We start from the raw sequence: 59,981 nt of genomic DNA on the forward strand, positions 1-59,981 counted from the left end.
CTATATAATCTATAGACTAGTTAAAGGAACTCTATAGGAGCCATAATATGGAGTTAGCAACTAACTGAATGGCTTTTATTTACTTCATTACAATATTTTAAAGATTTGAGTAAAACTCTAATATAATAATTGCCTCGATGATTAAATGATGAGTTGATAGTGTACTCTGACATCCTTATTGACGCCTTCATGCTAATGTTCCCTCCCTTATTGTCCATGTGGGTATAAGCTTAAAACATTCCCCACTTTTTTTTTTTTTTTCATTTAACGGTCTTTGGAGAGGGAGAGGAGATGAAAGCTTATGGCCATAACACATTTTTTTTAATTAATTAATTTATTTTTTTTATTGTAAACAAATGGGATACATGTTGTTTCTCTGCTTGTACATGGCATAAAGGCAGCCATAACACATTTGACGGGAATAACAGGAAACTAAAATTATTTCTGAAAACTGTGAATGATTACACAAAAAGTCCCAAAATTTTACTTTAGAAGGTAAAATCCTATTTCATCCTCACCTCTTACATTTAGCCTAAGTGACAGCAAGTTATTTTTTAATTTAAGAAACAAGTACAAAATCTTGTTTTTAATTTTTCTGAAAATATTTTTTCTATTATATTTTATTATTAACACTGAGAAATCAGGATCATCCAGAAAGCAAAAACAGAGGATTAAAAAAGATAGCCTATTGCCATGACAGATTAAAAAATGATACTAGGTGAAAAGTAACATGTATGTAATGAAGCCTACAATTTGGAAGTGGAGTCAAACAGTTAATTACTAACAAAGATGGCAACCATGTTTCTTTTTTGTCTTTCACAGTGAATGCACAATTAGCACTTAATACTAAGACTGGGAAATAAACCATCTATAATCTACTGAAAAAGACCATCTGCTTCTATAAATTTTGTTCTTATACACTTGCCAAAAGAAGAGAACATATTAACAAAATAATGGGCCCTGCACTGTTAATTGCTAGGTTGTTTGCAGTTGTGCTGTTGCTATTAGAATTTAATAAGCCATTCCCTCTGCTAAATTAATAAGCAGCCAAGATTATGTAATAGCTGCTTTCAGCTGCTAATTATTTTTCCCATAATTCCTTCCCCTTTCTACCCCACCCCCACTTTTTTTTTTTTTTTTTTTGGCTAGGAACACAGAGATGAGGCTGCCAATATGTCATCAGCAAATCTGCTGTCCTCATTTTCAGAGTCACAGACCAACATTAGGAGCATAACCAATGAGTTTAAACTCAGAGGTGACTATCTCCAGAACCTTGAGGATGTGTGTTTTGTACAGAAAGAAAAAGAGCATTTGGAATCAGAGGGCGAATTTTCATTTCATAGTATTAGAGTTATCTTTGAACTAGCTAATGGCATCTATTTCAAGTAGTAAGGGAGAAACAGGGCATTGGTAAGCACCTTTAGGGAACGTTTGGGCAGGGAGCAAGTGAAAATTTAGTCAGGGGGCCTAAAGAACTATAGAGATACAGCCCTATGCTTTCAGTCTACCGTTTTTAAAAATAGTCCAGTATACATTAATTATTCATGTTTTAGGAAACTTTCCAAGCAGCATAGTAGGGCTAAGAAGGGAAGGTAGTATACATTTTTTTATTTTGTTAAACAAGCGTATTAAAAATGCCCCCCAAAGCCCTCAAATCCCTATTATACATCATCTTAGTTTTATAGACACTGTAATACACAAAATGAACATAATCTCTAATACAGGATATCTTTAAATTGACCAAATTTACTTTCATGAAAAATTAGTATTTCTTTTATACTTTAGATCATTAAAAAAAATTCTGGCGACCACGTTTAGTAACCTCCGCAAAGAGGGAATAACCCAACAAAAGCAATATTCTAGTTCCCTTTGTAAGAACCTAGGTGACTGGGGTAATGAATAGCATTCGACATGGGAAACCCGTGGCTGTTCAAGCAAGGTCACCTAAATCCGTGGGGCCCCCCTTTCCTTATCTATAAAAGATGAGTTTAGATGATTCATCCATTCTATCATCCAAAAAAAAAAGGGGGAAAAAGCCCATCCATTATGTGGCCAGCACTAGCTCAGCATTTTGACTCAACAAATCTATCATTTAATCGTTTTATTTAATCGTCGCATTTATGTCGTTACATACTAGGCAATGAAGTAGGTTAGGATGCAAAATTAATAAAATCCAAGATGTGCTAAATACAGGCTAATGGGCATGTAGGTGAAAAAGGGGCTCGTTCTTACAGGGTTTTAGGGTGAGACTTCATAGATGTGACATTTGACAGGAAAGGCATGCCAGGCAGAGCAAGTCGTCGGCAAGGCTAAACTGGAACCCAGGCGGCTGGTGGGGGCGACCCTGTGTAAACGAAGCGAAATCTCGAGGATTCTGTCTAGACTTTTCAGCCGAGAACCGACAGTAACTCATCCAGTCCAGCGAGGAATGGGCGAGGCATGACCGGGGAAGAAACTCTTGCGATGCTTGGAGGGAAAGTGTCTGAGCTAGAGTTGTAGCAGTACGATGGGGAGGGGCCACGTGCACCAGCTCCTCGAAAGAGCTGACTTGTTTTCCCCAGAGTTGCAGCACTCTCTCCTCTCACCATCATCACCGAACGTTACACCTCTCCGTCCCACCCTCTCGGGGGACCGGGCATCGTCGGAGCTTGAACTTGGCTCTTTGCGGTCCGTATGTTCCCTACCCTGCACCACCGGGTCAAGTAAGGGCGCCGCAGAACCCCATGCTCCAGTCACTAAGCTGCCGGGGTAGTCACCCGCACGCGTCCGGGAGGCACCAGCATAAGTACGCAGGCGCACCAGCCGCAGCAGAAGCCGCTTCCGGGTCACGTGGCCCGGCTTCCGGTTCTAACCACGCCCCCCGGGAGAAGATGTGACCAATCAGCTCCCTCAGACTACGCGGTAGCTCCGCTGCCTCCAGAGCCGTTGGCTACGGTTGAGCGGCTTCCCGCGCGTCGCCCAACCTGCCCCTCCTCTCGCCGCAGCCTCGGCTCCTCCTTCGTCCAGCCCCCGGGGCGGGGTCTGTTGGCTCGCCCTTCCCTCGCCGCCTAAGCCTGCCCTCCTCCGAGCGGGTCCCCTCCCCACAGCAACACGGCTTCTTTTCCTCAGCAAGGCGACAGGGGCTTCCCCTCAGCCGCCGCCGCCCCCGCCGGCCGAGCTCCGCCGCGTCCGCGGCCAGCGGCCGCCGTAAGTCCCGGGGGACAATTGGAGGTGTCGGGGATGGGGAGAGGGAGGGATGGCTGGGCGCGCCCCCCGCCGCCCCGCGCGCGCCCCGACGACCCCACCCCGCACCCGCCTGGCCCTCCACTGGGGCGCCGCGCCCCACAACTCACTTCTCTCCACGTCCGCGCCCCGCGCACTACTCTGCGCTGCATTTGGATGCGGGGGCCAGTCCTAGGCTCCGTGGGGGCCCCGCGGCACCTGTGGTTCGGGAATCGACTCAAGTTTTGCGGGGCGTTTTTGGGAGGGGCCGGGGGTGGCAGCGGCCGAGGACTCTTGGCGCCCCCTGCGCGGCGGCGGATGCCATTGTCTGCTCCGCTCCTTGCCTGTCACCTCGCCCGAGCTTGGTCAGTGATGGAGTGTGGCCCCGGGAGTGGGGGTGGCATCAGAGACGGCGGGACCCAGGAACACTGGACCCAAGCCCACTCCAGAGCTGAGCCCATTGTTTTTACCACCAGTCTCGAGGAATTGTGGTGCCCTGTGATTTGTGGCAAAATCAGAGCATTGGTTTTTAAGAAGGAAAGGGAATACTTGCGCCTTGCAACCGGGTTTCGTCCGATGTTAGCGCATGATATATTTTAAGGGGGATACATCGTTTCTTCGTCCCACAAAGTGGTAGGGCGGATTCAGGACTCTGCTACAGACAGCCTAGAGCCCACACTGTATTTTCGAAAGCAAACGCCCACCCCTCCTGGCTACCAGGATCTGTGAACACAGGGTCCGTTCTTGTCCAAGTTCTGGTAACGGGTTTGCATAAATGTGCAGTCGATGCTTCACTTGCTGTCCCTTCGAATACCGCTATCTTCAGGACTTGTATGGGAAGCACTTTGATATCACTGAATAAATATTCGTGTATCTTACACTACGGGAGCTTGTTAAGTAGAGTAATAGGCTAATTTGAACTTGAATAAAGTTAAATGACCACGTCAAAAATTTCCAGGTATCTTGATGCCTTTTTGGGTTATTGCAAAAAGCAACAATAATTTCTTTTTGGAATTTAGAGCCCATTTCATTCTGTGTTGGTTGTGTAAATTCCCCCTCCCCAGGTTCAGATTCAAGATGGTGTGGTGAATATTAAAATCGGGACTTGAATCTTACTTTCAGTGACACAGTTAAAGGCACTTATAAAGGTTAAAAGAAAAATGAATACCTATCTGAATCCTACCTTTAAATAAACTTTGTAGAAACAGTACTTACCGTTTGTAGTTAAGATGACCAGTTGAATTTTAAAAATGCCTTTAAAAAATGAACACTGATCAACAGACTTGCAGGTTTCAAATAAATCCATACGAATTAGTTTAAGCATAAAATACACTAGAATTTGGTATCCACTCCATCTGTAAATGCTATTTTTGTTTTAAATGAAGTGTTTCATGTAATGTCCGACTATGTGTAACTCTTATTTTAGCCTTTAACTCAGTTCTTAATTGTGTACATATTGGTGTTGGGTTTTTAAAAAAAAAAAAAAAAAACAGAAGAGAACATATACTTCAAATCAGACTTTTCTTAGGAAAAAAGTATATTTATGCAATCCTTCTTTTAGTTAATATTTTAGATCATTGTTTTGCTTAAAATATGCTAGCATAAATTGAAGAGAACATTCTAAGTGATAAGCAGTCTGCAAGTAATTCAGCCTGGAACCAGAATGGCCTCAGGGTGAAAAACAGTAGATCTCCTGCTTCTTCCGAATATACTTAAATCAATTGATGTCTATAGTTCTATTTTGATGCATGTAGACAGTGTGGAATGTATAGCATGGGTAGAAAATTGTTTCTTAAATTACCAGAGCTATCTTTTTCTTAAAATTGTCACTCCATTTTATTACCTGTTTTTCTTTTTATTCACACGTTCCCCTCTAAAGGTGGTGTGGTGAATATTGTATGTGGGTCAGGTTGGGATGGGAAGGGGAGGTTTGCATCTAAGTGGTAAGATCTTTCTAAAATAATTTTCTGCTATTTTAGCTGGTACAGACATAGTGATGACTGCTAATCAGTTAAATGCCCATCCCCCAAAGGTTCTCTGAGAAACATGTAATCTTATTCTTAATTGACTCAAAGTATTGCATTTAATATTGATTTTTTATTTATCTTAACAGATGCAGTTTATGTTGCTTTTTAGTCGTCAGGGAAAGCTTCGACTGCAGAAATGGTATGTCCCACTGTCAGACAAAGAGAAGAAAAAGATCACAAGAGAACTTGTTCAAACCGTTTTAGCACGGAAACCTAAAATGTGCAGCTTCCTTGAGTGGCGAGATCTGAAGATTGTTTACAAAAGGTATGATTTTTAATTATCAGAAAGGTGGAATAGCAGAATGAAATGATAGGGTTTTTTTTTTCCCTGTACAGGGGATTGAACCCAGGGGTGCTTTACCATTGAGCTACATCCCCAGTCCTTTTTATTTTTTATTTTGAAACAGGGTCTCATTAAGTTGCCAAGGCTCTCCTCAAACTTCCAATCCTACTGTCCATCTCATTGGGACTACAGGCATTGCACCACTGCATCTGGCATCAGTCATTTGTAATAGAGAAGTTGCAGACTTGTGAGCAATCACATTTATAAATAATGATTAATGAATAGTTAGATGAAATAGGTTTAAAGGAAAACTTTTTATTTTAAAATAAGTGCTGTTTTGATCAATTACCCAGGCCAAAATGATAAAAGTAGGAAAATCATCTTTAAACTAATTGTATAATTAAAGACATAAATGATTAGTCACACTTAACAATCTTTTTAGGAAAATTCAGGGGCAAAAAGTATCCATATTTTAAATTTCATAAGTAATTCTCTGAATTTAGGCAAGCATAGATGAGTCTAATCCCCAGGAACCTAAAATAATGACTAATATTTAACATACTCTGTATCCAACTGTTAGAATCTTATAAACATCTTGACTACATATAGACCTTTGCAATCATAGTGATGTCTAAAACTTTTATGTATGTACAGGATCTGTTTATTAATAGTGTTTATTTTATTTATTTTTTTTATTAAAAGTCAAATTTACATATACACTTGTTGCTATGGTGAAGGTGTGCTTAGATATGATAGTTTTGCTAGGAATAGATTTTTTAAAAATTTGGTAATTATCTTTTTTACACTAATATTTTAAAAAATGCTGTATATCTTTATTGGTATCTGAAGAAACTCTGAGTATCTTAAGTTTCTCAGGATTGTCTAAACAGATTTAATAAAGTATAATTTATTTTTTTACAGAGTATTTTTTAAAGGGACATTTCTGTCCCCTTTTGAATAATTTACTAAATTTAAGATTAAAGCATTTCTGCATATAAAAAAAATCTCTTGTATGGGAAGTATACAGTGAACTAACAGTATGGAATGCCATGAGGGTAGAAGAGAAGTCTTGTTTTCTCTTACACTCTAAGTGAGGATGGTTTTTGGTTTTTATTTGTTTGTTTTTGTTTTTGTGGAGAGGTGGGTGACAGGGAAAGAAATGGAAATTGTAGGACATAGTAAGTTTCTTAAATACTGTAGAAGCCTTTTTATTACACAATTTAATCGTGTTTGGGTAATTGTTGTGTCTAGTGTTAGGTTTATAGTTGTTGAGAAAGATCTTCGAAAAATCATAGCATTTGAGAGCTGGGAGATATCTTAGAATAATCTACTCAATTTTATTTTTTTAAGCTTTTTGTCCCAGGGATAGAGCCTTAAATAAAACAAGTGGAAATAGAACTGCTCTTGTGAAATCAGGAACAGGTATCCTATAACCCTGCTTACTTGGCCTCTACTCTCTGCACAGGAAATGATTCTTGTATTTGAAAAACACTGATATTGATCAAATTTCTATTGTATTTAAAAATATTTGGGAAAAATGACTTGTTTGAGGTCATATGCAGGGGGTAGGGGGTACAATTTAAATTTCAAGTATGGAGGCAAAGCTTTTAAATAGGAGTGAAAAAAGATTAGGTGTGCATTTCTTAAAAGATTGAAAAATGACAAAGGATGCAAGGAGGGCAGGGGCTGAAACTGGCATCTGCAGAATCTGTAGGAGACTGCATAACAATAAGGTACTGCACCACCTAGGGAAGTTTGATCAGACTTGGTCACACCTAAAAGTGGGAAAGGCTGCCAAGGAATAGGAGGAGTGGGGTGATCTTCACATTTCTAGTTTGGCTGATGGGGTGAATGGTAAGCCAGAGAACTGAGCTCATTTTTAGACAAGTTGATTTTGGGTTGCCTCACTTTCTGGTGGGTTGTGTTGAACATAGGCATGGAATTCTGGGGAATTTTAGACATAAAGTGTTAGATATCCTTCCTTCAAGTGGCAGGTATAGGATATTAGGTCAGTAAAGTCAGGGAAGTGGAGTGAATTTCAAGAGTAAGATCAACTAATGCCAAGATGTCACATAAAGTTCAATGAAGGTGAAGAAAGAATCTGTTAGATTTTATAGTAAGCACTTTACAAAATTGCCCTTTGCCAAAACATTTTGAGTGGAGTAGAAGAGACAGAACCCTCACTGTAATGGGGAAGGAGTGAAGAGGTAATTTAAATAGCACATGGAGACTATTTTGGGGAACTTTGCTGTGAGAGAGGTGGTAACCACCCATAGACATAGGAGTTAGGGACATGGCTGAAAAAAGGTGTGAGAACCTTAAGCTTATTTTTAGATAGGGGAAGGAGTCCCCCGTGTGGAGGAGGAAAATACCAGCAAGGGACTCAAGTCTATGAATGGGCTGTTAAAAGGAATAAAGAAAGAACTGGTTGGTGTTCCTATGCATGCCACTCAGCCTGTCCCTATTGGGCCACTTCTTTTTCTTAAGGTTATAAAGAATATTTAACCTGACTTTGATATTTGCATCAACATTCCCTTAAGTAAAAAGTGGACCTAACAAAAAAATAATTGCTTTATTGAAATATACAAGTACAAAACATGGAATTTATAATCTTTTTCTATATACTTTTCCCCATTTCATCTTCTTTCCACTTGATATATTTTTGTTGATATCATAAGGTGATTTGATTTCCTTGCTCTACCTGGATGAAAAGGCCTTTTAAAACAGAGAATCACTGCTTAACTCCTGAGAAATTCTGAACTAGCTAGCTCTTTTTCTTTCTTTTTTCTTTTTTTTTTTTTTTTCAGTATTAGGGATTGAACCCTGAGCCTCACACAAGCACTCTGCCACTGAGGCATGTCTGCAGCACCCTCCCTTGCCCTTTTTTAAAAAGTTTTATCTTGAGACAGGGTCTCTTTAAGTTGCTTAGGCTGGCCTGGCACTTGCAATCCTCCTGCTGCAGCCTCTAGAGTAGCTAGCATTACAGGTACGTTCCACCATGCATTGCTGAACTAGCTCTTTTGCTGTTCATATCAGCAAGTGTTTTTTATGTCCTCTTTGTTAAATTGGGTCATACACATTCCTTCCAAGTATTTGGCATATAGATTTCCCCTTTGGGGAGGGGAGCTGTAGAGGGATAAGGATAATATAGCTGAAAATCTGAGGACCTGAGTTATCCATCTGTGCCAATTGCAAGTTTTGTGACTTTAAACAAGTTACTTTGCCTGTATTTCCTCATCCCAAAAATATGTACTCTCAAAGATCTCTTAAGACAGAATTATTGTATGTTTCTGATTCCTATTTTATGCAGCACTTTGTAGAAGAGGCACTGGATTAGTCTTTTTAAATTAATTTAAAAATACATCCACACATTACTAGCTTGAGAATTTGTTAAAGGGTACTTATTGATTTTCTTTACTAACAAAAGAATTCTTAATGACATACTAGTGGGTATTGAGAATAGTTTAGCTACATTCACCCACAGTCAGCTGATAATTTAGCTGACTGCAGAGAAGTCATGTGTTTGAATATAAGAATAGGCACTTTCAGATGTTCTCTGAGTGCCAGTAATTAGAGTAAGCCTTAATCCACAGTGCTAAAAATAACCAACATACCTTTCTTCTTACTAGTCTATTATTAATTTCACTTCAGATTTAGACTTACAAATATGCACTAAGAGAACAAAATGAGCTCATTATTGAATTTTTAAAAAACCATTGGTCCTAAAAATAGGGAGTACACTTAGGTTCTCTTGGTAATCTTTTACTAAATCAGTATGACATTTTTTAGTTCTCTCCTTCAAAGCTCTTAAAATATTGCTTTATGCATAGTTTAATTTTTGCCAGGTGCAAGATTATTTTAATACAATTGCTGGCTATGGTTTTTAATATAAAATTCGGCTCTGGGGTCAAATTGCTGTTCTGGGTAGGTTACTGAAGCCTGGATCTCCTATAAATGCAAGTAATAATGGTATCTCTGGTAAGGTTGTAAAGATTAAAATGGTAAAATATGCAGAAGCCTTAGCTAACATTTAGTGCCTCATTTAGAGTGAGGACTTGGTCAATGATACCTATTATTATGCTTATGTTTCTTCCTTCTTTAAACTTATGCTTATCATCCTGATAGCTTTCTGTTCACCTGAAAAGAAGTATTCATTAATTTGATGGTTTGTTTTCCATTCTTAGTGAAAGTAAACACTTAGAGGACCAGGGATATAGTTCAATGGTAGAATACTTGCCTTGCATGCACAAGGTCTTGGGTTCAATCCCCATCCCCAGTGCCAAAACAAAAATTTTTAGGTAGTGTTGGGGGGACATGTTTCTCTTTTTTAAAATATTGGATAGCTGGGTATGGTGGCACATGTCTGTAACCCCGGAGGCTCCAGGGGCTGAGCATAGGTGGATGGAAAGTTTGAGGCCAGACTTGGTAATTAATTGAGACCCTGTGTTCAAAAAAGAGAGCTGGGGATGTAACGCAGGGGTAAAGAGCCCCTGGGTTCTATCCCCATTACCAAAAAAATTATTGGTTGGTGTTTAGACACATCCATCCCAATGGCTTTTAAATTCATGCTTCTGAATGATTTCTACAATTTCAGACCTTTGACTCATATTTAAGTACTCTTTATTTGTAAGAGGCAGTACTGAGGATGGTACAGCTATTAGATTATATAATACCAGCATTGAGGAAATCTTGAAAATAAGGAATTTTACTCAAAACTATTAATAAACGCTGTGTAATAGAATTATTTGGTATTCTGTTCATATCAGCTAGTCATAGCTGGTTTTTAATCTACCATTTTTATGTCAGTCCTTTTAATCTTTAGCTTTCTTAATTCAGGGAATCTTATGTATCATTTGTACCAATTTCTCCAAATTCAAAATTCTACTAAAAGAGCACGGATTAGGAAGAATGTAGAGTTGGAATATCCCTTTACTTTTTAAACAGATGATCAAAAACAAGGTAATGATGGGAAAGAGAGAAATCACTTTTTAAAGTTGGAAGCCATGCCCTGTTATGTCTTCCATGACTGATTCCCTTCAGGATGATAAACAGATACATTCAAATGCTACTCTGTATGACCCACCTTTTTAAATGGCTTTCAGAAAGTGGAAGTTAGGTAAAATGGACATGCAGAAAGATGTGATATGTATGACAAAGGAGTCTAGTGGAAGGGTAAGGGACCTGGAGTTAAGGAGGGAGACCAGTTTCTTGTCCCAGTAGTTTTCTGGACTTCATCGATTTTTGTTTTTGTGTGTAATCAAAGATGATAGTACTTGCTGTTGAAAACATCAAATAAGAAAATGTTTTTGATAATATTGAAATTAGTAGTGTATAAATAATAGGTTATTTTTGTACTGAAGAGCAGGGATTCATTAAATCCCAAAACTGAGGTTGTATATGTTTTCTGTATATTATTTCTTCAGTATAAGCAGTAATTGCCTCTCATATTTTCTAAAAATAATAAGTGCTCCCCATTGAAAAGTACAATCTCAACTGACACTTGTTTAGAATATCTTAGGTTTTTATTTTCTTTCTTTTCAAAAGCCTTAAAAACACTTACACCATCCTGAAATGTTCATTTAATCCTCCCCAAAGGTACCTCAAGGTAAGTTTGGTTTGGGGGGTCAGACATAACCCAGTTTCATGTGCCAGAATCCTAATTTGGAGGAGAGTAAGTTTCCCAGCCTTATTGCTTCTCCCCTGGTAAAGAACCTCCTCTTCAGTTCAACAGCATGGAAATGGGAAAATTCGAGGACAGGTCTCATTCAAGTTTCCCCTCAAGGAATAAGAGATTTTCTGTTCTTTCTCTTTTTTTTTTTTTTTTTTTGTGGTGTTGGGAATTGAACCCAGGGCCTGTGCATGCAAGGCAAGCACTCTACCAGTTGAGCTATATCCCCAGCCCAACTTTCCTGTTCTCTTTCTCAAACTTCTGTAATAACTTGGAGCTGTCATTCCTTTTTTGGGGGGGAGGGGGAGTGGGCATTATTCCACAATCCTAGAAACCTCCTTTTAAAAAATAAAACTAGTCTGTGCTGTTAGAGGATAATATAGTGGTGACAGTCATCTCTAGTGATGGGAGGTTGTGACAAGAAGAGAGCCTTCAGGTTCTGTACTATTCTGTACTATAATCTGGGTGCTGGTACATAAATGGGTTCACTTTGAAAACTCATCAAGCTTTTATGACTTGAGATCTTCTCTGTGTATATATTATGCTTCAGTAAAATGTTCCAAGGCCTTGACCTGATCTTGACAATATCTTCAATAAGTCCTTAAGTGGAAAGGTTTATTTTCTTTACTGTTTACTTGTAGTTTAAATTAATCACAGTGTATTTTGCTCTAATTAAGTAGACTTAAGAAAACCTGGGTCAAATATGTTTTCAAATGTTCATAAAAAGGAACCTGAAAGGACAAAGAGCAAAATCAGTTACTGTTTCTAGATGGTATGATTTAGTGATTTTGTTCTTGTTTTTGTTTTTGCCTGCCTGTGTTTTTCAAAATATCTCGTGCATTTATTAATTTTGTAGTCTAGGAGAAAAAAAATCTATACTGTTGTAAGAAAAGAAATAAACATGCAAATAGCATGAGATCTTCCACAATAAAATGTAAAAATATATTTAGAAAACATGATTATAGGGGTAACTTTTTTCCACATTTGTGTTTTGTTACAGATATGCTAGTCTGTATTTTTGCTGTGCTATTGAGGATCAGGACAATGAACTAATTACCCTGGAAATAATTCATCGTTATGTGGAATTACTTGACAAGTATTTTGGAAGTGTGAGTATTTTATTTTAGGAAATTGAATATCATCTTTTAAAAAAAAATCTTTTGCCTAACAAGTTTATTATTTGCTTATCTTGGGGATTGCAGGGGAAAAGCAAGAATAACTTTTTGTCAGGGTGTCTACTCAGTTAACCTCCAGAGTCATTGACCATACAGACCTACTCATTTAATTATGATGGTGAGAATGAGTTTTAAAATAGTAAAATAGAAAGGACTCCTGACTGCAAACATTAAATCATGGAAGTGCTTAGTACAGAATTCTGACTTAGTTAGCAATTTAATCACATTACCCAATAAGTATTTAAAATCAGTTTTAAGAGCAGAAAATTACTAAGTTGCCCACATTGGGAGTATGCAGAGACATATCGTACTTATCTTGTATACATTGTTTTCAAGTACTTTAAATCTGAAAATTAGGCTTACTTAAATCAATGATGCTTAGTCAATGTCATTGCTATTTTTAGAAAGAGTTAAAATTGATTCACTCTGATCAGATTTCTTTGGTTTACTTAAGTTTTAACAGTTTGGGAGATTTTGTTTGTATTGTTTTTTGTTTTTCAGGTGTGTGAACTTGATATCATCTTTAATTTTGAGAAGGCTTATTTTATTTTGGATGAGTTTCTTTTGGGAGGGGAAGTTCAGGAAACATCCAAGAAAAATGTCCTTAAAGCAATTGAGCAGGCTGATCTACTACAGGAGGTAAGCTACTTGTTCTCCTGATTAGGCGCTCGCATGTTTTGCTCTTGCTAGGGAAGTCTCAGTCATCCTTCTTAGAGTTTCAGTAATTACCCAGAGCATGCTTGGCATGTATTATTCATGTGCAGTTTATTGATTGAAATACGTGTCAGTCACATCAACTCTGTTATCTGTGGATGGATGGTTCACTTTAGAGATGGTCTGTTGGTCAAGCTTATTCTTGATGGCCCAGTTTTGGACCCTACTAGGACAGATGATTTTAAAAAGAGAAAATATTGGCCAAACTTAACAGTAAATTGAGAACTCTCCATCCATTGTTTTGAGTTACTTAAGACAACCTCCTTTTTCATTAGTGTGGATAATTGGGAGTTGACTGTGAGATTACAGCATTTTCATTCCAAATTGGTTCATATTTTCACTTCATGTCCATTAAGTACAAATGTAGCCAAGCAAATGGTAGGGATTTCCAATTAGACTTTTTGTAGAGCTCTTTAGCTTTGTATTCATAAAGCTAAAAAGTATTCATACTTCTCTTTGCTCTTCTTAAATAACAAACCATGTTCTATAAAACTACTATATTCTCATCTTACTTCCATATTTCAGAACCATAATAATCCCCTTCCTTTTTTAATTAACTGCAATCATCCTAGGATAGCCATGCATGTATTTGATACTTATGTACTTTCTATTTCTGAAATTTAAAATTTCATTTACATAAGTCTACCTTTTTAAAAAATTTATTGTAACTTAATTCCGGTACTAAATGGAATTATGCCTTAGAGCTAATTGTGGTTCTTATCATATAGAAAGTTTATAACATAAGAAAGGGTTAGTAAATACAAAAAAATGAAGTATGTTTTCATTAAGGTAGTTGTTAAGTGTATATGTATATGTACGTATATATAAAAAGTCTTGAATATTTTTGACTCACAGCTTCATTTTGCAGAAGCATTGAAAGTATGGTTTTGTATTTCCAGTTTATATTAGCCCCTTGTTGGTACATTACATATCTATTTGTTAGTTCTTGCTTTTTTTTCAAGTTTTTTTTTTTTTTTTTTTTTTTTTTTTTGCTGTACTGGGGATTGAACCCAGGGCCTTGTGCTTGCAAGGCAAGCACTCTACCAACTGAGCTATATCCCCAGCCCCTTTTTTGCAGTTACTAAAGGAGATTTTAAATTCAGTTTTTTAGCATTTCTGTAATAACAGAAATGGCAAGCTTTAAGGTAATGAAATAAGGGGAGAAGAGTTACTCTCTTTCTCCATTATAATTTCTTTGCTATTGGCCTCTGTGGAGAAGAGGGAACTAAGGAAACCCACTGCAATACTCAGTGGTGGGGGTTGCTGAAAGCTGAGGTGACAACAATGCCTTGTGCACCTAATGACCCTAGTTATCAAAAGAGTAGTTAGGGTACCTGCAAAAGTGAAGTATTTTATTGGCAGCCCTCATACCATCTGCTGTTCAGTAGTAAAATGAGCACAGACCTTTTTCCTTCTGTGTAGTTTGCCACAATGATTGCATTTGGAGATTTTTATTTTTAACATCAGGTGTGCTGACTATAAGCATATATAGGTGTAAAATCGTTTTAAAGTTAGCACCTCCTTATTTTGCTGCTCACTAATCAAACTTTTAAATATTAGGTAGAAACCAGGATGAGGAATATTCTGATTAATTACATTAACTTTAAACATTTAAAACATTTTAAAAGTTATTGAAGTTCAGCTTCTACCTTTAGTGTTTTTCTTAGAGAGATATTTAAGGCACTGATATCTCCTTGTGCCTGGATTATTTTTTAAATGATACTGGGAAATTACTAAGTAGATACTGGGAAATTACTAAGTACTTTATAATATGACAGTGATGCTATGTTTAGCTTTTAGTATTTCATGTACTAGGGGATAAAAACATTACTATACAGTAGATGCCATCTTCAACTTCTTACTCTGGGAACTTTTGTTGTCCATACTATCAGTGGTTAGAATTTTTATTGGATATATAGATAATAAATAATATTTTTAAAATAACTTCTTGTTAGATTTATCAAAATGCTTAAATTATAATACCTTTTTTGGTTTTGCTGTTTGGAATATAGTATTCAATTAGTCAGTGTCATGAAGTGATTTTGCTTCCAAACTTGTAAATATAGCTGTAAAGATACCTTATTAAATGCAGCCTTAAGTTTGTAGCAGAAGTACTGATTATTTGATTTTAATCTAATATTTCATGCATTGTGATTTTTCTGTTTAGTGTCAGGTCTTTTATTTGATTATTTCTAAGCTCTAAAGATGACTTTGAACTTACAATGAACTTACGTCTGTTGGCTTAAAGGTAAATGAAATTACAGAATGATTTTGATTTTTAATTTTTTAGTTTGTGAAATATGTTTCTATACTTAAGAATATTTATTCAGAAAAATTTATTAGATTTGCCCAATTCATATAAATGTTACATTAGTTAGATAGTCTTTCATTTTATAGGCAAACAGGGTAGGTTGTCAGCATACAACAGTAATATGAATAAAACAAATGCGTATTTAAATAATAATTGCTAAAATATCAGCAGAAGTAATCAAAGAATAATGATACCTTTTTCATTGTGCTTAATTACTTAGTAAACAAGGGATCATTTTTGACATTTGTAGACTGAACTCTGTGCTCATTCCCTTTGGTATTTGGTTGTATGAATGAATACACAATTAGAATTTGGGGAAAAGCCCTGAAATTGGCCCATTATCCAATTTTTCATGTTTGACTGTTGGAATTTTAAACATTTAGTCTTAACATGCCACTGGTACTAAAGTCAACTCTTAAATTATTAAAGTATAGTGCATTATAATTACTAAATTGATAGATATTCTTTTTTTCAAAATATATATATTTTTAGTTGCCAATAGACCTTTATTTTATTTATTTATATGCAGTGCTGAGAATCGAACCCAGTTCCTTACGTATGCTAGGCAGGCACTCTATCACTGAGCCACAACCCCAGCCCCATTGATTGATATTCTTTACAATGCTTGAAGTACTCCCATACACATATATATTTAAGCCAGATTTTCTGGGGATGAAGTGGAGTATGATGATGCAGTTGAATTTATTTTATAAACACACAGTGACATGTACAATGACAAAGGAAATAAGAGCATGGCATTTTTTTTTCTGTAAAAATCAGCCACTTACCAGTTTTTCTCTGCTCCTTAATTTTATAGAGCCAGAATGAAGAATGGGGAGGTTTGTCTGAGGATATCTTATGATAAAGAGCAGTCTAAGGCTTTAGTCCCTTTGACCCCCAACTTATTTATTGGTAACTAAATTTACCATTTTTTGTGGCATGGATAAAATGGGGTGCTATGCAAAGACTGTTGCACGTGAGATGATTTAAAGTCCTTGCTTGATCTGTGAAGATCAAATAGTTAAATACTGGGCATTGGGCTTTAACCCTCAGCGTTAGATGCATGATGGTGTTGATCAGCGCTTTGAGATGTGTTGACCTTTCTTTTTTATACTAACAGCATCATTTTGAAATTTGTGGTGGTTTTTTCTTTTGAGCTTTGTTTGCTGTTGGTATTATTTCTCACTGAAGTAATCTGTGCAATGGAAAATAAGTGAGGTACCAAAAGCAAGCATTATACTCATGAATTTGCTTCTACTTCAAGATGATCCACTTTATGAATAGATTTACTGAATTTGCAGATGTTTATCTGCCTCATCTAGAAAGTGGTACTCTATGGAGAATTACTGCTGCTCAAATTGATTTGTTTTAGTGCTGGGGGCTGCATGATATGTCTAGTATTATACTGTATCTGTGAAAGCAATAATTAATAAATCTGTGGGACTGCATAAAAAATGGAAAGGTAAGAATCTTAGGAGAAAAAGTGATTTCTTTTAAAAAATGAAGCTTTTGTAACAAAATATTTTTAGAAAATAAGGACTTTTTGAAGGATTTGATAACATTATACCTTTTAATATGAAATTTTGAGTTATCTTAAAAATCACACCTTGCTAATTAAGAATATTAGGGCATGTTATTAAAGCTCAAGAATATCTTAGATTGTTTTAAAAGAGGTAGATGCTTTCAAATATATATATAGTCATGCCATTTGACAGCAAAAAGCATTTTGATATAAATCCTCCTAGGATTTGCTTTAATAAGACAAACTCCTGAAATTCCTTTGTAATTACTACTGTTTATGTTAAAAAATTTTAAGCCTAAACCTTTCTTTTGGGCTAAAAGTTAACAAAGCAAGAGACTTTTATGCCATCATGTTTTAATTTTTTTATATACAATCAATTGGGGCCTACTGGAACAAATTCTGCATAAATGAAGTTTAGTTACATTGATGCTTGAGATGGACAATCCAGAAGGGGACATACACAGAAGGCAGAATAAATCTTGCCTTTTACTTTTTTTTTTTCTTTTTTGTAATGGGGATTGAACCCAGGGGACTCTACCACTGAACTATATCCCCAGCCTTTTCTATTTTTTATTTTGAGACAGGGTTTTGCTCAGTTGCTGAGGCTAGCCTCAGACTTGTGATCCTCTTGCCTCAGCCTCCCAAGTCATTGGGATATTCCATGTTTGCCTCCACCAACTTAGTTTGCTTTTAGTAAGAAACACTTTGACCAGTGTCCTTGGTTACTTGTTTCCATGTTGTAATCATTTTGTACTACGTGATTTATAGCTTTTTTCCTTTGTCTGCTTTTCAGAATTTTAGGAATATTCCTCCCTTCTGTTTCTTTTCTAGATTATTATGAATCAGCTCTTACTACTTCAGGCTATTTGTAATGATGGAAAGTTGGAATAACTTAAGATATCTAATAATGTAAATTTGATCTTCAAATGTTTTTGACTAGAACCCATAGTAATACATTTTTATATCACAATAGTACACAACTATTAAAAATTATTGAATAGTACTCTGGTTTCTTGTTTTGCAATCTCACATTTTTCCATTATATTCTATTTTTCTGTTTTTAAATGCTTATCCTGACTTTCTAAATTGATTTCTTGAGCCATAGGGTTAGAACCTGCAAAAAACACATTCCAAGGTGTTAGCGATGATTTTTTTCTTTGAATAGTACTTTCTAAAAAATTTATTATAATTTCTTTTGTTTCCTATGTTGCCTTTTTAAAAAAGTTAATTCCTATTATAGAAAAATGAGCAAACACAGGCAAACATAATAGAATATAATTTTACCCCACTAACTACAGCCACTCAGATTAATTCAGTGGCTCTTCTGGGATGGAGGTGGGGCAATTGTGCCCTTCCGGGGTACATTGAATTGTGGACACATTTTTTGGTTGTCACACCTGGTAGTGCATTATTACTGATTTCTAGTAAGTAAAGACTATGGACACTGATCACTATTTTGCAGTGCACAGGACAGACCCCCCACAGCCCCCCAGAACCAGAATTGGGAATTATTCAACCCCAGTGTCAGTTCTATCCAGGTTGAGAAAGCCTGGTTTAATTTGACACCATAGAGGAAAAATACCACTTATGTTTATAGACTGTTACATTATTTCAGTATTATACATAGTCTATAGTATAAATAACTGACTAAAAAATTAGTTAAAAATGGAAAAGGAAGAGGAAAAAACCCTGAAAATTAGAAAAGAAGGATATACATGCTAAAAAACACGTAAGTGGCTATAAAAGTCACTCCTGTGATTCACCCAAATTATCTTCATTTGATAACAAGTGACTGGGGATAATCTGTGGTTGACTTTAGAACCTATCCCACAGCAAGGCTAGTGGGATGTCACTATATAATTTATTTCCTCAACAACAACCAAATCTGTTCACTTCTATTAAGGTAATTGAGTTTTTATGTGGAAACAAAATTGAGTCTACCCTGCAGGCAGGCAGAACCCTTTTGAATTTTCTGCCCATTTCCCCATTCACCTTAGGGATTTGATTATTTCTTAAAGGAAGAATAGATTAAACGACAAGAATTTATACATATAGACTTCTTTTGTGCATAGTTAGACTTTTTGTTATTGTTCTTTTGCACTGTTTAACCTTAAACAGTTTACTTAGTAAAGGTATTTAGATTTTGTTTGAAATTCTGTGATTCCAAGAAATTTTTTTGTTTAGAAAATCCTGATTGAATTTAGGACATTTGAAGCCAGATACAATACAGGTAACCTAGAATAAACTTAAAATATTTCTTTACAATCTAAAATTATATTTAATAAGCTAATTTTTCTACCTTTTTATTGAAAAAGTACAGTTAGCTGCCAGAGAAAATAATTTGTCCTTAGTATTTTATAGCTAACAGGTTTTAAACCAGCATCTATAAACTATAATAAAGTTACTCCCATTATTGTTTTCAAGACAAATGTAATAGAAATAAATGAACAGCACAACAGAAAAAGACAGCAAAGACATGAATAAGTAATTCACAAATAAAAGAAAAGCAAATGGTGCTTTTATTAAGGGAATGCAAATTAAAATATCAAGGAGACCTTTGTTTCTTCTTGGATTTGCAAGATACACACTCTGGTGCCTCCTTGTGAGCACTTAAGCTTGTATTTTGTTTTGGAGGATTTCTTTGGTGATATATATTAATGACTAAATGCATGCTATGCCATTTGATCCATTACTTACACTTCCAAGAATTTTATTCAGTGGAAATATACAAATGCATCAAGACATGTCTCAGATATTAGACCATCTGAATGTACCCAAATGTCCATCAGTGGGAAATAGGTTAAGAAAATTACAACATAGTCATACATGCAGCCATTATCATAGCTATAAAAGAAATGAGATAATAGCCAGACACAGAGGTTCACACCTGTAATTCCAGCGACTCAAGAAACTGAGGCAGGAGGATTGCAAATTCCAGACCAGCCTCAGCAATTTAGCAAGATCCTATCTCAAAAAGGGCTGGGGATGTTAATTCAGTGGTAGAGCACATCTGGGCCTCCATCCCCAAGCACCACAAAAACCCCAAGATTGATTTTTCACTGTAATATGGAAAGACTCAAGGTATATCAAGTGAGGAAAAACATAATCTAGTAGAGGATAATGATTAATTTAAATGTTACCTCTGAAAATGTTTAAAGATCCCCCTTAATGTTATAACTTTTTAAAAAATGAAAAAAGTGTTCCCGTGTGAATGAAAGAGTGCACATTGTATTGCTTCAGATACAGCTAGAGCACAATATACTAAAATAAAGTTTTAGCATATAGATTAAAGTACTTGTCTGCACTTGGCCAGTTTAGACACTAACCATCTGGAGCAACCACATAGATCTTGCCTCTCATTGCCTAACAGTGTTTAAAAAAAAAATCACTAGACTTTCTCAGTAATTCACAAACGCTCATGAAATAAGACTGACACCATGAGCCCTATCATCTAAAAGGTGCCATATAAAGTGTTTCCAGTTCTCTTTTTTACTTTTATTTATTTATTTTTATTTATTTATTTTGTGGTGCTGGGGATTGAACCCAGGGCCTAGTGCAGGTGAGGCAAGCACTTTACCAGCTGAGCTATATCCCCAGCCCCTTCTCTTTTTTAAATTCATTGCTCAAAATAGATCTTAGTGAGATTGGATACTCTCTGACCCTTTTGGGGTTTTAACCCACATAATAGGGTTCCAGAGTTGAACATAAGGACTTTGCATGCTTTGCTACAGAATTCAATTAGGGGAATTAAAAAGGGCCATTGTGTTATTGAACATAAAGGACAAAGGATACAATTGTAGCATAAGTAATAAGTGAAGAAGCCCCTTTACCAAAAATCTGCAGAAGAGCGATAACTTGAAAATACACTTACTTACATCTGCTTTTCTCTTTTACCACCTTGTATCCTAGAATTAGGAGAGTAGGTATTCAGTCTTGGATGTTCAGTACCATTAGTTTACTTAAGCACTTCTCATCTCAGCAAGACTTAAGCCTGCAGATAATTGCTACATTACCAGTGTTCATTATTGCTTCCCAGTTGGCTTTCCGTGTGAGTTATAGCCTGGTATGGTGGTTATCTAGGAAACTGAATAGTAAATGGGGTTGAGCTTTTCTTAAGAAGGTAGGCAGTTTTTGGATAACAGGTGTAATTTGATTCCTTTCTGTTGTTTGTCAGCCTACACTTCCCACTACATCTGGTTCTTTTTGTAGAGGATTGAGAACAAAATTATTCTTAGTGCAGAGGAAAGAAAGGGTGTGTGTATACAAAGGAGAGGAGCTGATGGAAAGAATGATGGCATAGGGAAAAGTGGACTGTTTGGGGAAGGAGAATGGGAATGGAGTCAAAAGCATTGCTCTTGGGCAAGAAGAGTCCTTATGAGGAGATAATGGGGTAAAGGTTGTAGGCTGTTTTTTTTTTTTTTTCCTTTATGAGTTGCATAAGCAAAATTGAGAAAGTTGTTTTCTTACCATGAGAGGTGACATTGACATCATCTAGAAGAGAATGGTTGTGACTGGAGAAAAAGAAGGGTAGACGAAGTCAGTGTGGAGGGTTGGTAGTAGACTTAGGGTGCAAATTAGTGATGGGTGAAAGAATTGCTCAGAATCGAATGCCCATTTCAGATTGAAAATAATATATTTGTGATCTTTATTCAAGAAGGTCTCTAAAGAATCTGTACTAATTGTGGCATGTATTTGTGTAATAAGCTGGATTTAATTTTTTTGGCACTACCATCCTGCCCTTTATTCCTACTTTAGTGTATTGAGAAGCTCACAGATTGCTGAGTAGTATACATGACTATTTCCAAAGACACTCAGGGGAAGAGCAAGATAGTAGGCCTTGTCCTGCACAGGGTCCCTTGTGTGCTGTGACATACTTAATTGTTACCCTCCCTAATTCTTAATTAATTTTTCTGTGGCTCAAAAGATACAGTATGAAGGCACAGAATACTGCAGCATATATTGAACCCACTGTATTATATTTGTGTATGAGAGGAAAAAATATTCTTGGTTAATGGCATGTCTGTATCATTTAGCTAAAATAAACTTTGTGTTAACTGGTCATTAAGGTACTTATTTATAGCAGAACATTGTCAGACCCTGGCAGTCAGAACTGGGAAATTATTTAAAACACATTATTACAACTTAAAAGTGGTAAAAGAATGCTACTTCTTATACCACCATTTATTTTGTGCTATTATTTTAGGATTTCTTTTCCATTTTGCTCCCCCAGCCCATGCCATCATTCTGGGGATTGAACCCAGGTCATGCACATGCTAGGGAAGGATTTCTTTTCTTCTTGAAGAATGTTTTTCCAATAAAGATGGGTTTCTCCCTATGGAATATTCTTCACAATTGATAAATGCTAATTTCTTGTTTAAGTACAGTAATATGGATCTTTGACTATTAAAAATAGTTTGGCTTATCATCACCCCTTTCCTTTCCTAAAAGTAGTAAAAGATCTATCAGATAACGAGTGATAGAAATGCCTGGGGCAGTCACAGTTCAGAATTTTCAGGTAGAACTTTTGTTCTCATTCAGGAAGTCTTCTGTGGGGGAATGACTAAATACTCAGCCCTATTTGGGAAGCTGCCATTCTCTTTTAATGGGCATACAACTCTTCATAGTTGGTTTTTAGATGATGTGATATAAAATTAAGAGAGAAAACAAAAACATTAAAAACTATAAAATATAAAGGCAAAGAACTGGTATTTAGGTGAAGGTTATTTGACAGACTTAAACTTTTCTTGTTCTCTCTCCAGAAAACAGAGACTATGTATCACAGCAAGAGTTTCATTGGGTGTAAGAAAGCGTACTAGAATACGTGCTGGAGTTCTGACATGCATCAAAATGTAGTAGGATATGTGAATTCAGTTTGTAATTATAATTTTGTCAAGTGTGTTATTTATATTTTAGCATTACTTGGAAAGTCTCAATTATATTAAATCCCAAGGGATAGTCCCAATTATTAAACAAATGTTTTCATAGGGAATTTTGCTCTGATAATGATGCATCATTGGGGCTTATGATCTATTTTTCATGCAGAATATTTTTCATTGAAAAACTTAGGTATTCATTAAATACTGTGAATTTCCAATACCAATGGTACACAAGTAGAATTTCCCTATGAAAATGAAAGCTTCAGTAAGGAAATTAAGTATTTGGGGTATAATTTATTATTGACACTATTATTTTAATTGTTTGCTATTTCATTCCACTGTATATTCCGAGTGGGAGAAAAGGGACAGCTGTCTCTTCAAAATGTTTAGAAATTATCTGAGAATTAAAATATAACTGACTATTTTCCTCAGATACTTTTTATTTAATGGTTGTATAAGTTTTAGAATCTCTTACTTTTTAGCTATTTTACATGCATTTGTAGCCTAATAATTTAGAGTTGCAACTTGAATAAATATTAAAAGGAGACTTTCAAAACACTCATATAAGCAGTTTTAAACTTTTTAGAATCATAATCTTATGGTGGCAATAGAATCACTTTAAGAGTGTAAAGGGTAAAGAGGAAAACAGACACAGAATTTTGTCTCTAATTTCAGGGAATTTTTGGAGGCTCAGAAAAATCTCTCTGGAACACTCTAGGGTCAGTTTAAAACCCCACCTCAGGTTACGTTTTCCCCCTTGTAATGTGAGAAACACATCTTGTTAGACAAGTTTTTAGGCATATAGATATGTAACAAATCTGTTTGAAGAGTTCTTTAAAATCTATTTTGAAGATTTTTTAAAAAATTAATATCCTTAGTCTCAAAGTTGCATTCTTTGGATTTTTGTTTTGTTTTTATAGCTAAGTGAATAGTTAAAAGCCTTTATTGCTACTTAAAATACCATATGGATGACTACTTTTCCCTTTGCTTGGGGAAGATTTTCCTCTGGGATCTTTACTTGGTATAATAAAATCCTGATGAACTCAAGACACTGTGGAAGAAAGTATTCTAATTGAATTTTCAGTTAACTCAGAACTGATCAAATGTCTTACACCGAAACTCTTTTTGGAGTGATTAGCAAATATAGTACTTTAGGATTTTGTAGGATGTCAGGCATCATTTGTTCATAGTATACAGTAAAGTTAGAAGATCAATCTGAATGCCTGGGCATTGTTTAAGAAGAAAAATGTTCAGCCATAAACCAAAGAACAAAAGCAAACGAAAACTCAAGTTTTAGGCAGCTTTACTGTAAACCAAATGTTCTAGAAATCTAATTGTGTCTGTATCAGTTTGTATACTATGTATAAGAATATATGCATTTCTCTTGTAGCCACGTCATGAATATTTTAATGTCCCTGTGTACTAAATGACTACTCATCGAGTATGCAGAATTTCACAGAGGAAATAGAGAGCTGATATACTTATGAAAGAAAATATCCTCAGCTTGGTGACTGACTCTTGTAAAATAATAATAGAACATTTCAGAACCAGTACCATTACAATTGTATTTTTTTCCTGTTCACTTTCCTCTTTCCAGTTTTATTTCATTTTATATATGATCTTGATATGACTTATTCCTGTTCACAGCTGATTTAAATCTTCTGATGAAGTATGACCTGTGAATGTTTTGAGTAATATTTCATCTTCAACACATGCATGTTACTATTAATGAACCATTTGTGATTAATCTTTTAAGAGGAAAATATGGCAATCGTTAAATTGTTTACCAAAGAGACTATGGCTGAATTACTCTGTCAAAATAAGCAGTACCATAATATTTAGTGGCTCAGTCTTCAGTTGTTGAAGGGGAAAACAAAAACAAAAACAAAACTATAGTGTGATTGTCTTGCAGACTATGAGTTAAAATGTTCTAATGTATCATGTAAAAGGGTATGCGGAAATAATGAGAAAATAAAATTAATCTGTACTAGTATATAATATTTAAAGTTAAAACATTCGGTTAAGAAATTTCGTAGTGCCACATTTATTGAATCACATTTGTGCTATATAATGATATTGATGGATATCTTTAAGAACTATCAGAAAGCTATGTCAGAAAAGTTTCTTCTGTGCTATTGCTCAGTGGTAAGCCCTTTCCAAGTATTAATACTGAGCTTATTTGTATAGTTCAAAAATTCTAATTGTTTCAATACCTAAAGTTTATATTTTATTAGTTAATAGTTTTCTAATATAGTAAGTCTTCATTTAAATAATTAGTGCTTTGTTAATTATGGCTTTATATTTCTAAATACTAAAATTTTTACATTGATCACTATTGTATATGCTTTTAATAAACTTGTAGCATATTTTATTAGAGAAGGAAAAGTACTAAATCATTCATTGTTTTTATCTAGAGAGTTTAAAGACTGAGTTAAGTAAGTTGTCATTATATAATAACTTCAGAAGATACTCAAACTAGTTTATCACTGAAAGAAAACCTACCAGCAAACCTAGTATTAGGCAGGTATACAGATCAGTTATTTTCATTCTTACCATTCTTGCTGTAATGCACTACATTTGAAGCACTGGGAAACATTGATCTTTCATTTCCATTTTTTTCCCCACCATCCCTCCCCCTGCCCTGCAATATGTTATTCATCTGGTTTTAATGCTGCATAAATATGCATTGTCTCATGCTATTTGCTTTGAATGCAGTGTGCTGAGCTGTAACAAGATGTTGCTTTTGTTATCTGTATACAGCTGCTTGCTTTAAATCAGTAGATTCTGAAATAGCTTCTCTTGCATGTCTAAAATAAAAGTATTGCATGTACTTTGTCTCATGTGGATGACTTTTTTCTTCTCCATCCCTTTTGATAAAATAACATTTTATATTTTCATTTTTCCAGGTAATTTTTTAAATTGTGGTAAAAAAGAAACCCCATAATATAGAGTTTATTTTAAAGGGTATAGTTCAGTAGTGTTAGGTATATTCACATTGTTGTGCCACAGATCTCCAGAACTTCTTCATCTTGCAAAACTGAAACTCTTTACCCATCAATCCACCACTTCCTACATCCTTCTGCTCCCAACCATTCTACTTTGTTTCTGTGAATTTGACTTTAGATAATAGTTTTTCTAGGTAATTTGGAGCTATGATTTCAATGTGAACATGTGAAAATTCCATTTTATATTTTAAACATCGTTTGTAAAATATTCTACTTATACAACTTGAAAGGATTAAAATATGTAAATGAAACTAGGCCTCTTAGAAAGGACAAATATGCTAAGCAATTCATATTCAAAAAGCAATATGACTCTCTTCAGGAAATGCTGTATAAGACTATAAGCAATGAGCAGGTGTGGTACGGGTGTATGTGACTGACTCCAGGGAATAGTTTTGGGCCATTTTTACGTAGATAAACTGGGAATGTAAACTGTATAGAATTCAGCCTAGGCATCCTTTAGTAACATCTTGAAGATCCATCACTTCCATAGAACTATAAAGTTTTCTGTACACACATCCCTCACCTTCAGCAACCATCAATTTAATACTATTTCCTCAAGCACAGCCTTCTATTTTTGCCTCAGTATTTGAGAGCAGGCCCTCTCCATCCTGTCATTTCATCTTTAATACTTTAGAATGTATCTCTAACAGATAAGTACTTCACCAAACAAAATTTTAACAGTAAGTGATCCTGATATCTTTTACCTGCCTTTTTTTTTCCTACTTATCTGAAAAATGCCTTTTTATAACTCTTTTAAGAGCCAGATCCCAAACAAGGCACACATTATATCTAGTTGATGTGTCTTAAGTCTCTTTTAATTCTTGACAAGCCTGCTTTTTACCCTCTGCTATCTTTTCTATATCTTTTCTTTTTAAATCAGGGCACTTATGCCATAGAATTTCTTACATTCTGTACTGGCAGGTTTTATTCTTGTGTCAATGCTTTATTTGTTCTTTTATCCTTCATCTATATTTATTTAGATCTGTAACCTGATTAAAGTTCAGTCTTAAGAGCATACTCCATAGATTAGACTGCCTTTTTAAGAAGGCCTTTTTTCACTAAAGCTGATTTTTATACTCATTTTTATTACAACACAAACATGCTAACAATTCATCCTATGAACTTTATATATATAATTGGTTTGTAGTACTTCAATATAGCACTGAATGCTAAATACCTTTATTTAGATTTTAGTTATGTAATGACATCAGCTAACATTTTTTGAGTACTTTCTATGTATCAGGCACTGAGCCTTAAACTCCTTTAATCTCAACATGAAGGTAAGTACCATTCGTCTTGTTTTCCAACTATGGAAACAGACTATAGAATCTTATTTATGATTAAACCATGAAGTGCCTTACATACAATTAAATCTAATGTTCTAGATTTATGATTTAATGTTTTCTTTTCCTTGTTTTGTGCGTACCACGAATAGGATGCAAAAGTAAGTTTCTTCATTATGGGATGCTAAAACTTTACATTTTTTTTCCTTTTAAAATATCTCGTGACCTTTTAATTACAAAATTGATAATACCTGAAAGTTGACCTACTTGGTCCTTTTTTAGGCCCCTTTGGAAAATTTTGAAGTACTTTTTCTAGATATGGCTGCTTTGTCGACCTTTGACATTTCAAAACAAGTATTGGTTGTTACATAAGACAAAAAGCCTTTTGTTCCAGAATGTTTTTTCAGTATGTGGTCTCTGCCATTGGTCGCCCTGGGGACATCTGTGAAGGTGGCAGTTTGTAAAACCTTGCTACTGTGGACAGTGAAATAAAAATTCCAAGAGGAAGCCATTTCTATAAATACATGTGACAAAAAAACATGGAAAACATTAGTGAAGCGTTGTGGAAACTCAAGACTTGGTTGGTGGGGGTGGTCCTGCTTTTTAAGGTAATCTTTCCTGTATGTAATTGAGTAGCAGCAATTTCATACATTGCTAGTGAGTTTGCATTGAGCTTGACTGCTTTTTGTGTGATGACAACAGTGCCCAGCACATTGGCAGGTAATCAGTTGGTATTTAGTGAATGCTGACAACATCCTTCTGTGGTCTCTGCTATGGGCATAAAACCCTAGATAACCACTGGCTGTCACTAATAGAATGCTCCTGTGACACTGAATTTCTTCTCTAAAATGGGCATGTCCTTCAGGTCAGTTTTTCACATTCTTAAGACTCCCTCCCTGGATCTGCTTACCAGAGTCTCACATTTTCCCTCCACAGGAAGCTGAGACCCCACGTAGTGTTCTTGAAGAAATTGGACTGACATAACTCTCCTCCCTTGTTGATGACTTCTTGTGGCATTTCACACACTGTAGATGGTCACTGCCTTCATGTCCATGTTAGCTAATGGTGTAAGATGATGTCTTGTCAGTATTACTGTTTGCTAAGCTGCTTCATTCAGGCCTACATTTTTTTTTAAAGGGAACTTTGGTCAATTGAATGATAAGGGACTTAAATATGGATTAGAAATATGCATAAAGTACCTTTCTTGGATTCTTAAATTTATAGGTCTATTTCTCATAACTGATTATGCGCTATATGAAAATGACACATCTGTATACAAGCAATATCGATCAAACAATTTGGCAGTATACATTTATTAATCACTGTATTTGACAAAGGAAGGTTAAATTATAATGTGAAACCTGGTTCTACAAAACCAAAGATGTGAGTGCAGCATTTCAGTATATATGATAAAAATAAAGGGAATCAACATGTCACATATAGAATGAATGAAAATTTAATTGCTGAAACTTAAAAACAAATTTATACCAAAGAACCCTATTGGGCACTATATACTACATAAAGGGAATACAGATGATTTTAGATGACTAAATTGGAATGATGTCATTTAAAATTAATAACTAAGCATTCTGAATGAATGGGACAAGGAACAAAGATTGCTTCATAATAGCACATAATTTTTAAGGCCAAGGCACATTTGACCCCTGAGATGATTTTTTTGTGTGTGGTCATAATCATGTAGTTACTCAGTGGGATTGTTTTTGATACCCCAAAACGAAGTAGAAATGTTAATTTTCCAGTTCTTCATAACAGTATCTTACAGAAACGTTACTCTCTTCACAGTGTTGCATAAAGTCATTGTTTAAAGCATGAATGTTCCTTCTGGGGTGCTTGTTCAAGCCAAGTTTATTTTGCTTCCCTGTTGCTTCCTTCCAATTAGAAGTGCTGCAAATTTACAGCAGCTTCCTTTCCTTCCATGCCACTACCTAGTTATCAGAAGTCATATAAAAATTTTAAAGAGACACCTTTCATATAACAGTGAGAGTTGAAGTAAAATGGCATTAGGTGGCCCTATATTTTTTAAAGCTTATATAATTATTCAGCATCATTTTTATACATACTTAATACATATCTAAACATGTCTTCATGGTTTACACTTTCACTTGTATATGCTGGGCTGGATTAAGCTTTGTTGTAATTGTGACCAATATTCAGGCCACGTGAGCACTGTCTTATCACATCGCCAATTAGCTGTAATAAACGTTCAACATACAAACACCATAGTGTGTTTTGATCTCTTTCCAAAAGTGTCAAACTGGCAAGCTGCTGAAGGAAGATTTTTTTTTCCCTTCATTTGACTCCCCTCCCCCCCATTTGAATGTGGTGGTGGGTTTATAAGCACACACAAGAAAAAATGGTGACAATTCAAGGAGTCTTCATGTACTTCAAGTTCATTGAAAAGTAACGTGGATTCCATGCTACCAAGAGCTTATACCAACACATTTATTTTCAATCAATAAATGCCGCTTTTAAAACCTTGACGCAGTTGACTTTTGTACTCTCTGAACAACCTGAAATTATTCCAGTTCACCAAAAGGTATTCCTTTCATCTTCTGTGTACTGGAGGTACTGGCACATGCAACAAAATTAGACTGATATTTGTACACTGTGTTACCTAATGTAAGTAAAAAATCAAAACTTTGGTTATCGTAATAGTTAAGGGGCCTCCTGGGCTGGGGATGTAGAGCACTTGCCTAGCATGCATGAAGCCCTGAAATCAATCCCCAGTATGGGGCGGGAGGGGAATTAGGGCCTTCTTTTACAGCATATAGGAAAGGTTACATTCTAAAGCTGGGAATTTAATCTCAAGATGGACATTTATCAGGGTAATGAACCAATCAGAAGTTGTAAACTTGCTTCTGACTCCCTTACTGCTCAAGAGAAGCTGGGTGTGGTAGCAGCATACACCCGTAATCCCAGTGATTTGGGCAGCTGAGGCAGGAAGATTGCAAGTTCAAGGCCAGTCTCTGGCAACTTAGAACATGTCTTAAGTTGCTTTTTTTTTTAAAAAAAAAAAAAAGGGGGGACTGGGGACGTAGCTCAGTGTTCAAGCACCCCTAGGTTCAATCCCCAGAAAGGAAAGAGAAAAAAGTGTTTTTCAAGGGAAAAGTCACAGACATCTCAGTCATCTTGATATAAGCTTAAGTGGTATTTGCCTAGCATGCATGAGGCCCTACCAGGGCTCAATCCCTAAAAGCATGCCCCCCCCCCCATTGTATAGTATGGCTACAGTTAGAAACCTATTAAGAAATACTGAATTTAGTGATAATTGTTCAGCATTAGTGAACCTAGTAAATAAAATTTCAACCATTTTTAGATTGAAGCAGGCTTTAGAGTGGAACAAATCAGATTCTTTAAAGAATTATTCTTGACCACATACTACTTTTATTAACTACCAGATTACAGAAGTCTCATAGAATATCATGCAAAAATCCCAATCTTTAAAAATTTTGACTTTCTGGTTGATTTTTTGTTTTAACTTTCCAGGATTTTGTGCATTTTTAAGTTCTTATTCCCAAATCTCAAATTTATAAATACTACATATTCTGAAATGTAAGATCCAAAGTATGTCAATGGAAAGAAAGCTCTAAAAAATTTATAGAAAGGTATGAGAGCATCTTTTCTTATTTATGATCTGAAATCTAGGGATAATGTGCCTGAAGATTTTTATATTAGGTTTTCTTCCCTGACCATTCTTCTATGATTTCTCTTCCCAAATTGCTTTGACACTAGGCATATTTAGTAGCATTGACTCTGATTTTCCTGGAAATGATAAACGTAAGAACTTTCCAAAACACTATTTTAAAAATTATAATCACCTTGATAGAAAACCTCCAATTAAAGAGGGACTGCACATATATGGCAGGAGGGGGGAAAATGGACTTTACCCTTTAAAAAACTGATAAAATGAATTTTAAAGCAAAAAAGCCATTCAGCTTTTGCACACAGAAAAATCCAATAGATTCTTTTTAAAAGGCAGACAAAATGGCCATTAAATACAGAAAAAAATGTTTGGTTTAATCAATATGTACAGAAACAAATATTTAAAATTTAACAAATTGGCAAAGATTAAAATAACAGTTGTGAGAGCAGCAGAGCCTATTATTGCTAAATTTTTTGTAGTCTTTCTGGAAGGCAATTTGAAAATATAATACTTATCTTCTTTGATGTAATTTATCCTAAGAACATGATTAGAAATATGTGGAAATTATTAAAGAAATACATCACAAGATTGTTTTCAGCACAGGATTTGTGAATGATACAAAATTAAAAATCCAACAATAAGGATATGGGTGAATAAACTGGTAGATGCCCACTGTGCAGTAAGTAAAAATGACAAGAAATGGGCTTGATGAAATGTGATGTTTCTTGTGAAAAACATTCAACGAGAGCTATATATAATCTTTGAATAAAAAAATATGTGTACCCAGCAGCTTAGGAAGCTGAGGCAGGAGGATCTGAGTTCAAGGCCAGCCTTAGCAATTTAGTGAGTCCCTAAGCAACTTAGTGAGACCTTGTCTCAAAAGGAAAAATAAGGGCTGGGGATGTGGCTTAGTGGTTAAACACCCCTGGGTTCAATGCCCAGTACCAAAATAATAAAAAATTTATATGTATATATAAAATGTGTAGATGCTAATAAGAGGAAAAAAGACAAAAACGATGCTCCTGTGTTAATTATCTCTCAGGATAAGAATTAAGTAATTTTCATATTATTGGGTTTTCTGTACTAAACAGTTCACGATTATCAGAGTCAAAATATTTTTAAATAAAATTCCAGGTTATATAGGCTTTGGTCAGATTTGGGAACCCATTTGAGCACATGGTCTTCTATCCAAGAATGTAGTAGCTATAATAAGTAAGATATACAACCATTAAAGAACAAAATTGGTTTATTTGGATTTGGGACTCTGAATTGTTCTGTCTCTACTACCTGACCGCCTCCCGCCACGACTCCTGGATCTAGATGAGCTCTGGCTCTGGATCTGGCTCTGGCTCTGGTTCTGGTTCTGGTTCTGGCTCCGGCTCTGGCTCTGGCTCCGGCTCCGGCTCTGGCTCTGGCTCTGGCTCTGGCTCCGGCTCCGGCTCCGCCTCTGCCTCTGCCTCTGGCTCCGGCTCTGGCTCTGGCTCCGGCTCTGGCTCTGGCTCCGGCTCTTACTCTGGCTCTGGCTCCGGCTCCTGCTCCGGCTCCTGCTCCGGCTCCTGCTCCGGCTCCGGCTCCGGCTCCGGCTCCTGCTCCTGCTCCTTCTGCTCCTGCTCCTGTGGCTCCGGCTTGGGCTCCGACTCCGACTCCTGTGGCTCCTACGGCTCCTGTGGCTCCGGCTCTGGCTGCCCCGGCCCCTGCTTCGGTCCCTTTTTCTTCCTCTGCTTCGTGAATTGTGCCTCTCACGATTCTTGGTCATGTGTTTGTGAGATTTCTTTGCCCTGTGAGCACTTCTCTTTCTCTCAGACTCCCCATTTCTCTTGTAGTTGTGGTCTGCATTAGGGCTGCTTCTTCTCCTCCTGCTGTAGTATTCATCATGGTGGCCCATTCTCTCCCTCCTCTCTGAGTTCTTACCAAAAGAGGAGCCAGTCCGATCCGGAGATAGGTAGATGTCTCTATTAGCTTCCCAAAATTCATTGTTGGGATTTCTGAACACATGAAGAAAGTTGCAGTGTTTTCCTCTTGGACACTGTTGTATTTCAAACAAACCTGCAGCGGCACAGTGAAAAAACAGCAATTACTGCTGTGTATTCTGAAGATAGCACTTCATTCCAAAGGTACATTTCTAATGTTAGAATATGTTTGAATTATTTCCTAAATTGTTAAGAGGCTTACATACATTGATGTCATAGTGTGGTTCCCAGAATTTCAAAAACATTCACATGCTCTAACAACTGGAACTCTGAAAGGTATCAGATCAGAAGTTTTAATTAACCAGAATTTCTGTGCACCTGTACCATCAGAGTGCAACTAAACAAGTGGTGACCACATTACCTTTTCTAGGGCAATTAGATCCCTAATTATACTGAAGAACCAGGCCTTGGGATCCCTGAGGTGACATCTTCAAGGGCACTGTGATGGCAGGACAGAATCACTGGTCAAAAGAAAAAGCCTATCATAGAGGATCCTATATTTTCTTTATACTTTAAAAATAAGATTATAGTCAGGCATGGTGATGCATAACTCCAGCAGCTTGGGAGTCTGAGGCAGAAGGATTGCAAGTCCAAGGCCTGTGGGCAACTTAGCAAGACCCTATCTCAAAAAGGGGGGCACTGAGGATGTAGTTCAGTGGGATGGTGGGAGAGCACCCTTGGGTTCAATCCCCAGGACCATATACACACAAAAATCCAAACACACACAAAAAAAACATTAAATTTCCATTCCCCAAATATATACAACAGCTAGAAATGAAATACCACACACTATATACAAAAATTAACTCAAACTGGATCAGAGGCCTAAATCTAAGTGACAAAACTATAACTCTGAAGAAAACATAAAACATTTGTAACCCTTGGCTAAGCAATGCATTCCTAGATATGATACCAGAAAATCTAGCCAAAAAAGTGCTGGGCTTCATTAAAATAAAATAATGCCTGGTATGGTGGCTTACGCCAATAATCCCAGCAACTCAGGAGGTTGCCGCAGGAGGACTGCAAGTTTGAGACCAGTCTCTGCAACTTAACAAGAGCCTCTCTCAAAATAAAAAAACAAAAAGGGGCTAGAGATGAAGCTGAGTGGGGTAGAGTGTCCCAGTACCACAAAAACTAAAATAAAAATCTTTTGTGCTTCAAAGGACACAAAGTAAAAAGATAACCCACAGAATAGGGGGAGATATATGCAGATCATATTTGCGATCAAATATGTACTTATATACAGAATATATCAAGAACTCAGTAATAAAAGGAGAAACAACATAATTAAAAATGGACCAAGAATCTGAATAGACATCTCTCCAAAGAAGATATAGAAATGGTCAATAATAAGAACACAAAAAGATGTTCAATATAATTAGTCACTAAGAAAAACAACAAAGCTCTTACTTAAAAAACAGGGTAACTCAGTGTTGGAATACTTGACTGATATGCACACGGCTCTGAGTTTTAATCCCAATAAATAATAATAATAATAATGTAGTCATCAGCTTTGGAGGGGTTAAAGCTATACTCAGAAGCACCTCACTGAAATCACACAAACTGGCAAAAGAAACAATCATGGAGAAAATAATTCCATCTCACATTCTCAGAGCCTTTAAACTTGAGGTCTAATGGTTCTTCCAGTTTCCCTAAGCAAGGAATTCTAAAATATTACCCCTGCTTCATAAGTGGTTTTAAAATGACTGCATCCATCAAGATAAGGCTGCTAGGTCTTTACAAATTATATGTATTTTTTTTACTAAGAGGTTTTAAGCAGGTGAGAGCATTGAGCAAAGAAACACAAGTAAAGGGAAGGGTAAGTATATTCCTGAGGCATAGAATCATCCCTTCTCACCTGGGAAACTTGCACAGGGATTCAGCTAAGCCCACTTTTAGAAATCGGAAAATAACTAGGACCTCAAAACTGCTGGCTATGTTCTACACAGTGCTGAATCACTTCCTGGTTCGGCTGCCACTGCCCCATGATTCAGTGTAAGTGAACTCATCAAAGGGACACTCAACTAATCCTTTACCTCCCATTTGGTTTCTAGTGAACAAGAGCATGATTTCCAAAGATGGGAAACATTATCTATAGGTAATGGTTATGGTAAATAAGAAAGATTCTTTAGGGAAAAAAGATGGAAACAAACAGCTTAAGTGAAGAGAGTCAATGAATAGAAAACACCTCTGAAACTGCCACAAGGACAATATGGCTGCCTGTAAATACTTCTTAGGCTTCCTGATTTGTCAGAAAAGAATCTAGGACTGAAGATTGGAAGACTGAAATTCTAGCCCCAGTTCTGTCACCGATACATTGTGACCTCAGTCACCTCCTCCACAAAGTGACCCACAAGGTCTATTACAGACCTAAACTGCAGTGTCCTTTTTATGACGTCTCTGCTCATCTGCATGGATGAGCAATGCCTCATCCCTTTAAAAGAACTTTTTTTCCCCTAAGAATATCCTTTTATATAGTGGGATAATTGGGGGGAAAATCATTCTGTTGTTTCTTACCACAAATTGCCATTTTCCATCGGGTCACTGGACAGAATTCACACTGAAGCTGTCGTCCTGCATACCAACGTCCGTTAAACAGAGAAAGGGCTGCTTGGCATTCTTCTTCCCTTTGAATCAAAAATCAAAGGATGTCCTTTATAATAACTCTAATAGATACATTAATCCTATTATTAATTAACCCTTTTACTCAGTTATCATAGGACCACCAAGTTTGCTGTTTTTGTACTGCCTAGGGAGTCTTCATTAGAACATTCGGGCTCCTGCAGCTCACAATTTATTCGGGAGCCTTTTTTACTAACCCTCTGAGAGGTTTTGATGCATGGAAATTGGCTTGAGTCAAAGCTTCTTAATCCAAAAGACTGGACCATTAAAACTGCAGAAGTGCTTTCCATTGTTAGAGCCTGTGCTTTCTTAGCTAGGACTGCTGTGCTCCTTATTACAATGGCTAATTGAACCTACTAGGCATGTTGCGGCCTAGGCAAACAGCAAGACAAGCAGAAATGATAAGAGTAACTATTCTCCTAGCTAGTCAAATGCACACTGAGATCATTTGGGGCTTCGATCTCTGGCTCTTTAGATTTATATTTTATATTCTCTATTCTAGTTATCCCTTTTCAAAAGTTTGTACTTTAATTATTAAAATTATACAATACTATAACCATATTGTAAAAGATTCAAAACTATACTAATATACAAAGAATGAAATATAAATGTATTGTTTTCACACTTCTTCTATATTTCTATGTCAGCTCTTAATATTAACATTTTGAAAAATGCCATGCATATGTAAGGTGTATAGCCAGTGAAAAAGTCCCAGATGTCAACAGAAACAAAAGACCATACCATGACAAAACATGAGATGTTTATATTCACAATACTTACGACTGGTACTGAACATACACATTGCCCCTCAGATGAGGTTCCAAGTTGCAGCTAACCTAAGGAATAATGAAAAATGCTATCATAAAAAAATTAAAAAAACACCATTCAGTCATTATTGCTTTGCCAGGCTAACATTCCCAAAAGTAATTACTAATCAAAAATTCCGAAACAGATACTAGCCCACTCTTGTATCTATTTAAGGCATATTTCAGCACAGAGCAGCATTGCAGGCCCCAATTATCTGATCCCTTGATGATCAGCTCTGCTTTTACCCATAAATATAAAATGTTTCACACATGCATAAAAATACGGAGAATGTAACTCATCCCATAGACACACTACCCAGATTTACAACATTTTTCATTCTTGACGGAGAATGTTTAAATAGTAAAACATTGAAGGCCCAGTTGAAATCCTTCCATCCTAATCTTCTCCCTTCTCCCTTCTCCATCAAATAGGTGGGCACTACCTGGAGGTTGGGTGTGGCCCCTGTATTACCAAGTAAACACTAATGCATGTATACATATATAGATTTATGCAGAAACAAATAATGCACATACACACACGCATTCACACATATATGTGTGCCAGGAAAAAATGTAACATGTATACAAATGTTTACCTATTATTCAAAATAATACACATTTATGCATATATATGCAAAGAAATATGCATGTGTATTAATAAACAATGTATTTTTTTTGCTTTGTATGTTTTAAAACTTTCTAAAATGGTGTTTGTTCCACATTCTTTCTTCAAGATGTAATAGTGTAAACTTAATGATTCATCTGAACTAGTATACACTGGATACACCAAATTAGCAAATTTATGTATCTGCTCCTCTAGTGATGGCAACCTATGGTGCTTCCAATTTTCCATCCACAAACAGCGCTGTGGTCAGCATTCTTCAACACACCTCTGTGGGTTTAAGGACCTCTCTAGTGTGCACAACCAGAAGGACCATGCCAATGTGTAGTTTACATGTGCCTTCCACTTCACAAACTCAGCTCTCTGAAGAGGTTTGACTAATATATACATCCTCACCTACTCTTGGGATTAACAGAATTTATAACCTTTTGGCCAATAGGTGTGAATAATGTCTGATTTTTATATGCACTATTCCTGTTACTAATTAGGTGGAACACTTGATCATCTGTCTTCAAAAATGACAAGTTTGATTTATTTCTTTATTATGGTATATAATAAGGTCCTCAAATATACTGACTAGTGTTTAGTTTTTCTCTTCCAAATTAATCTATAACTTTATAAGTTTGTTGCAGAGCATTTTTATTACAGCATCCCAAAATGGGCAGGATCCATATTCAATGACAGTTTGCAACACCATCCTTAGAAGGAAGAATGAAAGGCCTGGAGTGTCTATGCCACCTGGGCCAGAGACCTTTAAGATTATTTAATCCAGTGGTTCCCAAGGACCTGCTATTAATTTTTCTGTAATGAATCTGATATTCTGAAATTTTTCCCTGTAAAAATTTACTAAATAGCTTTTCTTTTGTAACTGCCAATGTGATTAGCATGATCTTAGTCATTCTATCAAATTTCTAAAGAAAAGAAAAAAAATGTCCTGGTTAGTGGGTGCAGTCTCTCACAGGTAATGCTATGATTTCCATTAACCAGTCTGAAGTTTTAAAAGCAGCTCTACCACTACCATATCACAGAAGCAGTATGATCCAAGAATCATATGAGGGAAACCACTGATGTAAGCAAAAATGCACTTAGAGATGAAGTGACAAGTCCAAGAGCACAGGCCTAGTCACACCACAGCTGGCGCTTGCTTCAAGGTGGTATCTTGTAGGTGTGACCACACACTTCCACTTTAGTGGTTATTGCTTGTGCTGAGCAGTGCCAAGACAGGAAGGTATACTCCACAGAAACAAAAGATTAAGGGAGAAAGACATTTTAAAAGAATTTTTAAAAATCTTGACATCAGTTAATAGAAGCATGGCCTTGAATTTCATGAATATATCTGTTTCTTAGCTATTCCAACTCTTTACTGTCATTTCCAATAGCAGATAAATACCATAGATTTGTTTAATTTTTTTTCCAAGCTAAGGGACATTTTCCTTGCCCTAACATAACAAAGTCATTTGGGTTCAGATCTGATCAAACAGACAAGTTAGGAGGCTTTACTGTTAGGATTCAACTAAAGGGTCCCAGGAGCAGCAGAGATCACATGGGACCTTGAATGTTTTAAAATAATTATGTGTCATCTGAATGCCTCTTTCTCACCATGGTTTTGGCGGCATTATGTTCAGTACTGAAAGTAGCCAATGAATAAAAAGAATGTTTAAAAAAAAAGAAAGAAAAGAAATCAAAAGATCTATGTTTCTTGTGTAGTTCCAGAACCAAGAACGTGCATCTTGGGCAGAAGTTGCAAGCAGGCACCATGAACACAGTGCCCCAACATGCTCAGTGAGTGGAGCTGAGTCCTGCTGCATCACCACAGCTCTAGGTGAAGTGCCTACAGAGGAAGGAAGGGGCACACTGTCCATCACAGACAGTGTCTAAGTGAAAGCTTGGGCAGCTATGTGCAAGGACCTGATACAGAAAGTTCCAACAGGAAAAGAGTCCAAACCGCACAAAGGTACTGAATAAATGAAGGATCCTCTCCAACCCAGACCCCACTAGTCCAAAAATTTCATGCTAATACACAGTTATGATTTCATGTGGTATCTTTATGGCATGGTTCTTTTCTTTATGGCATCTATATGGCACCAGAGTGGAGGTAGAAAAGGAGAAGGGATGAAATAAACGACATTTACTGAGGGCTTGATCCTGGGCCAGGCATATATTGGCACACAGCTCGACCCAGGTAAATAGCCTGGGCCCCAGCTCTCTGGGGTACTTCAGGGTAAGGCACAACAGTCCCCTCCACACAAATGCCCACCTTGAATTGGATCACTCTTCCCACGTTCTTGAACTCAGGCAGCACGTCGTCATAGAAGTCAAGGAACTGCTGGTAGGTTTCCTCTTCACTGTACTCCAGGCTCGCGTCAGGGTCATAGTCATCCCTCCGGCACTGCTCCATTCCAAACGTAGTAAACATGCTTTTAATAAGAAGGGTGGGACTTGATGCAGGGAAGTTATGTTTACGTGAGCACCTGCACATGAAAAAAAACCAATTCACTAGTCCAACAGTTAAAAATCTTTTGTGAAAAAACTTAGAGATAAAGACTCAAGTAACTTAGCTGTTTTGACTTGCCTGGAAGATAAATCCTACTCAGATGTCAAGTTTCAGCAAGTGAGAAAACTGTTATAAGACTGACCAATATATTGGCTTCTCATTAAAATGTCAGATTGGGCCGGGTGCAGTACACCTGTAATCCACACACCTGTAATCCCAGCAACTTGGGAGGCTGAGGCAGGAGGATCGCAAGTTCGAGGCCAGCCTCGGAAACTTAGCGAGACCCTGTCTCAAAATAAAAATAAAAAAGGGATGGGGGCATAGGTCAGTGGTAGAGCACCCCTGCGTTCAATCCCCAGTACCACACACACACACACACAGTCAGAGTGGGAATGATTTTCAACTTTATATGCCATGAGGTTCAGAAGTTATTTTTTTTTTTTTTTTTATGCTGGGGATGTGGCTCAGTGGTAGAATGCTTGCCTAGCATGTATAAGGCCCTGGGTTTGATGCTCAGTTCCCCACCACTACAACCAAAAAAAAAAAAAAAAAAAAAAAAGGTTAATAGAAAGCTTCTTATATGTTGAACCACAGGGAAAAAGAAGCCCCACTGGTGTGACAGATTATGGTGATAGGCATGAGATGCACCATGTAGGACTCCTTCTGAGGAAAATAAGAATTAACAATAGAATCCTGGTACTACATGATCTTCAGTTAATTTACATGCTTAGAGAACAGGGCAATCTAAGAATTTTCAATGAGTAGAGTATTTTAATCTCATCTATGTATAGCACTTTACAGTTTTCCTGCCATTTTTACATTTTTTCCCCTCTGATTCTACAACCTTCAGGACGGTTGGTACTAGTACTATCCCCACTTTGGAAAGGAAACTGAAATTTAGAGAAGCCCATCTGCCCAGGTCATATGGTTGAAAGAGATGGATCTGAGAGATCTGAATTCACCTACAATCTGGTGCCTGTTCATTATAGAATAAATATAATTTTTATTTAATGACGGCTCACCACTGTGAAGAACAATTTTCTTTTCACAGTTCAAATTGGACCTAGGTAAAGTTGATGAGGCTATGTCTGAATAATTTTTTAAAAATCCTTTATGAGTTTTATATTTGCTTCCTTTTTCTAAAGTGGGAAAGAAATATGTAATTCAAAGTTCTAAATAAACAGAATTTTCTTTGTTAGGCTTCTAGCTAAAAATCAGTAAAATAGAGCTGGGGTTGTAGCTCAGTGGTAGAGCATTTGCCTACCACATGTGACACTGGGTTCAATCCTCAGTACCACATAAATAAATAAATAAAGGTATTGTGTACATCTATAACTAATTTTTTTCTAAAAATTGGTAATACAAAAAGTTAAAGAATAGGGCAAGTACTAGGGAAAAACCTTGACCCTGAAGTGACTATTACTCATGCTCACTTTCCACAGCTGTAATATCCATCTATGCACCTATGAGAATGCACAACACACACCATGCCCAACTGTTCCACCAATGCTCATTAATGTGAAATTTTCTATTTTCCAAATGACCTCTTGGATTATTCAATTAGAGATCTTGTAATTAGATCCATATTCTCAAGTACTGCTACTGACAGCACTAAGAGCAAGGATTTAACCTGGCCAGCAAGGTTTGTGTTTTTTTTAATTTTTTATTTTCACAGACTGCATCTTGATTCATTACACAAATGGAGTACAATTTTTCATTTCTATGGTTGTACATGATATAGATTTACACCATTCGTGTACTCATACATGTACATAGGGTAATGATGTCTGTCTCAGTCCACTATCTTTCCTCCCTCTCCCTCCCCCCCTCATTTCCCTCTACACAATCCTCCATTCTTCCCTTACCACCCCACCCCCATTATGTATCAGTATCCACTTATCAGAGAAAACATTCTGGCCATCAATGTTTGTGGTAAATCAAAATTTTACAAGTATGAAGCAAATATAGAATTAGACAAGGAATCAACCTAATGAGGTTAAAATTCTGCTTACAGGATTGTTAGATCTGAATAAAACTGGCCTTAGTTCCCAGGGTGTCAAAAGAGCATTTGTCAATTTTAGAACAGAGCCAAAGTCCCTGTCTAGGGAAAATCCCTGCTTAGCCTGGAGACAGTCCTTATAATCTGAGGGTATTCAAAAGGTAGCCCTATACCTCTCACAGAAGTCAGCTAAAAGAAGCTAATATGTAGGAAGGAGTCTAATGCTGTGGTACCAAGGCTGTGTGGTTCTCAGAATTACCTGGAAGAGTGATTTCTCCAGTCCTGCCCCAGAGTTCAAGGGGTAGAGAACCCGTATTTTTGAAGTAATTCCTCACCAGGTCCTGATGATCAGCCAAGTATGTAAACTAGAGCAGCCATGTTTGGCATGCTATTTACCCACAACACTGATACCTGAATCAAGTCAAATTGCCACAAAAACAAACCGTTGAAGATTACTTAACTCAAGGATGACAATAAATTGTGTGGGTATCCAAAGGACTCCTCAGGAACAACTGACTATTCTTCTTTTTCCTCATCTCAAGGGAACATTTCCAATACTTACAACCTTTGTCCTTCATAGGATCACTGTGTTACATATGAAAGACTATAATCATTTATCAAAGGTCACTGTAAGAAACATTCTCATGAAAATCACACATCAACCATTACAAAAATTCTATCAAAGTTACTGTCTACCTTGCTATTTAATGTCTTTATCCAAGATTCCATGGGAGACACATTTAGAATTCAGTGGCTAGAAAATCTTTGTCTTCCCAGAGATACCATTCGTTCTTCCTTTTTGGTAAGAAACATATAGCTTATTATCTTCCTGGGATGCATTAAAATCCAGAGTCAGAAGCATCATGCATTCACAATAAATCACTTTCTCCTCTTTCCTTTGCTTTCAATTTCCTTTATTTTATTTAACTTAAAGCAGTTGGTCATGAGCCTTCTTTAAATCACTTCTGGAAGTAGATGGGGTATAATAATTCCTCCATGATAATGTTGTTTTCAGAGGAAAACAAAAATAAAACTCCTCTCAAAGCTGTCATTTGAAAAAAACATCAATTCTCAAATGTTCTAATTGGATTCTGTATTAATTACAAAAATAACCAAAGAAAGCTTAGGTTAAAGAAGTGTTTCTGTGACAATCTGACAAATCTTAAAAGAACAGAACAGCTATATCTGAAGCAAATCACCACAGCTCTCTGTAAAAAGGGAAAAGAACAGTGTACTTGTCTGAAGCAATGGGGCTGGGTTTCCTAACTGCTAATTTCACAGAATTTTATGTCACAACTCATCACTTGAACAATGCAAATACCTGAATCACTCTCATATTTTGATAGTTATAATAGTGAAATTTCATAGCCCATGAAAACAATAAGAAGTGGTCACAGATTGCTGGGTGTAGTGGTACACACCTGTAATCCAAGCAAGCCTGGGGGTTGATGCAGGAGGATTTAAAGTGTGAGGCCAGCCTCAGCAATTCAAAATAAAATATTAAAATAAATATCAAAATTAAAAATTAAAAGGGCCAGGGATGTAGTTCAGTGGAAGAACACCCCAAGTTCAATCTCTACTATCACAAGAAAAGAAAAAGAAAATTGGTCACAAAATAATTTGACCATAGTCCATATTTCCTTGAAATGACTCTCAGATGGAATCAGAGTCTAACAGACCAATCCCCTTTCCTCAAAGAAGTGGCTGTCAACCATTTAGGACAATCCCCCTTCTCTCATTTATGCCCAACAGAAGAAGAATCCAGGTTCAGGCTTCCCTAAGTCTTAAATTTCAAAGTGTTAGAGAGATATAACAAGGGATCCTGGGGCTGGAAAAATGTTAAAGACAACTTGGTTCAATTACCCACACAAATGTGAATTCAAACTGACTCAGTTGTCTCAGCAAAAGTAATTTGCTGTATGTTTTTCTTTGGTGGGAGGTGTTTTATATTATTAGTTTCTTGCTAAGATTAAATGTACATGTGGGAAATGCTTCTAAAGGTACCAAAGGGAACAAAGTCTCCTTCCCTTAGTCCCCAGTTCCTCAAGAGGAGGTTTTCTACTAGATACCAGATCCTATAAGTCCTGTAAGGTGTTCATGGCATCTACAATCCCAACCATAAAATATAATGGTTACATATTGGACATCAATCCTGGGGCACATTAGAAACACCTGAGGACATTTCAAAACTAAGGCCATCTGAGCCTCTAAGATTCTGCATTATTCAATTTTAGGTGGGACATAATTTTTGAAAGCTTCCTAGACAATTCTAATATGCATCCAGGGTTGAGAACTACTAATTTTATAAGATGAAAAACAGTACAAAAGCTTAAATTTAAAAAAAAAGACAAAGCTAGAGAAAGTTCATATTTTCAAAGAAGTGGGGGGTGCACTCAGGCCATGAACAATTTTCTGAGTCAAATAAACCTGAGACAGCACACAGTTTTTCATTAAATACATATGAATTTCCCTATTCATATCGCTTTTTTAGGATTAATAAAGAGTAAGATAGGATTACATCTTATCTTCCACAGAATGAATATATAAAAATAATTAGATTTTGCCTCAGATGGACTCATTCACCTTAGAAATTTGGAGTTGTTCATTCATAAATAAGCCAAATTATAAAAATCACCATTACCTGGCATAATGTCAGTGTTTAAATATTTGCTAAATGATTGAAGAGATCAACATTAGGTTTCCACATGAATGTCTTGTTTCAAAAGCATTGTCCCCCAGGAGGCAAGGAGCAAGAATGTATCAGAGACTAATGGCAACAATACCAATAATGAAAATACCAGCAAACACCCCGTGCTCACTCCTTCTTTACTCCTTCCGGCCTCACAGCCCCCTCAGAAGGGTGACACTGTGTTTCAACTCCATTTTGCACATGAGAGAATTAAGAAACATTCCTGAAGAGAAGGCCAGGAAGTCAGTTTTTGAACCCAGGAATCTATTTCTGAGTCCCTTTACCCATGCCAAGTTTTAAAAGCCTATTTGGGGCACAGTGTTTACCATTCAAAAGATAAAGCCCAGCTGCTCCAATCATTTTCCTGTCCAAGTTGTTCACTGTGGACTCACGTGAGCACAGGACAAAACCAACAAACAGAAGGTCTTCCTAAGGTTAGGGAATGCAAAGGACACACCTGGCTCAGCCCACCCAGGGAAGAGGATTAGTGGGAACACAGGATGACCAGCTTGGGAAACAGAAGCAGCAAAACAGCAGCAGAGGCCTGATGATTTCAAATTGAAGTCCATGCCTCTCCCCAAAGGAGTCCTCAAAAACCTCCACATTTTGACTCACTTCATTCTGACATGATAAAGCAGAATTTGTTACCTATCTCCAAATCTGCAAGCTCCCGTTTTACTGTAGAATGGACAGTTGGCACGATCTTTCTCCATTATTCTTAAATCTGCTGGTGGCTCTGGGTTCTGCCAGGTGGTACCATTTTCCAGCTGTTGAAAATAACCATAACTTTACTTGTGGTGATAAAACCCATGAAAGACTAAATGTTTCCAAAAATATTCAAATATTTTCATCAAAAATTAAAATGGTTTCAGTTAAAAACATTCATATTTAAGTTATAACAGGCAATCAAGACATGAGCTGGATTTCTCTCCTTGGCTCCTGGTCCCTTTCCCTGATCAGGCATCACTACTGCTACCAAGGGCAGTCACCAAGGTTTCCTTTTCATCCATTCTTAAAAGGACCCAAAGACTTATGGAGCCAACATGAGAAAACTAGAAGTTACTCTCAATCAAGGTAAACTGACCATTTGGGGCTAATAATATGTGATGTCCCCTATACATACTTAAGGACTCAAAATAAGTACAGTCCATTGGGTAATTCAATACCACTTGTTTTTGTTCATTAATAAACTTATTGCCATATAAAGTAAAATGCCACAAAACTGATTCCAGATATCCAGGCGTGATCTAAATAGCCTACCATCAAACTAACATTACTGGAACTATTGTTTCTAATGAAATACTAACTGGCCTCCAATGCTTAATGAAAGGTTATGGAAATACCTCATTTTCAGCCTGATCCAGCATCTTCTGTACAGCTTCCTATAAATGGTGCAAACATAGGACTAATGAAAACCTGGAAGTGAGGTAAGTCACATCTGGTTTCTCTGGTTAAGAATCTAATGTGTAACAATTAAAACATACACGCACACACACATACACACACAGGGCTTTAGGTTTTGATTTTCTTTCTCAGCACAAATGTTCTGAAAAGCTTTCCAAGAACACAGCTTAGAATTTTTATTCAAATAGAAAACTGACTAGATCAGATTGAAAAATAATTAAAATATAATGGTTTCCGTAACAATACTATTTAGTATATTTGAGTATCTATACCACATCCTAGTTTTTAAGATAATGTATTGATGAATATTATAAAACACAATACTAGGTGAAACATTATAAATATTTAACAGAAGCTAAAATATGACCAGTAGTAATTAGGATTTATGAGAAATTTCAAACTTTTCAATAAGGCAAAGGAAGTCTTGCAATATGCTAATAAATTTCTATCTAATTGGTATTTAAGTTTTAAATTATCTTCTACAGACTTCTTTTCACTAGCTCCTTAAGGTGATTCATAAGATTCATGTATCTAGCTGCTTACTTGACAACTACCTGGTCATGGAAGAGTCCTTGGTAACTTAAAAGGCTCACAACAGAGGTCTGCCCACCCCTCCCCAGGGCCACATGCTACACCCTATCCCCCAAACAGAACTCCTGTTGTCCTTCCCCACCCACCCACCTAAATACCCTCCTTAGTAACTGGTGCTGCTATTTGCCCACCTGTTTAAACAAAAAAACTAAAAATAGGATTTGAAAACAGCAGCAACAACAACAACCAAAATAAAAAACTAAAAATAGGACTTGTATTCCCCTCACTTTCCTTTTCTTCTATCCCATTCAATCTGCCAGCTGGATTTCTGTTAACTCTGCTTCCCACACACTCCAAATCTGTGAACTTATCTCTTTAAAGCACGACCTTCATCCAAATCACCATTATCTCCCATTTGGAGTAGCAGCCTTATAACTGGCCACTCTGTTTCCCTCTTGCCTCCTTGGTTACCATTCCCCATTCTTTGTATGAAAAGTTAGAATGATCTACTGAAGATAACATTATAAGTGGGATGAAGTCACTTCTGGCTTAAAATAGCCTTTAATGTCTTCCCATTGATTACATTTAACAAAAATCTTTAAACTCCTTTAAATCCAAGAGGCACTGCATGGTCAGACTTCCTACCCTCCTGACCTCTTCCTATGCCCTGACCTACTTTCCTTTGGACTCTAGGTTTTGGGTGCCCTGACCTTCTTTCCACTTCCAGGCCTCTTCCCAAGATCTGTACACTCAGGTGTAACTCAAACATGACCTCCTCAGAGATTTCCTTGACCTAGCAATCTAAATAAGTATTACTCTGTCCCCATCACTCTATCACATGACTCTCTGCTTGCTTTCTTTGTAGCATTTAACATTATCTTACTGTCTTTTGTTACGTGTTTTGGTTACTTATCATCTGACTCCCCCATCCAGAAAAGTACCTCAATGAGAACAGACTGTGTGCTTTTCACTGCTCTATTTCTGTCCACCAAAGAAGTGTCACATACACAAGAGAAACATACATTGGGTGCTCTCCCCCAACCCCCTGCTAGTGATCAAGCCCAGAGCCCCACATGTATTGGGCAAGCACTACTCTACTCCACTGCTGAGCTCCATTTTCAAGCTATGTCCACAGCCCTTATTCCTTCACATATGCTCAGAATTTATTTCATTTTGTCTACTTCTCCTTGATGTCTGATCAGACTTCCTTTGAAACAAAGGCATAAAAGAAGCATTAGCTTGTATTTCATTCCTAAAAGAATAGTCTACCATTAAAATAGAAATTGATTCCTCTCTATAAAATATGACAAGCTCCAAATAATTTTTGCACCCCCTAAAAACCTAGTATGTTATGTTGCTTCATCTCAAAAGCAGTACTTGAATAAGGGCATAAAAAATTGGCACTGGCACTAGAACTAATGCCTGAGACTCAAAAAATATAGATGTTGGAGGCTGCTTCTACCCCAACATGACTAGGATGTAAACAAATGTATTCTTCCCCATTATAAGTTGATTACCCAGTTTTACTATATTCAAATTTAGCAATATTCCAAAAAAGATACATCCTGATGAATCAGTCAAGGAAAGATGAGCTGTGTTATCTTTGAAATAAATACACTGTTAAGGAATAGCAGCATAATAAACCAAGTCAATCTTTAAAAAAGAGTCCTGGAAAATATAGATAATACATACATACATATTATCAATTTTTTTAAAAATGACCAACTGTGTGTTAGCTAAAATTATCTTTATAGCCCAAGTTAGAAAGTCATGATTTAATAACAGCAAAAAAGTTTTCTTAATTCCTCACTATTTGAGCTCCTGATTTCTTTAAGTCAACTCATTCTTGTTGATGTGTCATAAGTTCTTAAATTTCTTAAGAACTAAATCAATGTGGAAACTGTTCAAAATAGTCTCTAAATAAGCCAACAAATATACAACAAAACCTCAGAAAAACATGACTTGCTATAGAGTGGTACGCAGCATAACCCAGGAGCCAGCTGTTTTGTAGAAATGTTTTACTGAAACAGCTGTAACCATTTGTTTACATATTATTTATGGCTGCTTTCAGGGTTCACAGGCAGAGCTGGTTCCATACAAACCACCAAAGGCTGAAATATTAATATCTGGCCTTTAAGGAAAAAGTTTGCTAATCACTGGTATAAAGCTAAAGAAAACCTCAATTTAAGGAATCTATCATCGAATGTCCCAAAGAACATCATAAAGAAATTAGCGTGTTTCTAGACTAAAAATCTGGCTCTGGCTCTTTCCAAACAAATGAAACACCAAAAAACAAGGAAAAAAGAACCCAAACCCTGACATGCCCATAGCTTTTTCTTCAAACCCATCACCCAGCACGTGTGTACACTAAGAAGATACGCAGCGCCTATCCTCCTGTGACAGGAATCACCTCTCTTTCTCTCTTCTCCTGCAGTTTCTGCTCCTCCTCTTCTCTCTCTTTTCTCTGCTGTTCTTCCCATTCTTCCTTTAACTTTCTCTTCAAAGGAAAAAAAGAAGAGAAGGAAAGGTCATTTCTTTTCTGACTTTTAAAAAACATTTAACAAATAAATGAAAAGAAAAACTGAAAATATTGGTAAAAAGGACAATATCAGTTTTTTGGTTTTTTTTAAGTTTGAGATACACAACACTTTTTTTTTTTTTTTTTTTTTTGGTACTAGGGATTGAATCCAGGGGCACTTTACCACCAAGCTACATTCCCAGCCTTTTTAAATTTTTTTTTATTTTGAGACAGGTTCTCACTAGGTTGAGGAGGCTGGTCTCAAACTTGCAATCTTCCTGCCTCAGCTTCCTGAGTCACTGGGATTACTGCCAGAAAGATATGCCACTCTTTTTAAGTTTTTTTTTTTTATTTTTACAGACTGCATTTTGATTCATTGTACAAAGATGGGGTACAACTTTTCATTTCTGTGGTTGTACACAATGTAGATTCACACCATTCCTGTAATCATACATATACATAGGGTAATACTGTCTCATTCTACTTTCTTTTCTTCCCCCACCCCCTCCCACCTTTTTTTCCTCTACACCATCCAAAGTTCCTTCATTCTTCTCTTCCCCCGACCACCCCTCCTCGTTATGTATCGTCATCCACTTATCAAAGAAAACATTCAGCCTTTGGTTTTTTGGGCTTGGCCTATTTCACTTAGCATGATATTTTCCAACTTCATCCATATACCAGCAAATGCCATAATTTTATTCTTTATGGCTGAGTAATATTCTATTGTGTATATATACCGCAGTTTCTTTATCCATACACCTATTGAAGGGTATCTTGGTTGGTTCCACAATCTAGCTATTGTGAATTGAGCAGCTATGAACACTGATGTCTGCATCACTGTAGTATGATATGCCACTCTTAACGAGAGATATATTGATTAACTACTTAATTAGTAAACTGTTTATTTGATTAATACTGTACCTCTTGTTCTTCCTGCCGTTTTCTGGCTGCCTCTTCCTTTTCCTTCTTTATTCTGAATTCTTCTTGTGCCTTCTGCTCCCTTAGCAACCACTCCTCATGTAACTTTTGCCTATTAATTAATGATGTAATCAAATAAATGGGAATTAATCTACACACAAGATAGCAAAAAGAAACAAAAAAGACATGTTTTGAGAATGATTAAAGTACCATGAAATATATTTTCTATAAAGCAGTCAAGTGGGGTAGGAAAACAAGAAGATGTGATAAAATTTTTGGACAGGAACTAAGTGTCAGCAAGTATCTTCCTAGAGGGTAATAAGCTACAATCACTGGTTCTACATTTCATAGGTGTGTATGACTATGACTTCTCCTTTAGGCTGATCACAGTAATGTTTAGGTGCCAACAAGTGGATAACAAATTTTGAAGCAACATTTAGCTTTTCACATTATGAAAACATTATACTTCCTATTCTAAGCATTCAAAAATATGGCAAGTCTATGAAAACCTGGTTTGCCATAAACCTTGGACTATGACTCCACACAGTTAAGGGACTCTTTTGGTTTGTCTTCAAACATCTAAACTGCTGAAAAGACAAAAATAAAACTACACTGTGAGCAGGTCTTTAAAATAAAGAAAGCTATAGATTTTAAGATGAAAAGAAGTTAGAAAAATAGTGCGTGTCTAGTTGATTTTTTTAAAATGACTAATTATAGGAAATGATGTTATCTTAAGGTGGCAAGAGTCTCAGATATATGATATCACAAGTTTCTAATTTAAAGAGGGGTTATATTTACAAAGTTTATTTGCTAATCAGGTGTTTAGAACCTAGATTTCACTTTCCCACCGATTTTTATAAAACAGAAATGAAATATTAGAAATTGTTCTATATTACTACCACAACTTTAGGAGCTATATATGGTTTTATGTCCAGTCTGGGGACCTAGCCACAATTTTAAATATTCTAGAAAAATATATTCCATTTCCAACTGCAGATTCCAAGGACACATCTTTCAGCTATAGTAGAGGTTGTGTATTACATATGTCAATGTTCCTATGTGTGCTTTAGGGAACCATGTAGATGCTTCAGTGTGCAGAACTCTGATTTATGAATCTTTTGAGGAACATATTAATTGTATATAATGGAACAAAATGTTATATAAATTTAGGACCACAAAATTAAGATGTTAAAAATTTTAATATTTAATAACTTGAATATACTATTTATCTGCTTTAAAATAGGACATAAATCCATAAGGTACTTTCATATCATTAATTTCCCTGTTTTTCAACTTTAGAGTATGCAACTCTTATAGGAATAAACAAAAGATCCAAGGACCACAAAGACACATGTATATAATTTAAAAGATGCATTTCGAGTAAATAGGAAAACAAAAATTACTTCCCTATTTCATTCCATATATATTATTTTTATGACAAAAATCTGTAATAGTAAGAGCTAGATATCATAGCACCTCCTAACACTGTGTTAAACCCTATACACATATGCCCTCATTTAATCTCCACAATTCTATGAGGTAGATATTATGATTTTATCTCCATATTGAAGACAAGCAATTTAGACAGAAGTTTAGACGGATTAAGAAAGTTGAAACAGGACTGGAACTCAGATCTGGCTGAATCCAACTCCATGTTCTCAATCACTATATTATATATATTTTTTGACATTGTGACAATTCCATCTACTTCTGTACTTTGGTAGATAACAGGAATCAATTACAAGAAAACAGGCAACATTTCCGCTGATCATGCTAAAGAGACAAAGAATGTCTATAAAGTTTATTCTGTTTTTTAAAAAATAATGCTTGTTTTTATTGTGGCAAAATGTACATACCATAAAATATACCATTTTAACCATTTTTAAGTGAAAAGCTGAATGGCATTAAATATATTCATATTGATGTGTGCCACATTAAAAACAAACAAACTATTCACTGAAAAAAATGCTAAGAGAAAAATAGATACTTTCATCATCACAGAACAGTAGAGACCTTTAAAAGTCAGGCAACAAGGCTAGATATTATGAAAGTTGACAACATAGTAAGTAATCCCATAAGGTCAGTTAGGAGTGATGACGATTGAGAAAAATGTGTATCACACATGAAGATAAAGAATCAGTACCCTTAATCAAGTAATAACATTACTTACAAAACACATTCAAAAAACAAGTATCCCCAAAGAGAAAGCTGTAAGACTTAAGCAATCTACTAACAGGTAATAAAACATATACAAAGGCCAGGCACAATGGCACATGCCTATAATTCCAGCTACTTGGGAGGCTGAAGCAGAAGGATCTCAAGTTCAAGAACAGCCTGATCAACTTAGTAAGAACCTGTCTCAAAAAATAAAAAGGCCTGAGGATGTAGCTCAGTGGTAGAGTGCTTGTATAGTATGCCCAAGGTCCTGGGTTCAATCCCCAGGGCTGACAATAAATAAATAAATATATTCAACTTTACTAATTCAGAAATGTACTTTTGAAATGTTTTACTATGGCATTTTAAAAAACTGGTAGTGTGAGTGAAAATATAGGGAAACAGGCATCTTGATTCACTGCTGAAGGGGCTACAAATTGCAAACCAGTGTACCCTTTCTACTGTGCTATCCACATTTTACATGAACTTATCCTTTGATCACAATTTCATTTCTGGGTATTCCCCTAAAGAAATGATAGGATAATTACCAGGGATACATAAGCATGGATGCTTATTACAACTTTTTATATAATAGTAAAATCCATTATAACCCGAAAGTCCACCAATAGAGAACTATAAATTATGAATAAAGAATAAATTATGCTACATCCATACAATGGATATTGTATTGCCATAAAAATGGTTGAATTAGATCCCTGTATCAACATGAAATATATGTATTATGTGTCTAACAAGAAAGCAATTTGTAGAAAAATAGGCACAAATATCATGCCATTAGAGAATTATACTTGTTACAGGACATTTATACTTTCACCTTCTTTGCCTGTTCATTAATTTTTTTAACATTTACCAATTAGCAAAAATAGTATAAAATACTTCTATTTTTAAAAAAGATATCTAGTTTTAGCCCATTAGCTAGAGTTTTAAATAGTTTATACAGAGTATTTTTAAGACCCATTTTGTATAAGATTTTATACAGAAAACAAACCCGTACTAGCTACTGAAGGCTAATAATATTCCTGTAAAGTAACAGAGTTCATTTTATTTCACTCAGTGCTGACCTCTCTCTTTCCAACAGCTTCTCTTCTTCTAGTTGTTGTTCTTCAATAAAAGCATCCTCCTCTCCCTCCTCTTCCTCCTGTGAGACTCCTGAGAAAATTCAAATGTTTCATTAAACTGAGTATTGTAAATCCTTGGTCAATAATTCAGGGGAAAAAATAATATAATCTTTAAACTTTATAATTATGGTAAAAGCTTTGAAACTTTTCTAATAATAAGGCTCTAATTGCCTAAATCTCGTACAAAGTGATCATTGGGGGAAAAAATAATGGTGGTGGATAACACATTAAATTTTCAAATTAATCAATGGTTCCGTAGTAATACTCAAAAAGGTGGTGAGATGTTGGAAGGAACATCTTTACATAAGAATGGCAACAAAAAAATGTAGAAAGTCTTAAGCAGAATTTGTCACTTTTGCAACTCCTGCTTAACTCAGAAAAAAAGATGCTAAAAACATTGGATGAAAGCTTCTTGGAATGAGGATATTTACATCTTGAAATGTTACCTCACAGATGAGGATTAATGAGGATTAAAGGGGGAAAATGTGCACTTACAGTGGCATGATCTGTTCACTCAGAGTGAAACAGACTGTCATTATAGTTCTTATGTTGCATGCAATAAGAAGTTTATAATATCCATTCTGTAGCATTTTGGCACAAAGAGTGTAACCTGATGCTAATGAGAAAATAAACTAATCCAGAATGCAAAACATTCCACAAGAAAACTGGCTTGAGATTTTCAAAACAGTCAATCTGGTTTAAGAAAGTTTTGATATGGCCTGTATATGATACCTCTGAATTACTGTTCATTTACATAGGTATAAGTTTGGTATCATGGTTCTGCAGGAGAACATCCTTATTCTTAGAATAGGCAGGTTGAATGATTTAGGGGTGAAGTGCTAGGATACCTGCCATTGCTGTGCAATGGGTTCAGAAAAAAATGTATGTATGTATCTCTCTATAAACTGAGAAAATAAGATCAAATGTTAACAACTGACAAAACGAGCTGAAGAGTTCATGGGTATTTATTGTACTGTTTCTTCAACTTTCTATGCATTGGAACAGCTTTAAAATAAAGACATGGTAAAATAATTTTAAATAGAAGAAAATTTACATCTTCTATTCAAAATTTAAAATTGAGAGAAAAACAGTGAAAATGGGGTGGGGGGACAAAGTAATCTTAAGGAAATGTAACAGAAAAACACAAACTTAAAAGAAAAAGTTTTTGTCTGTCATATGTATCAAGTATAGTTCTAACCAAAGGCTCACGCAGTCCAAGATCACTACAATAATTTATTTTTCTTAAGTAGACTTTCTTATTTCAGCACTTGTAACTGAAATAGGCAAAAAATTAATGCTAAGTTCTAACATGAAATGATAAAGACAAATAAATTAAGATCTAATGTTTGTAAAGGTCCAGAGATATGACTGATTTACTCAGAGGTATGCCCAGGGACTAGGCAGGGCCTGCAAATAGTTGATACAAGTATCTGTTGAATGACATATTCAACTCCCCATCCCCCACTGCCAAAACAAGCTCACTCACTCCTCAGAGGTGATCACTAACAGTTCTGAGCGCAGCATGTTCACTACATGTACAGTCAAAACAGTCTTATATGTATATATGAAAGGATACATATAAACACAATATATCTAATTGTATTATATATGTAACTGTATACCTAAAATCATGCTACAAGCTGGGCACTGTGGCCCATGCCTATAATCCCAGTGACTCAGGAGGCTGAGGCAGGAGGATCCCAAATTCCAGGTCAGCCTCAGCAATTTAGTGAGACCCTCAGCAACTTAGCAAGACCCTATCTCAAAATGAAAAATGAAAAGATCAGGGGATGTAGCTCAGTGGTAAAGTACCCCTGGTTCAATCTCCAGTACCAATACCAACACCACCACCACCAACGATGATAATAATTCGAGTCAACAAAGGGCCTCTTGTATTACTGAAGTTTGGGGGAAACTTGCAAAAGTCTAATTAAAACTTTCAACTCATGCTGGGTTTACAAATAAACATATTCACCAAATACCATGTACAAGGGCTTTGCTAGCTGCTGTAATTCATAATGAATGCAACGTAATGTTAGGTACTTTATGAATACACAATCAGTTGATGATGATTAACCATGACTTTCCCCCTCTCATGCACTGTTTCTGAAACGGGTCTAACACAGCTTTACTTGGAAGACAGCAGTCACAGCAATTCCTCATCAGATACAGTATTTGACTTCCGACACTCGGGCCCAAGTTGGGGCGGGAATAGAGGGTGCAATTTCATACCCAGAAAACCGAATAGAGAGTCTACTACCTGAGTCTCTTAGTCGCGCGAGTTCCTGCCGACGCTTCTTCCTTTTCTCCTTCTTCAGGGCGGCCCTGTACTTTTTGTGACTGGAAGATTGAAAAATAAGTGCATCAATGTCAGCGGCTGCACCTGCAGCACTGTCCGGGTTCCCCTCTTCCCGGCGCCCACAGACAGGAGACCTCTCGGATGCATGGGAGAGAAACCTTACCTCCAGTGTTTTAATTACAGAACATGCAACTACGATTACCTCATCCCTCCTCACCCAAATAGCAGCTTTTCTCCAATTTGCCACCTGTTCCCCTCCGTGCTTCCCTAAGCTCACGGACGACCGTTGACAGCCAGGGAAACGACGAGGGTTCAAGCGAGCGCGGTGGCTCCCTTTTTTGGCCCAGCTCCCCTTTCCTTCCTGCCTGCTCATCCTCCATGACCGGTTTCGGCCTGCTCCGTTTCTTTTTCTCTCCAGTCCATCTCCTCAAGCGCAGCTTACCTAGGTTTCTCAGGAACCATCATCTCGGACGCTGCCATTTTACCGGCGCTGACCCACCCCCAAGATTTGACCGGAAGAGGCGGGATTAAGGACGGAGAGAGCTAGCGCAGGCGTCGGTGCCGCGCTGCTTCAGCCCGGGCGGGACCAAAGACCAAAGGCGGGAGGTTTCTTTCCGTGACTGGTCTGCCAAAATCCTGCCTCAGTAAATGTCTCCTTCCCGAAAACTCTGGGGCACTCGCTCCGCCCAGGAAGTAGTCATTTTCTTCTCAGCCCTTCCTCGATACATCATAGTGGGAGCGTGGTGGCCAGGAGGTCAAAGGCATACCTCCCCCGCGTTTTCTCATTCACTCACGAATACTCATTCTACCCAGAGGGGCAAGCCTGGCTTCCCTTTGGATTTCTCCAGGCTCCGCCTTCTTCCGCGGCTCTACCTACCAGCGCCTCCGGCAAAGCTTTAGACTCCACCCCCTTCCATTCACGCCACTGGGCTCTTGTAAGGGAAACTGAACCCCGTGTACCCAAGGAGTTTACAATTTGAGGTGCAGAGAAGGACCGTTACGTAGATAAGTTAATATATTGCAGGCAAAGATGAAATTTACTTAAAATAGCCCACCTGGGGATTCAGGGAGTTTTCTGATGCTTGTGTTCATCCTGTTTTATTTTTTAGTTGTTTTCTTTGTTTTGTGTTTTGTTCTGGTTTTTTTTTTTTTTTGGTTCTCAGGATTGAGCCCAGGGGCGCTTTACCAACGAGCTACATCCCCAGCCCCTTTTGGGTGTTTGTTTGTTTGTTTTTTAAGACAGGGTCTCACTAAGTTGCTAGGGCCTCATTAGTTTTTTGAAGGAACATGGTTTTTACCCAAGTGGAGAAGGGTAAGAACAGGGTTGCAGGCAGATGAACATAAGCAAAGGTATGAAGAAGTGAAACAAATGTTCTGGAAATGGCGAGAATTTCGTTTATGGAATTTCAGCCACAAATTAATAGTGTCAAGGAATACAGCTGTGGAGGTGAGCCGGGCCTAGCTTATGGATGACAGATAAAACACTTTAATTATGTTCTGTAAGCAACAGGGAATATAGCTTTTAAGTAAAGGCCTGTTGTAGTGATATTTGTGTTTTAGGCAAATTACTGCGGTATGCAATATAAAGAATTAAAAGATAAAACTGCAGCCATTCAGGGTGGGACATGCCTGTAGTTCCAGCTACTTGGGAGGCTGAGGCAGGAGGATTGCTGGAGCCTGGAGTTCAATACCAACCTGGGCAACAATGTAGGGAGACCCCCTCCCACTCTCAAAAATATGAACATAAAATTGGAATATAGTATCACATAATCTAGGTGAGAGGTGATGAGGAATTAAACTGGGTCAATGAGAGTAGAGACTGAGAAAGTGAAACAGCCCCCACCAACAATCAGATTGTAATGTACCCATATAAGGCCAGGAACAAGGCCAAGGAAAAATTACATTTGTTCTGGTACACATTAACGACCTCAATCTTTTGAGTGACTAAGTAACTTCCCTGGCTTAGCTTTGTTTCTCTCCTCTCCAAATTAAAATTACTGATATACCCTCCCTCAGTGGTGGAGCATATCTGTAGTCCCAGCATCTGGGCAGGCTGAGGCAAGAAGATCACAAGTTTGAAACCAACTTCAGCAACTTAGTGAAACTGTCTCTAAAAAAAAAAAAAAAAAAGGAGTTGGGGATGTAGCCCAGTGGTAAGTACCTATGGGTTCAGTCCCCAGTACCCCCGCCCCAAAAAAAGATATACCCACTTACTAAACTGCCCTCACCTCCTCCAGTCCCTCCTTAGAATCTTTCAGCTGCAGACTAAGCCCTGCATAAACCTTACCCTTTACCCTCTTACTGAGAATCTTAGCAACACATGCCCCCCTTCACCTCCTTGACCTTGTCCAATTCAGTGCATCAATAATTAGAGACATAGGCCTTGTGGGGTTTTGGTTTCTGTTTTTGTTTTGGTACTGGAGATTGAACCCAGGACATTTTACCACTGAACTATAATCCCCAGCCCTTTTTACTTTATTTATTATTTTTATTTTTTGAGACAGGGTCATGCTAAGTTGCTGAAGTTCTCACTAAATGGCCAAGACTGGCCCAGAACTAGTGATCCTTCTGTCTCAGCCTCCCAAATCACTGGCATTACACGAGTTCAACACCATGCTCCATGGAGACATAGGCTTTAGAATTTATTGGGCCAGAAAACTCAAGATTTGACTATCTTTGGTCACAAGTAAATTCCTTAATGTCTACTCCTCAATTTTTTCATCTATAGCAATCCATATAATAATAGTTCCCATCTTATACAGCTTTTATTGTGATGATTAGATAACACATGCTATATGTGGGCAACAGTATCCCCAAAACTTTAGCTGTCATATCATCATCACCATCACTATCATCACCATCATCAGTATGAAAACTTCCTGATCCACCCCCCAAGAGTGGATTAGGTACTTGTGGTAAGTATACTCCTGGCATAAGTCACAGTGTCCTATACTTGTTGCCTTCACTTTTATATTTCTTGCACTAAATCTTAAACTTTTTGAAACTGTGGTTGGCCATTATATCCCAAAGATAGAGAATACCTTGAGATGTATAGAATGTTGTAGCTATGTAAGTCATCAATTTGGTGCCTCCTATAGGACTTATGCTGAGAGTTCCTGCCATTCTGAAAGTATCAGTGTTTGGGTTGCTGTAACATTGAATCAGATCAGACTTTCACTTTAGAACAATAAGTAAGAATATCTTCTGGGAAGATACTCCTAATTTTAAAAAGATACAGATGTAGATTCTGTTTTATTATGATTTATAAGTGAAGGTAAATCTCCTTTTATAGGAATTTGACATTTATTTTCAACATTTAACCACTGAATTCATTTTCATGAACAAGCTTGAATTGCTCAAGTTAATTTCATTACAGAAGGAACTCTAAAAGCCAATTCTATTTCCAAAGTATAATTACCATCATTTGAATTCAATAAGTAAAGACATCTTCCTTTACTTTTTGAGGAGTAGATGCCTGGTTTTAGAAGAACCAATTTTACCATAACCCATGTGCAAGACAGTTCTCCAGGTGACTTTGAACTAACCCAGTTCTCCCCACTTTCTTACTTGTAGGTCTCCAGAATAAATGTTGAATTTGCTGGAAACACAATGTATGTCCTGAGATATGGAGAAACAACCCAGACCTTGTTCCTGTCCTTCCTTGAGAATATACCATCTTGAGTTAGGGAGGAACTGTCCAGATTTTGTTCCACTCTCCTCTGTAAATGGGATGTCTTTTGAAACTTTGCCCAGTGGCCCTTGGGTTATATAACCTGGGGTGGGCTGCCTTTTGGGGTCCTTCACATTGTGATGCAAGTGAGGCCATGTAGTCAAGACTCCATCTACCCTGTGGTGACTTTTTCAAGCCTCAAGCCATGGGGGACCAGCTCATAAATGATCCTAGGCTTCTTTTGTTCCTTGATGCCTATCTGTAAGTAATACATCGGCTTCATGTAACTTATTGCCTGCAAGTGTGTTCTATTTCACTGGACCCTGACAAATGGGTGCCCAGCACACACTGAAACTTCTCCACACCATGTATCCCTGGGAAAGGAGAAAGGGCCTGGCAGCTTGCCCTGAGTGGTGATGTCAGCAAATTGTGCACTGGACCATGCACAGAAAAGAGGTGAGCTATGCAAAATTGGCTGGTTCTTTCCATTACTGGTTCTTTAGTAAATCCCTTATGAATTTTCCAGTTGCTTTCTGATCTACATGTTAAAGGGCGTCTTGCTAATTTTACAAGTTTCTTATATGCCAAAACAGGAATGAAAAGTCATTCAACAAGCATTAATATTGTAAAAAGATTATTTAATGAAGATGAGCAGCACTTTTAATACAAAACTCCTTCTCAAGATCTTTGATAGATCTTAGACCCACTTTCCATCTTTATATTTAGGAAGGTATCACTTTTGAAGGCATAAAAGACAAAAAGTTTCTTGCTAAGGTAGCCAGGAGATCTACAGTGACCCTTGGAGAATCATAACAGACAAGATGGAAGGAACCATAACCTCAAAGCAGGTTCCATAACTTCTATAGGGAAGGTGACTGCAAATTTATCATGTAAACCAGAGTATGGTTGAGAAAGGGGGTGCCATTATAATTACATCAGAATACAGGTATAAGTAAATCAGGAATTATAAACCAGAATACACAGTTATCTTATAAATACATCCTTTTTGTCTCTGAGACATAAGGGTAAGTCAGTCATTTGGTACCTCGATTCTTGCTCCAAAATGGCAGACTTAACACAATAGAGTTTTCCACTAAGAGTTTCTAAGAGGTTAGGAGGAAAGTCAGTGTAGCCTGGAAAATGCACAGCTTATGTTTACCCTTTGAGAGGCATATAAGTCAACTTTCCATCACTCTTAACAAAATGCCTGAAAAAAATCAACTTAAAGGAGAAAGATTAATTCTGGCTCCCAGTTTCAGAGGTTTCAGTTCATGGCCAACTGGCTCCATGGAATCTAGGCCTGTGGCCAGGCAGAACATGATGGTAGGGAATACATGGTAGAGCAAAGCTGCTCACCTCATGGTGGTCAGGGAGCAGAGAGGAGAGCTCATTTTTATAAGAAAGCCCCTCCCCTCAA

The 59,981-nt window shown here is 36.9% G+C and overlaps 2 protein-coding genes across 7 annotated transcripts; one reads left to right on the forward strand and one right to left on the reverse strand.

Moving 5' to 3' along the window:
* The first annotated feature begins 3,027 nt into the window (after nt 1-3,027).
* AP1S2 (adaptor related protein complex 1 subunit sigma 2) lies at nt 3,028-38,784 on the forward strand. 6 transcript variants are annotated; one of them, XM_079123289.1, is made up of 6 exons: nt 3,028-3,186; nt 5,315-5,493; nt 12,180-12,288; nt 12,856-12,993; nt 15,236-15,316; nt 24,168-25,607. In XM_079123289.1, the coding sequence occupies exons 2-5, from the start codon at nt 5,315-5,317 to the stop codon at nt 15,269-15,271; spliced, it is 462 nt and encodes a 153-aa protein (XP_078979415.1). In that variant the 5' UTR covers nt 3,028-3,186; the 3' UTR covers nt 15,272-15,316; nt 24,168-25,607. The 6 variants fall into 6 exon arrangements, 5 of the variants coding, with proteins under 5 accessions (XP_078979415.1, XP_078979411.1, XP_078979414.1 ...); XR_013761045.1 differs by lacking the exons at nt 15,236-15,316; nt 24,168-25,607 and adding exons at nt 16,197-16,291; nt 28,002-29,566 and having other exon boundaries at nt 3,029-3,186; XM_079123285.1 differs by lacking the exons at nt 15,236-15,316; nt 24,168-25,607 and adding an exon at nt 38,457-38,784.
* ZRSR2 (zinc finger CCCH-type, RNA binding motif and serine/arginine rich 2) lies at nt 29,388-55,854 on the reverse strand. Its single transcript, XM_079123185.1, has 11 exons — nt 55,337-55,854; nt 54,856-54,935; nt 52,539-52,626; nt 49,306-49,414; nt 48,277-48,363; nt 45,275-45,313; nt 44,580-44,698; nt 39,007-39,220; nt 36,102-36,157; nt 35,217-35,326; nt 29,388-32,775 (listed from the first exon to the last, which is right to left on the reverse strand). The coding sequence occupies exons 1-11, from the start codon at nt 55,372-55,374 to the stop codon at nt 31,976-31,978; spliced, it is 1,740 nt and encodes a 579-aa protein (XP_078979311.1). The 5' UTR covers nt 55,375-55,854; the 3' UTR covers nt 29,388-31,975.
* Nucleotides 55,855-59,981: the final 4,127 nt, after the last annotated feature.

This window comes from Sciurus vulgaris (assembly GCF_902686455.1).
Source record: "Sciurus vulgaris genome assembly, chromosome: X".
NCBI lineage: Eukaryota > Metazoa > Chordata > Mammalia > Rodentia > Sciuridae > Sciurus > Sciurus vulgaris.

What these genes read in the sequence shown, in the direction of transcription:
- AP1S2 (XM_079123285.1), top strand. Translation starts at nt 5,315, where the DNA reads ATGCAGTTTATGTTGCTTTTTAGTCGTCAGGGAAAGCTTCGACTGCAG. An exon ending in CTGAAGATTGTTTACAAAAG is followed by an intron (nt 5,494 to 12,179) that starts GTATGATTTTTA and finishes GTTTTGTTACAG; the next exon opens with ATATGCTAGTCTGTATTTTT. An exon ending in AGGCTGATCTACTACAGGAG is followed by an intron (nt 12,994 to 38,456) that starts GTAAGCTACTTG and finishes TTTCTTGTGTAG; the next exon opens with TTCCAGAACCAAGAACGTGC.
- ZRSR2 (XM_079123185.1), bottom strand. Translation starts at nt 55,374, where the DNA reads ATGGCAGCGTCCGAGATGATGGTTCCTGAGAAACCTAG. An exon ending in ATGGTTCCTGAGAAACCTAG is followed by an intron (nt 54,936 to 55,336) that starts GTAAGCTGCGCT and finishes TCAATCTTCCAG; the next exon opens with TCACAAAAAGTACAGGGCCG. An exon ending in GCTTGCAGATTTGGAGATAG is followed by an intron (nt 39,221 to 44,579) that starts GTAACAAATTCT and finishes TTTCATGTGCAG; the next exon opens with GTGCTCACGTAAACATAACT.